General features: G+C 46.3%; 1 protein-coding gene, 2 long non-coding RNA genes, 2 other non-coding genes and 1 pseudogene across 16 annotated transcripts; 1 reads left to right on the top strand and 5 right to left on the bottom strand.

Annotated features, from left to right (window-relative positions):
* Nucleotides 1-5,082: 5,082 nt before the first annotated feature.
* Nucleotides 5,083-6,716, bottom strand: LOC120703494. Its single transcript, XR_005687018.1, has 3 exons — nucleotides 6,219-6,716; nucleotides 5,466-6,006; nucleotides 5,083-5,369 (listed from the first exon to the last, which is right to left on the bottom strand). It is a non-coding gene; the product is annotated as an uncharacterized LOC120703494 (long non-coding RNA).
* An 8,874-nt stretch (nucleotides 6,717-15,590) lies between these two features.
* On the bottom strand, nucleotides 15,591-24,787 carry LOC120702023 (cellulose synthase-like protein D5). Its single transcript, XM_039985801.1, has 3 exons — nucleotides 24,743-24,787; nucleotides 18,212-18,792; nucleotides 15,591-18,126 (listed from the first exon to the last, which is right to left on the bottom strand). The coding sequence occupies exons 1-3, from the start codon at nucleotides 24,785-24,787 to the stop codon at nucleotides 15,591-15,593; spliced, it is 3,162 nt and encodes a 1,053-aa protein (XP_039841735.1).
* LOC120705362 lies at nucleotides 23,398-23,501 on the bottom strand. Its single transcript, XR_005687943.1, has one exon. It is a non-coding gene; the product is annotated as a small nucleolar RNA R71 (small nucleolar RNA).
* A 17,427-nt stretch (nucleotides 24,788-42,214) lies between the features above and the next one.
* LOC120705377 lies at nucleotides 42,215-42,323 on the top strand. The gene has a single exon (XR_005687958.1). It is a non-coding gene; the product is annotated as a small nucleolar RNA R71 (small nucleolar RNA).
* A 4,473-nt stretch (nucleotides 42,324-46,796) lies between these two features.
* On the bottom strand, nucleotides 46,797-48,950 carry LOC120705137 (annotated as a pseudogene).
* A 3,999-nt stretch (nucleotides 48,951-52,949) lies between these two features.
* LOC120703493 lies at nucleotides 52,950-62,641 on the bottom strand. 12 transcript variants are annotated; one of them, XR_005687007.1, is made up of 8 exons: nucleotides 62,257-62,641; nucleotides 56,711-62,161; nucleotides 55,006-55,134; nucleotides 54,125-54,669; nucleotides 53,902-54,003; nucleotides 53,646-53,757; nucleotides 53,422-53,546; nucleotides 52,950-53,341 (listed from the first exon to the last, which is right to left on the bottom strand). It is a non-coding gene; the product is annotated as an uncharacterized LOC120703493 (long non-coding RNA). The 12 variants fall into 12 exon arrangements; XR_005687010.1 differs by having other exon boundaries at nucleotides 53,422-53,541; XR_005687016.1 differs by having other exon boundaries at nucleotides 53,646-53,752.
* Nucleotides 62,642-71,849: the final 9,208 nt, after the last annotated feature.

Genomic DNA, 71,849 nt, shown 5'->3' with positions numbered 1-71,849 from the left:
GTCCCTGCTAATGCATTAAGGGATAACTAACAAAACTCAGAAGCTAGGTTATCTTCCATTTCTAGTTGTTGTATTACTTCCTCTGTTAGGATTGCATCCAAACCATTACTGACAAGGCATTCAGTTGGTGGTGGGGTCTTTTGGTACAAGATTTGGCATGATTTGCATCATAAGGTTCTCTGCAATAAAAGCATAACCCATTGGCTTTCAGGTAATCTCTTGTTTGCCTTTCCTTCCATAGTGGGCTAGTTGTAGCAGTACCCTTCGCATCCTGTTTGACAGTAGGAATAGCTGCTTTGTAATTGTTCCCTGGTTTGGACCATCTATTTTCCCTTTGTCCACAACCTGTTGCTGAATTTTGGCTAACAGCATTGCCCTGTCCAAAGTTTCTAGTATTTGGGATTGGACCACATTGCCTATTTCTGGTTTCAGACCCCTGAGGAATTGTGTGGTAAAGAACACTTCTCCCAGCTCACTATTGTGCATAGCCACCTGGTACTGAAGATCCTCAAATATTGAGATGTATTGTTCCAGGGTAGTGTGTTGTTGTAACTCCAACAATTGGTTTAGAGACTCCCTATAATCATTGCTGCCAAACTTTTGTTCCACTGCAGTAATGAATGTTGACCAATCACCTAGCCCATTCTTCAGTTTATAGACCTTGAGCCATTTTGCAGCTTTATCATCCATATGTAATGAAGCATATGTGGACCACAGACTTTCTGGTAAATTGAAGATTCTAAAATAGTCCTCACATTTGTCCCTCCAGATACTTGGGTTGGAGCCTGTGAAAGAGGGAAACTGCATCTTAGGTGTGTAATTCCTAGAATGATATTGTTCTCCCTGTCCAGTTCTGTCCCTGTGGTGTGTTCTGTGTGGTGGAGCACCATCACGGCCAGGCTGTGGAACTGGACCCCTAGTATGTGTGTGTTGCCGCTGACGAAAGGCAATCTCATCTGTACTGTCACTAGAGGCTGGGCTTGGAGGCCTGTCCTGTCGAGATCTCATCTGGTTGATAGTTAACTGAGCAACTACGTTACCTGTGGACTCCATTTGTTTGGCTAACGTTTGTTGATCAAGCAACACCTGTTCCATGACCCGCGCTGAAACATCCAACTGTGTCTCCACGCGCTGCTGGCGATTCTCCATAGTTGCTACCTTGGTAAACAACAAATCTAGGCTCTTCATGACATTGTCCCAGTGCGCATCCTCTGCCTGAGCACGCTCCTCCATTTGTGTGAGGAGAATTTGGGTCTGCACGGAGGGCTTAGGGGGCGCCGTGGTGACTACACCGCAAGTAAAGGGAATGCTGCTCGATTTGACGCACCTCAACAAGGCCCGAGCAGATCTGCTAGACCGACGAAATGCAGTAATCACTCACCGGAAACTCATGCACAGCGTCAAAGTGTTCGATGTAGCACCCGTGATGCAAATCTGGGGACTCGCAGACGCAGAATCCCAAGTCGCGGACGCGATTGCCCGATCCAACTACAACCTAGGCGGCGCGAAGTAGTGTGGTCGACGGCGCCGGGATGGCTAACCGGCGATATGCGGTGGCCGCCGACGACTGGAAGTCGATGGCGGGGCAGGGACGCCGGAATCGAGCGATTCCCGGCGGAGCAGGTCGGCGACTCCGTGAGGGTGGAGGCGACCGGATCGGGGTGGGCGACGAATCAAAGGAAATGCCGAGGAAAGCTTGAATCTGATATGTAGAAGGGATAGAATTGGTGTAATGGATGGATTGTATTAGCTTGAGGCCTCGGCCGGTATATATAAGAGTACAAGAATTGGGGTGCAAGGCAACCCCACCGGATATGTATGGCAGTCCGGATACAATATCTAAACTACCAAATATACTCTAACATCCGCCCCCCCCCCCCCCCCCCGCAGTCACAGCGGGAGCACTGCAGACGGTGAGACTGGAGGAGAAGCCGAAGATAGGAACCGACGGACTGACATCCCCCCGCAGTTGTAGCGTCGGCGCAATGCGGATGCTGCGACTGGAGAGAACTGGCGAGAAACTCATGCGGATGGTAGCCCTTTGTGCCGATGTCGAAGAAGCCGAACTGGAGCAAGTAGCCGTGGTCGAGGAAGTCGTGCGTAGGGTAGCCGTGGTCGATGGTGAGCTGTCGAGGTCGCCGATGGTAAGGAGCCGCACAGGAATCCGCGGGCACATGAGGAAGTGCCATGGTGGAGGCGTAACGGAGAAGACGCCGGAGACGAAGATGGCGACGCGTCGAGGCAGTCGTAGAGGGAGCGATGCCAAAGTCGATGCAGTCAGTCCACCGGGCGACACATGCCCGAGTTTGCCTTGCTCGGGAATGCATCGGGGGACGATGGGCATGCACCGGTGTGCTAATACCGGACGTGCAAGGGAGGATGCACAACCAGACGCCGTCACCGAGGGGGACCAGCAGAGAAGGCCTCCATGGCGGTCGCAGGCGTAGAAGAAGGCAAGGTAGAAGGTGCCAACGCCTGCTGTTGCTGGAGTAGACGAAGTAGTCGGGGACGAGATGGCGATGCTGGCGACGTGGTTGTGCTAGACGAAGTGAGGAAGGGAACCCAGATTTTCCAGTACAAGGCCGAATGATCCGGATTGCGCGGTGGCGGTGCTCAAAGGAGATGGCGAAGAACCCGTACAGCTTGACGAAGACCATGCGCGGGACGCGCAGCGATAAGTCAACGATGAGGTCGTGGACGTAGTCGGTGGTGGTGAGGATGCAATGGCGAAGGAGACCACGGGTGGCGCCGCGGCTGCCCGAAGAGGCGAAGCAGCGGTAGCCCTCCATACTCGGGGAAGAGGCGCGCAGTACGAGGACGGATGTCACGGGAGCTGGGTGGATCACGCACATCGGCTGATCAGACCGAGTAGCGTGAGGCGAGACGACGGTGGGCGAAGTCGGTGAAGGCATCCCGATCGGTGAAGGCGACGACGAGCCGGCGAAGGTCAACGTGCGAACGAAGCGGCGAGGAGGGCAGTACAGATGGGCGTCCCCTAGGGCACCGTCCATGTCACCATGTCGCATGTCGAAGACGAAGAAGAGGCCGGTGAAGTCGACGCCGATGTCGAAGTAGAGGCGCGAGGTCAACGGGCGGTGGGCGACTCAGTCTCGATCAGTGATCGAGTAAAAATCAGAGAAACTAACCAAAAATAAATCAGCAGCAGCAAATCTTCGCGTAGAGCCTCTGGGTGCACATAGCACAGGCCTCCTCCCCACTCTTATCCTCTCCCTTGCTCATCATGGTCAACGACGGACCATAGCCACGGGGCGAGAGGGAGAAACAGAGGGTGACAAAGAGGTGGCCAGGCGACGGCGATGAGGGCGGGTGGCGCGCGTCCCTCCCGGCGACGGCAGGTAGCCGGAGGCGGTGGAGGATCCCCGCCAGGGACGGCAGCGGATCCGGAGCGTGGCGCACGTCCTGGCCGGCGACAACGGATCCCAACCGGGATGCGGAGGAAGCGGCCAGGGTAGAGGCGCGACCGGTGGCGGAGGGAGCCCGCGCGAGGCGCGCGGGACAGAGCCGCTCGGGCGCTGCAGAGGAGGCCGCCGGGTGGACGGGAAGCCTGGCGTGAAGGCGACGGGTCGGAGCGGAGGTGCTGCACGGAATTCGTCGACGACGAGTTGAAGGCGCCACGCGGAGCCCCTGCTGCCACCACGGCAGCACAAGGTGGGTCACGGGCGCCGCCGGGAGACTGCGACTGCCACCACGGCAGCGCGGATTGGGTCGTCGGCGGATTCCATGCGGGTGACGAGGTACGCCGATCTGCTACTGCTTGACACTCTAAGGGCGGTGGATTAATCGATCCGCCGTGATGGAGGGCGCTGCCCCCCAGCGGAGGTCATGGGCGACCTCCCCGGGGGCGCGCTAGAAGGCCGGCGAGGGGGCGCCCTGGAGGGGCGCCGTGGGAAATAGGGGGAAGGCGGCGGCGCGAGAGGAGGGGCGCCGGCTGTGCTAGGGTTAGGGCAGCGGAAGGTTGCCTTGGATCTCAAACCCTAAACTCGTGATACTATGTAGAAGGGATAGAATTGGTGTAATGGATGGATTGTATTAGCTTGAGACCTCGGCCGGTATATATAAGAGTACAAGACTTGGGGTGCAAGGCAACCCCACCGGATATGTATGGTAGTCCGGATACAATATCTAAACTACCAAATATACTCTAACATGATACCACTTGATACACCCGTGGCTGCTTCGGATCAAGCAGTGTGAGATCACAAGAGAGGAGATCAAATTCGGTAGGGTTCGGGCCGGGCGAAGAACCCTGACGCCCTCGAGTAGTTTCTCTATTCTCAATCACAACATGTCTCCTGCGATAGCCGCCGTCAGGTTTAAGCAGGGTTCGGTTATAATAGCTGGACCTATCGGGCAGCGATACAAGAATAGAATGCGTAATCTAATCTATTTGCAAAGACGTAATACAGTGGCGATGTCTTGTCTTGACTCCATGGTAGTCGTGACACATCGGCCCTTGCCGCGTGCGGGCCGGGATTGTGGCCTGTGGGCGACACCGGCCCCTCGTTCTTGCGCGTCCTCCCCATGTCGGCTGCCGCCGCACGTCCTCCCTGCTTCGGCATTCTGTCATGTCCCCTGTCTGATGTTCGTATGTCACCAGGTCACCGCACGTCCTCCCCGGGCCGACCGCCGTCGTTTGTCCTCCACGTGCCAATTGAGTCTCCATCAAGGTATTGAACTCGGAATACAGGCGTACAACTGCAGTTGAATCTGCAGCTAATACACATTCGTGGACTAGTGTGCGTAAAAGTTTTGGGGACATCTGTACGCTGGTACCAATGCGTCTCCGCTCTGAACCGTAGTTCTAGTTGGCTTTCATACACCTTTGCCACAAAAGTTCGTAGCAGTTCATGGCAGTCCAGTTCTGAAAAACTGCAAGAAATCCTTTGCAAATTTGAGATGGCAAGAATGTTTAGATGTGTTCGGATGAAATGTAGCTGTTGATTTCTGACTTGCCTTCGGTCACTCAAGAGTACACGAATCAGCCAAACCTGATTGGTTTAAGGCGCTAATAACCAAACAGGTTTAGACCTGAAAGTATTGAATCTTCTTGAGTTCTTGTGCTGTTGATTAAAGCGTTTCAGTTTTGTGTTCATTGGTACCCAGTTTTGGCGGCAATGTACAAACAAAACTGGAAACAAGATGCTAAAATTTTAATAACACGTCCCTTGTAGCAAATACGTATATATATTGCTAAGAAATAGGAAAACTGGGTCCATTGATAGGATATTATCCTAACTATACACAACCATTTGCAGCTTGAATCTTCACATGGGCACTGACAAACGTGAGGTAGAGCACCACAAGCCAGCTACGGCAACCATTGGTAACGGCTGGACAGACACACCACTCTGCCAAGTTGATCAACAGAAATGAATTAGTTTTTGCATTTGAAAGGAACACGATATCTAACGTCAACACACATCGATGTGGTCAAATGTACAGACTTGAGAGATCATAGATGCTTTTCTGAATTAGTTTGGAGCCATTGACAGAGTGCCATCTGAAATGCAGCAGAAGCGACAATCAAATAAAATGGTGTAAGAAAATTCGAAATTAGCAAGAGTGAAAAGAAGCAGTAACTTGCTTGCTGATCACCACAATTGTATAACGATCTTGTATGAGATGGTTACATGGAGCAGTAACTTGCTTGCTAATCACCACAATTTCAGTGCCTCATCCAACGGTTTTTGTGCAAATGCGTCCTCAATCACCTACCAAACACAGCTTTTGTGTGCTAGCACTCATCCGTGTCAGAGCAGTTGCGTGAGTGCGGCACAAGAAATTCAGATGCAAATTAAAGACATTCTACATAAGAACAAAATTAATCATAATTTCCAGCAAAAGGAGTTCAATAAATTTACCTTTCTGTGAGCTCTGCATTATATATCTGACAGGAAGGAAATACCTCTTTAGCTGATTGCAAAGCTGAGTTTTCCCTTAAATGAGGGTCAGCAGTGCCTCATCCATTGGCAAAGCTGAGTTTTGCTGTTAAAATTATACACATTTTGTTTTAATTAATTTGAACAGAAGAGCAGTACTCCATTTCACACAAGAATTAGTACATCAGTAATCCAATAATGTACTCCTAAACGCAAATCACAAGCTCAATGTCAAGTCAAGTGAAAAATAGTAAGTAACCCTAGGTGAATTCTAAGCACAACACGTACGAAAAAAAAAAAGATGACAAAAATGCTCACCTTGGCCGGAAGGGGCGATGACGGAGGCAATGGGCCCCTGATCCCATCTCGCAACCAGCACGCAGGGGAGCAGCGGCGCCAAAGCCATCGGACCACCGCAAGGGAGCAGAGGGTCTCTGCAGGCTGCGCGCCGGGGAGGTCGGCCGTCGGCGTGGCCGCTGCCGGGAAGGGCCCGGCGATGGGGATGGGTTGCAGGGAGGGGCTGATCCGGACATCGCCAACCCCGCGAGTACTGGCCGTCATCCCGTTGGAAGACATGGATCTGCGAACCGGTCGTCGTTATCCCCGCCGGAAACCACGGGTCACAGGGCCGCCGCCGCCCGTGGTTTCTAGCGCCAAACGGTGGCCCGATCCGGATCCGCGGCGGGGAGTGCGCACGACGACTCACCGGCGCGTGTGCGCCGGACGACTTCCCGGCGGCGACCGGTGGCGGCGATGCTTGCTCGTGAGAGAGAGAGGACAAGGGGAGAAGAAGTAGATGCTAAGAACAGGGGATAAAAATTAAATTATGAAAGAGAATGATGATTAAATAAAAATAAATAAAAATAATTATCTTTCTCATATCACCCTTATACTACCTATACTAACTAGCTATACTACCTCATATCACTAATCAACTTTCAATAGTATAGAATAAATCTTAACCGTACGATGTTTACATACGAATCCTTTTCAGATGGTAGTATAGACTAGTATTGTGCACCATAAAAGAGCTCATCTGATATATGGTCCCTAGGTGTGTATAACTTGGCGTCATAAATCATGTTTCAGACATCTAGATAGCAAATTTGCGATTTAATACTCAAATTGCTTATTTGCAGGATGTTGTATATATGAAATGACTGCTCTCAGGCCTGCATTTAAAGGGGCCATTTGTAAAACTGCCCTTGTTTTTAGGTCCAATTGCACGTTTGCCTTTGATTTTTTAACTTTGTATGTTTGCCCCTATTTTTCGTCTTCCAGTTGCAAAATTGTCCCTGTTTTATTGCAAAACTGCCCCTATTTTGCACATTATAGGGGCAGTTTTGCAATAAAACAGGGGCAGTCTTGCAACTGGAACTAAAAATAGGGGCAAACATGCAAAGAAAAAAATCAGGGGCAAATGTGTAGTTGGACTTCAAAACAAGGGTAGCCTTGCAATTTTGCCTTAAAGCTTTCGTAAGTCTTTGGCTCATTTTTTTAACTAGAGATATCTATATAATTAGCTTATATGTTGGTGCAATTTGATGGTTAAGCTAAAAGCTTCATACTTTTTATGAACAGTCCATATGCATCGAGGATAGATGATTATCTGCTCTGTTCCGGATGTGTATGCCATTTTACGCTAGTAAATTAGGAGTTCATACAAACATATTGATAGATACCTGTTGCATGGCATATATGATGAAACCTTGTCAATTTAAATCTTGTCAATTGATAGACAACTACTGCTATAGGTAGAGAAGAAAGAGAGAAAATAAAGAGTTTTGCTGCTAAATGCTTAGATTTTGTTTAAAAAGAAGGTGCATGGTACATTTATGTACTTTGAATTTGCATGGATCAAGATTTTGAGTTCTTTAGGGTTTTGCAGTCGTGGGGTTTTACTTTCGTTGATCTTACCTAGATTTCATGTTAGTTTTTAGCTTAGCCTGAATGTGGATATTTTAAGATCTTTGATCTTGATATGACTTGCTTAGCTTGCTGTTATTTGTTTATCCGTGGCGTTAGCACGGGCGCACTTACTAGTTTTAATAAGTGAGAGTATCTGCCATAATAAGTCTGAAGAGACTCACGCGAATTATTTCAATATATCACGTGTTCTCTCATGTAAGCACCAAAATGACTACAAAAATCAAATTGTGTACTAGATAACCATGATATACGTGTGAAAGAATGAATTAAATATTTTGTAGACAGCCAAATAGACATCAACTGTCTAAACGGTTGTACAAACTGTCTATTTAGCTGACTGTGTATGATAAAAAGACAGCAGTTGTCTACACTGTTGTCTAAACTGTCTATTTAGCTACATTTTTAGCAGAACTATTGGCTGGATATACATCACATTTAGCCGCATGAAAACAGGGTATGTCAATCGATCACGGCAGGATGTTGCATCATTCATCAGGTTCTCTGAATGTTTAGTCGCCATTCAGATATCTAGTTGCCATGCATTGTGTTCTGAAGAAGTTATCATTCAATCTTTCACTGTCAGTTAACTCAGGACAGGGAACAGACTAATGTTGCCAACTATGCTGATTTTGCTATCGAACCCAGAATGCCAAGGACGCCAACTAAGTGCACTGCTCAGTCTTTTTGTTTCATTCACAAATTAAAGATTGAAGATCCGTCGCGGACAAGGCTGCTTTACATGAACCATGCATGTCGTTCCTATTCACATCGCTGTACCATAGTGACCACTCTAACTGAATTGGCTTACATTGGTTATTCTGATTGTTGATGCATTTTATTCAGATAATCCAATGTACGTCAACTAGCTTCTTCGAGTCACCGACCTGCTAGAAACTCAAACAAGTATTGTGTTTAGTTCGCTAAAAAGTTTTGAGTTTTGGTACTGTATCACATTATGTTGTTATTTGACAATTAATGTTCAATCATGGACTAATTAGATTTAAAAGATTCATCTCGTATAAAACAGTTATACTGTGTAATTAGTTATTTTTTCAACTGCATTTAATGTTCCATTCATGTGTCTAAAGATTCGATGTGATGGATACCGTAGAAATTTGTTTTTGGAACTAAACAGGGCCTAAAGTGTATAATGAGAAATCATTATTTACAAGGGCAAGTGTCGAATCTAGGGAACCTGGAAGATGCTATTTTTTTCGTGGGGAACATCATTATTTGCTCTGCATTCTATCATTTTGAAAATTTGAGTTGCCTAGCAAGTAAAGTTGTCGCTTAATATATTTCACTTAATAAAATTTTTAAATGGGAAGATGCTATGTTTTTTTTATTATGTTTTGGCGTGATCAGATTGTTGTCTTATGAGTGTTAAAACTTGGTATTTTATCTGATAATAAAGCCTGTTTTATTGCCATATATTGTACTGATTATTATGAATAATAATGTTCTAGCTTTTGTGCCCTTAAGGCCTTAATGTACAATATGTAGTTCCAGTTCCTTATGTTATGTGCCAGTAAAGCATTGTTTGATCACAGACTAACTATAATGCCCTTGAAAAAAAAAAGGATGCTCCAGAGCCAGTGAGGACCCATCTCCGCAACATGGTCATTGTCCTAGATGATTGGAAGCATCATTGGTGTCTACAACTAGCTAAAACCAAAAGGATTTGCCGTCTTCTGTAATGACTACTAGAAGAGAAGAATATAATGCATGCTGTCACATTTGTGTGTCATTAGTGATGTTAAATTCTACAGCCGCCACCTTTACGTGTCATTAGTTACGCGTAAATTCTATAGCCGTCATCTTTATGTGTCATTAGTAACGCTTAATTATACAGCCGTTACCTTTGTGAATCACTAGTGACAGCTTTTCCCGCGTCACCAATGTGGTTCACATCGGCAACGAAAATTTATACAGTGACATGCATTTCAGCCATCACTGATATTAGTCTACAGTCGTCCCTAATATTGGTATTCTGATATAGTGAAGGACCGAGACAGGCGACCAGAGAGGGGGATGAGTGAATGGGAGCCCTTAAAAAATTCTCCTCGACAAGAACAAGACCTATGCCCCGACTCAATCCGACACGCCTCTTTTTTAACAACCAAGGTGACCCAAGCCAACTCATGACGAGTTACTCTAGAAACAGTATGAAAAAGCTCGACGCAAAGCGGAAGCAAGAATTAATCAGAACGCCAAAAGCACGACACAAAGCGGAAGCCAATACAAAGCAACTCACTTGAGCAAAATTATCACCAAAACTTTACTTGATCAAGCATGCGATGATTTAATAAAGATTAGCACAGCTCAAACCAAGTGGAAGCAAAGCTGGACCAAAAAACCAATCAAGAGACTCACCAAAAAAAATATTAGAACTAATCATCTCAAAAGAGTCCTCTTAGCTAAGCATGCAAACACTAACAATTAAAGCTAATTAACACAAGACAACTAAGCATACAAGGGTCTAAAAGCAAATAGCAAGATCAAAAGCTAACTAAACATGCAAGTTTCCACTACACACTAATACAGCAAGAACTAATTAACACAAGATAATTACGTGAGCATGAATTAAATGCATGTGAGAGAAGCAAAACAAAAAATAAAAAGAGCTGCATGCTCACCTTGGGCCGCGTGCCCTGCTGGGCTGTGCGCTGCCCCTGGACCTGCTGGCCACGTGCTCCTTGTGAGCTGCGTGCGCACAGCCTGCTGGGTGCTGGGACCGGCCGGATGCAGCGCTTGCTGGGCCACCTGCCCATGCGCGTGCTGTGCCACGGCAGGAAACCACGTGGGCCTCCTCAGCCGCGCGCCTGCTCGTGGGCCGCTTGCCCCGCCACGTGCCCTGCGCGTGCGCTCGGCGCTGCGCGAGCTCGTGCGCTCCGCCGCTCGCCGCTGACCGCGTGTGCCGACTGCACCACGCGCTCGCGCTCGCGCTGGCCTGCGTGCAGACCCGCCCGCATCGCCGTGCCTCGGTCCAGGCGCCGCTGTAGCTGCCTTCCTACGCGCCAAATATCCTGCTCAAGAACAGAAACGAAACAGGAGAAACACGGGCAAAAACTCTAGAGTTCAATCGAAAAATACTTTCTTAGTACTGAACGGTTCGAAACAAAACTTAAGCCAAAGATGCTCCTCCCTAAGGACTAATTGATCTATAAAGTGTATCAAAAAAAGTTCAAGTTTCGTATCAAAAAAAAAGTTCAAGTAATCACTCGAATTTGGGAGAAAACCGAAAGCCTACCATGAGAGCAACTCCAACCCACCCCTCTTCGCGTCTCCTATTCTGGTTTTAGGAGAGAGAAACCCAAAAATCCCCTCCAATCCATCTCTCATCACGTTCCTAGCGATATGAGACCTCTCATCCGCGAGCTCCGACCTCCTACATCCAGGAGCTCCGGTCCGGACTCTCATCCGCGTGGAGGAGTAACAGTCGCCCCTTCCCGCGCCGGCTCGGACGCCATTCTCGTTAGGTATGCTCCTTCCCGGCGTCTCAATCCATTTTTTTACAATCGACGTAATGGATCTAGCGTGAGAGATGAGCTGTCGGCGGCTGGTCTATCGAGCAGCCTGCGGCCGGATTCGCGCGGCCCCTTGCTCTGAAGCGGCTCGTCGGCACACGCCGAGGCCCCTGCAGCGTGCGGGTCTAGGAGATGGCCGGATTTGCGCAAGCGCCGTGCGGGCGCTGGGCCCACCGCCAGGTGCCGCCGCGACCGCCGGGGGCCGCCACGCGGGCGCTGCGCCGGCTGCCCGGGGCCTCTGCTCGGGCGCTGCGCCGGCCTCCCGTGCCAGCCGCGCGGGCGGGCTCTGCGCCGGGCCCCCGTGGCCTGCGGCGCGGGTGCTGAGCCGGCCTCCCGCGGCGGCCGCGCGGGCGGCCGCGCGGGCGCTGAGCTGCGCTGGCCTCCAGTTTTCTGCGCGGGTGTGGTAGAAGGTGGCCTCCGCCTATCGTCCATGACAGCGAGAGGTGTCGCTGCTAGGATTGGTGGTGGCGTTGCTTGGGTTTGTGCACTCCTTGGGGGTGTAATCGTGATGTAAATGAGAGACTCAATTGATTTGGTTTTGTTCACTCTCGCATCCTCTGCTGCTGGAAGGAGAGGGAGCTTGGGGAGCCCATTTTCTTGCCAATTTTCTTGGGTAGCTTCAACAGAGCTATTGATTTCTAAAATGTTCTTGCAATTTTTGTGTGACATGGTTCGACTCCCAATTTTTCCACTCCCAATGCATACAGTCAATGCTCCCAAGCATCTCTGGAAAACCCCTACGCTCACCAATTGCAAGTAGCCTAGCAGTGTCTTGCTCATTCGGAGATCTCAAGTACTCATCTCCAAAGGCCTCGATAATGCCAATTACAAATCTTCTAAGACTTTCTATAACAGTACTTTCACCTATACGAATATATTGATCCATAAAATCATCTGCTTGTACACCATAACTTAACATCATGTATACTGCAGTAATCTTTTGCAAAGAAGATAACCCAAGGCGACCATTTGACTCCCTCTTTTGCACAAAATAATCATCATGTTGCTCTATAGCTTGCAATATGCGCATAAACGGAGAACGGCCCATTCTAAACCTGAACAAAGAAATACAAATAAGAATTCCTATGTAAAAATAGAGTTAAATTAAAATCAAATTGGATGCAGTAATTACGAACCTGCGACGAAAGAAAGTTGGACCATAGACTGGATTGTCCGAAAAATAATCGTTGAACAACCGCCACGCGCTGTTCATTCTATCACGTTAGATATATTGACGACCAATCACAGAGCCACCCCGTCTTGGAGCACTCGCACCCTCGTACTGCGTGTGCGCTATGTGTAGAGACGAAAGGATCAGTTCATCATCGTCATCCGACGACGATGATGAGGAGTCTAAACGAAAAAGAGAGCTCATTTCAGCAAGAGAAGGGAGAATAGTTTGGTGTGGTCTCCAGTGTCCAGGCATCCGCATATATATAGATGTGAGAAAACTAGCCGTTTGAATACTAGCCGTTGGAAAAACTAGCCGTTTGAATACTAACCGTTGGAAATAATAGCCGTTGCAAAATATGGGCTTCAAAGTAGCAGTTCGAAATATAGCCGTTGTGAATAGTACCTTCAGAATTACTGTAGTTGAAAAACGGGTTCTAAATATTGTAGTTCCAAATATAGCCGTTGGAAATAAATCATGCAAAAATAAAATGGTAATTCGAAATAATGCTCATGGTAGTTACTTTATATGAATAAAGAATGAGCGAGTTGGAGATATAGGAGTTAGTATGAGAGGTCTGTTGGAGTTCATTGTGAAATAGAAGAGAGAAATAGAATGAGAGACTCTCATATGGGTGGAATAGGGGGGCCAAAAATATGAGGTGGGTTGGAGTTGCTCTGAAGAACAACGGGGGTGGGGGTGGGGGACCAAATTCGGGACAAATCCGTGAGCGATTTGAGGAGGGTCCCATGAAAGATGATCACAATGACACTAGCAACAATAGCCCCCAACAAATCCGGCTCAAATCACACCCAAAAGCGAAGATCGAAAATTCACCCAAAATTCATTCAAAAATGACAAAAAATAAAAACACAGATTCAAAATTGGAATGAACAAATTGACACGAAATTGATTCGTGGATTACTTTACCACATATCCGGTTACAAGCCACTTTTGATCACTCATAAAATCAAATGGCAAAAAGATCAAATTATAGATCCATTTATCTCTCTAGCCCTAACTCTCACATCAAAGAGAGGACCTCCAAATGAGAGATACAAAGAGATGGATTGCCCACACAACCCCTCCGCATATATACAGACGCTTGGTGAAAAGATCAAAACTTCCTTACATGAATCACACAACCGAAAATACTCTCTATGGGTAAAACCGTCCAGCTTTTTATCGAAACTCCGGACGGACACGCCGTCTTCACGACTCCACTTCACCTTGATGCAAGCTTCGCGATGACGCCATGTGCCCTCCGCAACCGCCATCCGGCTGCACCAGATGCGCCCCCTGTTTTGAGGCCCAAACTGGCAAACCTACCTCCGTGTAGTTTTGAAGCCCAAATTGGTAAACCTGCCACCTCCGATGCCGGTGCGTGTCCGACTTCCCGCCAAGTGCCACAACGCCTTCAAGATCTTTCACGCTCCCGCCGCATGGGCAGCCTACTCGAACTTTCCATCGCCTTCCTCCGTGACGTGGCCAACACCGTCTTCATCACCTCAATGTACTCTTACTCTTACGTGCATCATGTGGACCGCCCATGACTCCGCCGAAACTCCTCGGGTCTCTCGTCCAAGCCTACTTGCGTTCACCTTTCACCGCTCTTGATCCATCAGTATGAACCTTTCACTTGACCCTCACCGCATGCCGTCAACCGCCACGTCACATCCTACACATACACATCACGAGCCAAGAGATACATTAAATGCACACAACGTTGTCAATCATCATCCAAGGGTGATCACTATTGATCCTCACATAGTGATCCATGAACCCCTAGCATTCATATCATGAATCCAACTTTACAAAATCAAAAGCCCTAGGACATGAGATAAGAGGGGAGGATCAATGGGAAACATATCGGTGATAAGGTAGCTATCAGAAAGGACAGCCGCTGCCGGGGAGCCAAATCCACCAGGCAGCTTCCACCTCCGTTGACTCATGCTGCCCGGCTACCTCCTCACGTTGCGCCTCTAGGAAAAAGACAAGGTGTTTTTATAAATCGTTTTTTAGTAGTGTCAGTTAGCTATATTTAATACAACTAACCTCTATTTTTTTCTTTTTTATGAAACATAGTACAGACACACATGCCTAAATACTCTCATGCATACTCATTCATATGAATACACGTATACAAACTATATCTCTTTGACAACCTCTGGAAGACTAAGACCCTTTCTAAATTCTTAACGCCTTTGTAGATAGGATAAGCTCCAGATCATTTTATTCCCTATATTTCTTGTACATTTTAAAGCATCAATATCAGCACTTATATATCGGATCCCTCAAAAACCTATATTAGTCATTTCGGGAGTCCATCACATATATTTGATTTTTTCAGCAAAAAACATTGTATTTCAGGTATTTCTCCTAGTAGTTAAGCCTATATCGTTCTATCGTATATATATTAGAATTTCTATTGTAGTGAATTTTTCTTTAACCTAGAACTATTTGTATTTCTTTTGGAAGCAAGTTTTCTTGCTTAGAGTATTTTTAATTTCCGTGCTTAGCGCATTTGTTTTCTAGATTTTTTCAATAAAAACATTTTGTTTCAAGTATTTATTGACCGATTTTTTTCCATGCTCTGACCATTTTGTCGAACCTAACCTGGCTCAAATGGTCAAATCCTCAATCTCTCGAACCTAACCTGCTCACTACTGCAAGCTATCGACTCAAATCTCTCAGGGATCGACTTTTCTGTCGACTGTGATGAAACTTCTTGAAAATATGTAAATTAATTCTGTTCAGGTGTGAAAGGTACTTAAAAGCAAAAAAAAGAACACGTGGCCCAATGACCAATTACTATGTATATCATCTTAATTAGAGAAAGGGGCAATTTCGCAGAGAATCCCTATACAGTTAGCGTTGATCATCTCTGTTTGTTTGTACACTAGCCCCTACAGGTACAGAAAAAAGAAGGTCTCCTGCCCTGCCTAGCTACCTTGCATCCAGAAACAACAAATGCGAGTGACACACAACAAAAACAACAATCCTCCAGCGGAGCAGGCCATCTATCTGATGATGATGATCCTGGCGCGTGAGTGGTGACTGATCTCACACATCGATGCCGCCCTGTGTGATCCTGTCGTCCGGCGGGCTGATGGTGATCCAGAGCAGGGAGACGGTGATGGAGATGAGCCCCGCCCAGACGTAGACGAGGGTGGGCGTGCGGCCGCGCCGCCCCATGAGCCCCTTGGCGAACGGGTAGTAGTGCGCGAGCACCCAGAAGCTGAAGAAGCCTCCGCCCAGCAGCTTGCTGTACTGCGGGATCTCGGCGTACACGGTGCGCGACACGCCGACGACGAGCGCGATGATGTTGATCCCGATGACGGCGAGCGGCGGGATGAAGAGGGAGGTCCACTTGACGAGGTAGAGCTCGGCGAAGGGGTCGTCGTCGTCCTCCGTCGCGGCCTTGGCCGTGAGCGTGAAGGAGATCTCGATGCCGGCGATGACCTTGAGCAGGCCCTGCAGCACGGCCGCCAGGTGCGCGGACGTGCCGCCGATGACCCAGAACTGCTCGTTGCGCCACCACTCCTCGAGGCCGATCCCGGACCACTTGACCTCCAGCAGGCAGAGCAGCATGAGCGTGATGGTGATGAGCAGGAGGTAGCAGAGGAAGGTCGGGTCCAGCGTGGCCACGATGAACTGGCCCGAGAAGAGGGACAGCGCCGGCAGGAGGCAGTACATGATGAGGAAGAGGGAGGTGAACGGGTAGATGCCGACGTTGAGGTAGGAGAGGCGCTGCAGGAACTTGAGCCGGCGGGAGGCCAGGAAGGCGTTGTTCTTGGAGAAGAAGATCTCCACGGAGCCGGTGGCCCAGCGCAGCACCTGGTGGAGGCGGTCGGTGAGGTTGATGGGCGCCGTGCCCCGGAACGCGTCGCGGCGGGTGATGCAGTAGACGGAGCGCCACCCGCGGTTGTGCATTCGGTAGCCGGTGACCACGTCCTCGGTGACGGAGCCGTAGATCCAGCCGACGCGCAGCCCCCACTCGGTGCCGTCCTCGTACCAGCAGGAGATGACGGCCACGGACTCGGCCACCGTGGCGGCGTCCAGCGGCGGGCGCGGCATGAGCAGCGCGCCGGGGGGCCGGCCGTTCTGCACGGACGGGTGGTCCTGCAGCGGGCGGCCCTGGTACTCGGCCACGGCGATGGTCTCGATGAACATCTTGGACTTGCCGAAGCGCTGCGGCGCCTCGTGGTCGGGGTGATCGGGCGCCGCCGCCTCGGGGTGGTGGCCGTGGCCGTGCGGGGCCGGGTCGATGGGCACCTTGACCTGGCCGTAGATGCCGCGGTACTCGGTGGTGCGCGGCGGGTTGAAGCCGTAGACGGCGTAGCGGCGGAAGAGGCAGCCGGTGCCGACGTACATGGGGCCCTGGAGGCCGTCGAGCGCGCGCATGTTGCCGTCGAAGAAGACGGTGTTGTGGTTGGCGTAGCGGTCGGAGGGGTCGATGCCCTCGAAGCGCTGCGGGAACTGGATGTAGCAGATGCGGTCGCCGCCGCGGTCGAGCATGTAGCACATGGCCTCGCGGATGGCCGTGCAGTTGTAGATGTAGTGGTCGCAGTCGAAGTTGAGCATGAAGGGCCCGTTGGAGAGGATGGCCGACGCGCGCACCATGGCGTTCATGGCGCCGGCCTTCTTGTTGTGGTCGTACCCGGGGCGCTTCTCGCGGGAGAGGTACACGAACATGGGCACGCGCACGTCCACGCCCGTCAAGTCCAGGTACGGGTGCGACGAGGCGTCGCCGGGGACCACGTCGTAGTGAGGGTTCTTGATCATCACCTGCACGATGCTCGCGTGGTCGCCCTTGGTGTGGTCGGGGGCCGAGTCCAGCCAGGTGCCTGGCCAGTGGGTGCCGTCGGCCATCCACGTCGCCTTCACGGTCGGCACGTCGGCGGCAGGGGTGCCGTCGGAGGACGCCTGCTGCTGCTTGTCGCGGGCGAGCTTGCGCTCGCGGGCGTTCATCGCGTTGGCGCGCCGGCGGATGAGGTCCGCGAGCCCGTTGATGCGGACCTTGAACTCGTCGTACTCCCGCTTGATCCACCGCCGGTCTTTGACGAAGTCCGGCCGCTTCTTGCCCTTGGTGGGGTCGCCCTTCTGGTTGAAGTACGAGTCCGGGTTGCGCGGCTCGATGGAGTGCTTGCGGCAGAAGGGCACCCACACTTTGGCGAACTCGCACGCCTCCGCCATCGCCTCGAAGGTCAGCAGCGCGCCGCCGTCGTCGGAGATGTAGACGAAGAGCTTCTCCACTGGGTACTCGGTGCCGAGGATGGAGAGCAGCGAGTTGGCCGTGGTCAGGGGCGGCTCCTTGTAGGGGTCGGCGGTGGAGATGAAGACGTCCAGCCCGGGGAGGTCGGAGCGGCCCGTCGGGTTGGTCGGCGTCACGGACTCGAACTTCTCCCGGAGCGCGGCGAGGTCCACGGCCCGGTTGATCGGGTTCAGCTTGGGCATCTGGTCCAGCAGCCAAGAGAAGGCGAACCAGAACTCGCACACGATGGAGATCCCCCACAGCCACAGCGCGTCCAGGTTGGGGTTCGTCGCGCGCCAGATCAGGAACAGGAACAGCGAGATGAAGCGCACCAGCACCAGCAACCTGCCACACCACATGCAAATCAAAGTCCATCAATTGACGCGTTAGTTGCCAAATATAATGCCGAGAACAGGGATGCGAATCGAACCTGTAGGGGCTGAGAATGCCGGGCGGAATGGGCACCTTCCGGCTGAGCGGCTTCCACGGCTTGTCCACGAGGTCCTCCATCTTGACGGGGCCGCCGCCAGCGCCGCCGCCGTCGTCGTCGGCGTACGCGCTGTTGTCCTGCGGCCAGTACGCGTTGCCAATGCCGTACGTGCCCTTGGTCTCGAACAGCCACCGGTTGTGGTCGAAGTCCCCGGTCTGGCTCCGCACCAGCAGCGACTTGGACGGCGCCGCCACGCGCGCCGTGGACAGCCGCCGGTCCATCTTGCCGCTGACGCCGCCAGCGCCATCGTCCCCTCCGGCACCTCCGCGCCGGTTGACGAGCTTAGTGGACGCCGACGGGCCATAGGGTGGCAAGGGGAAATCGTCTGGCTTGGAGCCACCCGTGGACGTTGAGGACGGTGCGCCACCGCCGCCACTGTAGGGCTGGTTGTCCGGGGTGGGTGGCATGAGGACGGTGTAGTTGGCATAGTCGCTAGTACCGCCGGACATGGTGGCGGCGAACTCCGGCGCGTCGTCGAGACTGACGTCGTTTGAGAAGCTAGGAAGGCGCCCGCTCGGCGGCTTACTCGTTCAATGGACGGGTGGCTACCACGCCGACGGCGAGGACGATGACATGCTTGTGGGTGCATGCTCCTAAGCTAGTAATGTTAAAAATAGTAGGCTAATACGTTTAGCGGTCAGTTTTCTAGAGGCTAAGAGATAGCTATAGTGAGATATAGCTCCCGTCACTATCGGAATCAGGTTCTTTGTCATGTGCCTGTAGATTGCCGTGTGCTTTCTATCAGGTGTGTTTTTTTTGGCACACGACAATTATGAAATTCAAAGTATAATTTGAAGTAGTAAATTAATTCAAGTTAAAAAGTTATATATCTTCTCAAAATGTACAACTTTTATTTTGGTCATTTTTTCATTCGGCAAAATGTTAGTAACATTGTTCACAAAATCTATATCTCTCGTATAGTTTTCTGAAACTAAAAGAGAGATATGTAAGATTTGTGAACAGTGTTACTACCACTATTTCATATAAACAAATGATCAAAATAAAAATTGTAGAACTTCAGAATTTATATAATTTTGTAGTTGAACACTTTTTAATTTATTAAATTAATTTTGGCCAACAAAAAGTACATTTGAATATCTCAAATTTGAAATTTGAATTAACAACTTCGAATGGAGAAACTACCAAAATAAAAGTTATGATATCGAAAAGTTATGAAACTTTGTAGTTCACAACTTTTTGATTTGAAGTCATCTTGTCAATAAAAAACTAAGTTTAAATTTCTCAAATTTGAAATTCAAATTTCGTAAATAAACTCAGATGCAGAAACTACCAAAAAGTTGCAGATCTTGAAAAGTTATGAAACTTCGTAATTGACAACTTTTTAATTTAAATTTGTTAAGGGCTCTCAAACAAGCAATTTACAATTGGCTTAGTATAATATGTGGGGAAAGAAAATGGAGTATATACCCAAGTGAGAGTGTGATGCAGTGGTAGAAGTGGTTATGCGCGAGGGGGAGGTCGTGGGTTTGAATCCCGCCGGCCGTGTAGCGCGCGGAAAATGCCGCGACTTGCGATGGGGACGGAAAAGTTTTGCTATTTTTTTGAAGTTTTTTGCCGTTTACTTATTGCCGAGTGCTTTATTTTGCCGTGAGCCACGTTAGCATATGCCAAAGTTGTTGCCGTGTCCTCAAAAAAAAGACCCATGACAAAGATGGCTTTACCGGCCGGTGTTTGCTGTGTGCTTTTGGTCGTGTGCAACACACGGCAAAGCTGTTTTTCGGGCTTTGCCTTGTGCCTCTAGCACACGGCAAATTAGCAGAATCCCGAAATGCACTAACCTCATTTAGCGGTTTTACAAATTGAGCAATTAAGTTCACAATTTATAAGTTTAGAACATCAAACCAAATAGATACAGGTCACAAAGTTCATTACATCATGCAGTGAAGTACGTCTAAAGCTTCATTCTCTCATTACATCACTGATGAAATACTAAGTTTTGTCAATGATGGAATTCAATACCGTTGAAAATAACAATGCGTACGTGTGAGAAGCTTCTAGAAGATTAGATAGTATGCATGAACCATGATTGCCATGCTTCATGGTAAAATGTAGAATATTCTAGAAACTAGATATTTGTATGGTTAGATAACCATGCAAAAAATTCTACAGTTACATATTTTATAGTAGGAAGTGTGTAGAAGATGGACACATGGCAAAATCATATGAGTCAGGGAGTCCAATAAATAGGGGTGTTTCCCTCTCCTCATGCTATACTATGGCATAAGAGGTTGTTGACGGTGCTTAAGTGCCATTTTCACCCGTCAACTATACTCAATAATAAAGAAAAACTACATGCCTTACTCACATATTTGTATCACTAACCTCGCTCCACAGTTGTTTTCGAGTTTTGTACATTTTAGATGAGCAAGAGCGGAATAAGACGAAAACTCGCAGTAGACGCCACATAACTACGCAGAATATCGCATTCGGCGTCACACCCTTACAAAGAGGGCCCACATGTCAGAGAAAACAGGGCCTCCACGCAAGATGCACTAGAGGATAAGGATAAGATCCAACGAATCAACCACCCAGCAAAGGATCAGCACGAACGGCTGACAGCTGGGGTCGGCCGACCCCTAGGGTCGGCGGACCCCTAGGGTCGGCCGAACCTGGCCTGCAACGAATCCAGGTGCATCTCGAGGAGGAGTAACGGCCAAGGCACCTGATCACCTTCCATATATGCGTTGGCGGGAAACCGACCTCCAAGTAGTATAAATAGGGCCTCTCTCCCCCCTCTCAACATAAACACACTTCATTCCATTCTCTCCAAGAAGGCTCTCCTCTCTCTTGCTCTCTTAGCTAGGTAGTGGAGCTAGGCTAGTTCTCTTTAGCGATCAAGTCGTCATCGGAGTCGTTTAGCAATTCTCGGCTCCTGGTATGGCTTTGTATCCAACTTGTCAGACTTCTATTCATAATGTAGAGTTCTGCCATGGTTGCTTTACTATCTTGATAGTTTATAAATCCATGCTTAGATTGTTCATAATTTATGCTACGGTCTTGGTTAGGCCAGATGATCCGGGTACGGATAGAGGTTCGTTGTGCTTTCGGGCTTGCTCTAGTGTTTTACTCATCCATCCGAAGGGTGGGAGACCTGGAGGCACTAGAGTAGTGACTTCATACACGAGCGTGGTGCCCGGGTATGCGGGATCCTTCGGATATGACCGTGCTCCACGGTGTGATAGGGGTAGACGTCAGGTGGTGACAGCCCTGTCCGTCCGACGTAACAGCGGTGTTGCGTTTAGCGTACTCCTCGACGTTCGGGTTTGGTGTAGGAGTTCATGCAAAGAGGTAACGGGACTGGATGTACTCTGGTACGGGACCTTCTCCCCGCTATCCCATTTTTCTTGCACCTGCAGTCCTAACCATGATCTAACATGACCCCAGCTTTGGATAGAAGCACTAGGACACCTAACCTAGCCTAAGCTCCAGCTGACTTGACGTAGGATAGAGTAGCTGACCTAACCTCGCTCCACATTTGTTTTTGATTTTTGTACATTTCAGATGAGCAAGAGCGGAATAAGATGAAAACACGCAGCAGACGCCACATAACTATGCAGAATATCGCATCCGGCGTCACACCCTTTGTAGCGAAAATGACCTCTTATGCCATATTTCAATATAATGTTTTGGTGATTGATATAGACAACACAACACTTGGACTAATATGATTGTTAATATGATCATTCTCAGGCTTTTAGGTTCAAGTGATGACAAAGAGAAGATAGGCGTAGCTAGGCCCGAAGTTGGGTGTTTTACACTCACCGGTGTAATGGACTTGGAGGCAGAAGAAACAGCAGGAGTTTTACAGGCACCGGTTAAACCGACGATCAAGGCAAAGTGAGCGTCGGTGCAGTTGTCCAGAGACTCCATTTTTCGGGGGGGGGGGGGGGGGGGTCTCATTTTCCTGGCACCTGCAGTCCTAACCATGATCTAACATGACCCCAGCTTTGGATAGAAGCACTAGGACACCTAACCTTGCCTAAGCTCCAGCTGAGTTGACGTAGGATAGAGTAGTTCTTTGTTTTATAGTTTCTCTCCTTTATTCCTTCCTTTTGGAGTGTGGATGTGTGTTGTGTCACATTACCCTTGCTTATTCTTTATTTATACTTACCCCTGTTAGAGCATTGCCTATTACTTGAGGCACAATGTCATGGTTAATGTTGAGTACAATACCTTTGCCGCTGCCGTCCTTTGGGACACAAATAAATGACGATACCCTTACTCTCTGGGTGAAATGCTACAACGGTATATCCGTGTGCTTGAGGATCCATCTGTAATCGTATTGATTATACCACGAGAGTGGCACCCCTTGGGTGTAGTTGCTAGGATGGGTTCGGCGCCCTCATTTCTATTGATTGCACTAAGGACTGCCAGCAGGCATTTCTGGCGCTGTTGCTAAGGAGTAACCATTCCTAGTGATTGTGCTAAGAAATGTCAACAAGCATTTCTGGCGCCGTTGCCGGGGACGACATGTGAACAAAGATATTGTGCTGATATTAACTTAGACCTTGTACTCAGGATATAGTCTTTACTCTTTCAGGCTAATGTCACTTTATGTCTTCTTTTATTTTTGATTTGAAAGAAGACAAGGGTAGTGTATGACCGGTTTCTCCCTGCCGGAAAACTACACAGACAATCCAGAGAGGCTCGTGAGAAGGGCATGACCTCGCGTCGTTCCTCCTCTCGCTATCCTTCCGGCACAGAAACCCATTTCGGAAGCACCACTCGTTCTTGAGGCTATGGCTGAAAAGACTCTCCGCGAGTTCTCCGTCCCCTCCACCGACAATGTGGCCACTGGCCCCAACATCAATGTCGGGGACGTGAACTTCGAGCTCAAATCAAGCCTCATCAACATGGTGCAGGCTAGCCCATTCTGTGGCAAGCCAAATGAGGACACAAATGCACATTTGCAGAATTTTCTGGAGCTCAGCGACACCATTGTTATACGGGGTGTCGCTGCTGACGTTGTCAAGCTTCGTCTGTTTCCCTTTTCCCTCCTGGGAAAGGCAAAATAGTGGTTTTATAAAGAAAAGGACATCGACACCTGGGCCAAATGCTCCAAGGCATTCCTCACAAAATTCTTTCCGCTGGGCAAAACAAATGCCATGCGCGGGAAAATTTAAAGTTTCCAGCAGACGGGGATGGAATCCATCCCAGAAGCTTGGGAGAGGCTGTAGGAATACATCCTGGACTATCCTCATCACGGCATGGACGAGTGGCTCGTCCTGCAAAGCTTCTACAATGGGCTCACAACGACATCTCGAGCCAATATTGATGCCGCTGCTGGAGGAGCCTTCCTCGACCTGACCATAGCTAAATCCAAAGCATTGGTCGAGAAGATGGTCTCCAATCAGGGGTGGAGTGATGAACGACTCCAACCCCGCACCAAGGACACGCATACCGTCAAGGAGACGGATATGATCGTTGCCAAACTGGACCTCCTACTAAAGCATCTCGGCGAAAGGGTCAAATTAAAGAAGCATAGAGAAAACTATGCTCGTGCCATGGAATCGCACTTCATGTGCGAAGTCTGTGGTAATGAAGGACACTCGGGGAACGACTGCCCCGAAACCCGTGAAGACTGCGCCTACCTCAACAACAACAACAACAACAACGGGTACCGTCCACAACTAGGAGGCCAGGGGTGGAACCAGCCATGTCCACCTTTTTAGGGAGGTAATAACTACAATCCTTCTTATAATTCGAATTTCAATTCAAACCAACCTCCCTTGAGAGAACTTGTTCTTGGCCAAGTTAAAATCAACGAAAATACAAATAAAAAGCTCTTGGCCAATGACAAATCCCTGGAAAGTTTAAATATCAAGCTTGAAACTTTGTCTTTAACTCTTAAAAACTAGTTAAGTTTCAACAAAATGATCGAAACCCAGCTTGAACAAATTGCTGCTTGGTTACCTGCTGTTGAGAGCGGGTGTTTGCACAGTAATTAAATAGGTGTCTGCACAGTAATTGTGTTTGTTGCTATGCATCTTGTGCTTGAAATGCTTAAAAAGGATCTTTTTGTAATTATGAAAGGTTATATGTGTAATTATGATTTTATGCGAGGTCCTTTATAAAGTTATTTGTGTTTATAGATTTTATGGAGGGTGTTTGTGCAAAATTTCAGTGCATTTATTGCATGGCATCCAATTTTGTTTTTAAGTCTAATTTTGAAGTGAATTTGCATTGAAAAAGACAAATTTCCTAGAATTTAAAATCCCTCTTGTGTTTTCAAATATTAGCTCTCTATCCTTTGGTCAAATAAATTTTTGCACAACATCAAAGTTGTAGCTCTTGAAAAATTGAACAACTTTCATGTTGGGCACTTTTCCATTTGAGCTTTGGTTTAAAAGTTATCACTGTTTTACAGTGGGGTCCCTGGAACTTTTGGAAATTTCAAAATCGCCCTTATCCCCTTCTTCCCCTCCCTGCTCTGCTTCTCGCCGCCGACGCCACCGACAGCGTCGCCGCCGACGCCTTCCCGGCTTTTCCAGCCATTACTTCGCCGTGCGCTGGCACCCACGCGTCGCGGGCGACCTCCTCCCCCTCCTGTTGCCTCGCGCTGGAGCTCCATGGCCGTGCCACGCGCGCCGCCGAGTCCAGAAGCGCCCGCGCCGCCGCCACCTCGCCGTCGCGGTGGAGAGCCCGCTGCAGTGGCCGCCGTCCCCTTCTAGCGAGCGCCCGGGCCCTACAAATACCCCAGAAACCAATTCCTACCGCCCTTTTTCGCTCTCCTCGCTCCCACACCGCAGAACACCGCTGCCGCCCCGCTGGAACGCCGGCGAGCTCACCCCGCCGCGGAGCCGCCACCACAAGCCCGCTCCACCCCAATAGCCCCCACCTTTAGTCGCGCCTCGACCTCGCGCAGCTCCCAGGCCGTTTCCCATCGCCCGAACCTCGCCGGAACTACCTCGCCGTCGCTTGCCTCCGCCGCCAAGCCGCCCTGCTCCGTCGAGCCGCCGTCTCCGAGCCCCTCCCCGCAACCCTAGATCACCTAGAGGTGCGCCGTGGACCTGTGCAGCTCACACACCTCTCTACCCTCGCCGCCGGTGAGCCCCTCGCCGGGAAATCGCCGGTCAACCGCCGCCCCCTCTCTCTGACCCGGCCCAGGGACCTCGGGGTGGAAGAAACAAAACTTCAGGGTGTTATTTGAATAGACCTAGACTCATGTGAATAGTGCACTAAGGACTTGTTTGTAATAGTTTGCTGTGATCTTTGAAATTCAATATCAATTCATAGAAAATTCGTAAAATAGCAAATCTTGATGTTTTGGAATTCTCTTGAAGAGCTCTATGCAGTAGAACCATAATATGTTAGGCTTTAGTTGCAAGTTTTTGCTGTAGATTTTGATTTGTGTTACTAGGTTTATAAATACTAGTTATTTAATCTTTTTCTTATCTGATGCTTGAAAGCTGGTATTGTGCTGAATTTTTGATGGTAGTTTACTCTTGTTACACTAGCTTTTCTATAAAAATTTCATGATCAGTTCCTTGTTGTAGCTATTTATTTGATTTAATCCTTGTTTAGTATACTTTATTTATGATAAATAGTTTCTGTTCTTGTTAAATCCTGAAAATATTCCTGAGTGTTCATGTGGAGTATATTAGTTTGATCAGGAAGTTTGAGCTTTAGTTCATGACTAGAACGGGAGCTAAAATTGAATCTTGCTAAACTGATGTCTGTTTTGTTTATTTCCTCCGAATTAATTCTGTGTAGATAAAATCATGAAAAATTCACAGTAGATAAATAATCCCTGTGTAGGACTCCTGTTAAATTTTGAGCTTCTGTTTTGCTCTAGTTTGATCTGTATAATTCAAGCTTGTGCTAGGTGTTGCCTGCATAAATGATTTGTTGTGATTAAATGGTTACATGTCTTGGCATGATTTTTGCAGGGTAGCTTAGTATGTTAATGTTCTGTTTAGGGTAATTTTGGTAGAATTTATTACTTTTTGTACTCTGATTTGTTGATTTATTTACAAACCATGACTTAGTGGTATAGTAAATCACCACCACTCATTTTATGAAGTTAGTTAACTTCTTTTGTGCTGTTGATCATGATGCCTTGTGTAGTTAAGTGTGTTATTTAACTACTCTATAAATGATTGCCCATGTGTGTTTTTATTATTGTCCTTGCATTACATATAGATACGACTACTTTGTCGGACGGGACGTACGAGTTGATTCCGGAGTCTGACGGAGGTGATCTCGACGCTCAAGTAAACACTGCGGAACTAACTGAAGCCCCGAACCAAAGTTCGGAAGAGCCTAGCGCTGAAATAGTTAGCAACTACCGAGAAGGCAAGCCCCGGACATAACCTATACTTCAAATTAATATCATTTACTGTATTACTTACTTGTGCATTTACAGTTCTTAGGATTTGGATTGAAACCCTAGATGCATGATCCTAGGAACCTATGTACTGAACACTAGACTTGAGTTCGAGTAATTGCTAAGCTTATAGGAACGGTAAAAGTCGAGTGATTGCCTGTCACTCGCGAGCTTTATAGGAATTGCTTGTTTACTTTCTGTTATCAATATAAGGATGACGGGCGGGGTTGTGTTCGATATCATGTCCTATGTGAGACCCCGTCTGTGTTGATGAACTTGCTAAGGTCGCGGTGTGTGGTAGTGCTGGTTAAGTTTTTGAAAGTACTAGTCACATGCCGTAAATATGGTACGCGGCAAGCCTAGTAGCCGATTGGACCGGGGAGTGGATATACCTCCCACTCTCTCAGTAGGGATAGGTTTTATTATATGTTGCGCAACACTACGACTTCTAGGGACAAGGTTCGGCCTTGGAGCCCTGTAGTCGGGGAGAGTGGCACTATCCACAAGCCGGAAAGAAAGGTTAACGGTTGTTTGGGAATGACCCGACGGTATTCCAGACGTGTGTGCTAGGTTACCCTTGCAAGGTTGAATTTCGATTCAGAATCGTCCGCCTCTCACGATGAAATGAGACTGCTTGATCTCTTTGCCACACAGAGTAATAAGAGCAACAACATTCTTATTAATCTTGATGTTTGCTTAGAAGTTCCACCATGATTGGATAATAGATGCTTACATAGAATGGTTAATCAACTAGAATCTTGAAGCTAAAACTTGAAAGTAAGGACCTACTCTTTATTGCTTTTCAGCAAAGGAAAACCAGAGCCTTACAAAGCCTTGCATAGTCTAGCTAAGGTGGGCTACTTATACCGTTGTCGGTTAAGTCTTGCTGAGTATTAGAATACTCAGCCTTGCTGTTGAAACTCTTTTTCAGGTATGAGTTTTGAGGATCAGATCGCTAGCTTGACCTATCCTTGCTCGTTGCCTCCTGGCTGGTCCGTAGAGTGGGATACGTCTTCGGCCGGCAATGACTATGACGAGTGATACCATGCTTGGGCTAGCTTGGTATGCTTTTGCGACGTGTTGTAGTCATCGTGTTTCATCTTCCGCTGTTTAGACTCTGAACTTATAATCATAGCTTGTATAACTGTTATTTAAGTTGGCTTTGTAATAATGTGTTTAACTGGTTTGTAATCATTATTATGCCTGAGTTGTAAAATTGTGGTTGTGATATCTCTGAACTCGCCTTCGTGCGGGGTATGCTTGTTCGATCCGAGAATCGGTGGTTGTATCGGGACGTTACCCGACAGACCAAAAATTGTTTCGTTTGAAGTGCGTTTAAGCTAATGTTGCCTTTATGGTGATGGTTTACGCACTTGAGCCGGGATAATTTAGGCGGTTCTGCCACAAAGAAGAAGGAAGAGCAGCGCTTCATGATCCAACAAGACAGTGAAGGGCAAGCACTCTGGGGCGCACCAAAACCCCAGCCAGTACAACGACCCTCCGCACCTAAAAGAAAGAAGAAGGAAAAGAAGGTGTGGCGGAAGGTCGAGAGTTCGGCCTCGTCCAGTTCTCCAAGATGAGCCAACGAATGGTAAGAACGATGGAGAAAAGTCGTGCACGTCGGACTTTAAACGACGCGCCCTTGCCAAAGGTAAATTGGTATTTATCTCATGTTTGTTTCATCTGCTTTTCAACCTTTTCTTTGCACCTTATTTGTTTTTCTCCACTGTATGTTTGAAATTTTCAAAATTGTTTTCTGCACGCTGGAATTTTTCTAGCACTTTTCCCTTTTTACAAAAATACCAAAAATATTTTGAGTTTTAAAATCCTTTGGGAAAAATAATTTGGACATATTTTCGAGCAAACTTTTGGCCATGCACCCTATTTTCGAAGTTTATGACCGTTGAGGAATCACCTAGCCAAAGGGGTGCACCAGGGGTCCACCCTGGGGCCGGCCGACCCCACAGGTCGGCCGACCCAGGGCCAATGGCTCCTGGGCCCCACCTTCTCCAACGGCTTCCTGACTGTTGTGCATGGCTCCTCCTCGGGTGCACTCGCCCAGTTTCCTTCAAATAGAGGCCGAGAGAGGGGTGATGAGCTCTCATGCTCACTCTCTCCGCTCTCACTCCCTCTCACACATTCTTGCTCGGGTTTCCTTTGGATTTTGACTCAAGTTTGATTGCCAGAACACACTCTCTCTCTCATTTCTTTGCTGCAAGATTGATCACATATTTGGAGGAACAACTTTCGGGTAAGAGTTTCATTTTCATTTCACTAATGTAACCCGAATCGAGTTGTTCTCGTTCGTTCTTGTTGCAAGCATGAGAGGTGTAGGACGGAAAATTTCCGGAGCTCTCAAGAGGATGACGAGGTTGGGCTCGTCCCGTTCACAGGGCGAGTCGAGCTCTCATCATTCCCCCGAACCTGCACCAACACCGACCACGATGGACTATGAGCAAGATGAACAAGAAGAACTGTTCGAGGAGTAGGCTGCAGAACCGCAAGCCGAGGACATGGAAATAGATGAAGATGATGCACTGTACCTCGACTTGCAAGACGACCGCGAGCATCAAGCCTACGCCATGATCAAGAATCGAAGCTTTGGTCATACCAGAGCCTTCGATCTGGACCTTCACGAAAAAACAGGTATGGATGTTTACTTCGCTCGTGTTTGGCATGCGGTTGGATGGGATGGTTTTGTGCCCATTGAGGAGAATGGTTCTCGTTTCCTCACCATCCAGTTTCTTTGCACTCTTCGGGAGGTGGACGATGGTGTTTCTTTCCGACTTTTTGAAGTTGAACGCTATTATAATTGGAGAAATTTCAGTCACCTCCTTGGTTTTAGCGCGCGCTTGCCAGTTTCCCTTGCACAAGCTTGCCGCGGTTTTGATCGACATGAGTTTTGGGGTTTGATTTCGGGTCTAGTTGTTCATGGCAAGTTTGCACCTCGTTGCAATGACATTCAAAACCCGACTCTTCATTTGATGCACAAGTGGGTGGCTATCATTCTCTTTCCAAGAGATGATCCACGACCAGTGCGCAATAATGAGTTGATGATATTATACGCCATGGTCAACAAGATCCGAATCTCCCCCGCACAAGGAATGGTTAAGCAATGGCTCACAAATTTTCAGATGACGGGTCCTATTGAATGCACTTCTTTGGTCACCCGCATCGCATCAAACATGGGAATCTTAGACGGAAACCCTGTTCCTTTCATTGAGGAGCCCCGTGTTATGATCGATGTGGTGTACTTGGTTCAAGGCCACACGCTCAAGAAAGTCCCAGATGACTCCTTGATTTTCTTTTCGCTTAGTTATGCAAATGAAATCCTGTTGCCAAATGCGGGGTATCATTTGTATAACTGCCGTTCGCTAACCATCCCTCTTGTTCCACAAGAGGAGAGCCACCGGCATAGTGTTTCTGGTCTTCCTGGCAGGATTACAAGAAGCAGGGCCAGAAGGGAGGAGTTCATGCAGCAGCAACCTCAGCCTCAACCATAGCAATATGAGGCTGGAGGTTCATCATGGCAGAGTGCTAGCTCCACTGAGTGGGCGCAGCAGGCCTCAGGGCACCGGTCCACCAGTTCCAATTCCAGCGGACCCCCGCGATGTACAGCTTCGTCCAGAGGCTTCGCCACTCTGACTCGGCAAATGGGCGTACTGAACGTGCACACCACCAACATCGATGAGTCGCTGGGCCAGCACATCGAGTCAACACAGAACTGGCAGCGATACACAGGCGAGAGGATCTGCAACCTAGAGCAGCAACAGCAGCAATCCCAGGAGGAGTGGATGGCCTACTACCGTTGGGCTGGGTTTAACCCCAACCAGCAGCAGTGAGCCTGAAGCTAGCTTGGGGGAGGACCCCCATGAGAGGTACCTTGTATCAAACTCTACCTTTACCGCTTTCCAAAACCTTGCATGAAACCAAACAAAAATTTGCAAAATTCTGAAAATCCATAAAAATTTGCATAACTAAAATCAAATAAAAATTGACAAAACATTTAAAAACCCAAAAATATTTACTTGCTTTCCAGTATGTGTAGTAAGCATGTGTAGTTTTTCCTTGTTGAGATGATGAATAGTTGCTCTGTTAGTTCCTTTCATATGCCTAGTTACAACCTTGTGCTCTCCCTATATTCTGAGTTTGGTGGCTAGATGTTCAAACCTTAAGCTTGAAACTTGTGGGTAGCGAAAAACAGAATTCGAATCTAGGTTGTTGTGGGTTATGATATGGCTGAAAAGAGTTGCTATAATCTTCTCCTACGTGGTGCTTGATATCCGGAGTATTTCTTTTCAAAAATACAAAAATAGAATAAAGTTCCTCGGTGATATGCAATTCCTATCCAGAGCCATATGAGTTACAAGTTTGAAAAGCCTTTTCTATATATGCAACTTGTCTTCTCATTGAGCTTTGTCAAATTGTTGTGACCCTTTGTGAGAATCACTTCATACGCCCATGATCAAGATCACGTACACGTCCACTCACATGCTATACTTCTACACCTGGAAGATAGAAAGTACATCCCCCATTCATCGACAAATAAAACTCCATATTGTACCATGTTTATCTCTCTCCAAAGTTATCATCATGATGTATGGGCTATACAAAAAGAAATAAAAGATGCATACCCAAAGAAGGTATGTCACATGCCCACAAGGCATGTCAAAAAAAAGAAAGAGATAAAAGATGCATACCCAAAGAAGGTGTGCCACACACCCACAAGGTGTGTCAAAAAAAAAAGAGAAAAAGAAAATATAGCCCATACCAAAAATATTACAAGGGAGAGAGAAATCATATAAAGGAGTTTCATCCACCATCCACCAAAAATATCCACACACTTGCACATCTTGATCAAGGCTTATGACTTGTTTCTCCTTTGGATCCGGTCTTTGACTTAGCGAAATATGAGAAGCAAGTTTGCCATTATATCCTCCATATCTACAGATCCACCAAAAAGAGCCATTAAAAGTTGGATGGAAAAACAAAGGCACATAAAAAGGCCTTGGTGAGGAATGAAACACATTTGAGCGATCCGAGAGATCACCCGAGGAACTACAATATTTCTTTTAAAATTTTTTATAAAAACCTCCGGATTGACGGTTGAACAAATGAGTGGTAAGTGGTACTCTACAAGCCGTTCTGACCCTCAACCACCAAAGATGAGGATGATGCTATAAACCCCACAGGAGTAAGGTAAAAGGTGCAAACAAGGCCAACTTATTCAGAATAAAGGTAAGAACACTCGGTTGTGCCTTGGGCATAAGTCAGGAATGCAACATTGTAGCAACTCCTAATCAACAACCTAAGTCTAAAACTTTGCTCGTGACGAGCAAAGGGCTAGCTTGGGGGAATTGTTGACAGTGCTTAAGTGCCATTTTCACCCGTCAACTATACTCAATAATAAAGGAAAACTACATGCATTACTCACATATTTGTATCACTAACCTCTCTCCACAGTTGTTTTCGATTTTTGTACATTTCAGATGAGCAAGAGCGGAATAAGATGAAAACACGCAGCAGACGCCACATAACTATGCAGAATATCGCATCCGGCGTCACACCCTTTGTAACGAAAATGGCCTCTTATGCCATATTTCAATATAATGTTTTGGTGATTGATATAGACAACACAACACTTGGACTAATATGATTGTTAAGATGACAATTCTCAGACTTTTAGGTTCAAGTGATGACAAAGAGAAGATAGGTGTAGCTAGGCCCGAAGTTGGGTGTTTTACACTCACCGGTGTAATGGACTTGGAGGCAGAAGAAACAACAGGAGTTTTACAGGCACCGGTTAAACCGACGATCAAGGCAAAGTGAGCGTCGGTGCAGTTGTCCAGAGACTCCATTTTTCGGGGGGTTTCTGAGCTTGCACTCACCGGTTGAACCGACGTTAGTTTTGAGAGCGTCGGTCGATTGATCAAGTAGCCGTTGGAGCAGTAACGGCTAGTTGCTAGGAAAATACACTCACCGGTTAAACCGGTGATGACAAAAACTGGAGCGTCAGTTTAATCGGCGTTAAGGGATTTCGTCAGCCTTTTTCCCAACAGCTAGTTTGGAGGGTTGGGCTATATATATGCCATCCCACGGGTCATTTGAGGTTGCTGGAGTTGCTGAAAGCTTGCTACACTTGAAGAACACCTCCAACCACGTTCAGTTCTTTACTGAAGTTGAAGGCCGATCAGGAGTTTGTATGGGGAGAGGAGCATCAAAAGGCATTAGAAGAAATCAAACATTATTTGGTGAATCCTCCAGTGTTGGTTCCTCCCCAAAAGCACAAGCCATTTAAATTGTATTTATCGGCTGATGAACGTGCTATCGGATCGGCTCCTATTCAAGAATTTGAGGGAAAAGAAAGAGGTATATATTTTGTGAGCAGAAGGTTGCTGGATGCTGAAACCAGGTATTCTCCCGTCGAGAGATTATGTCTTTGCTTATATTTTTCCTGTACTAAGCTTAGACATTATTTATTATCGGCTGAGTGTGTTGTCGTGAGCTAGGATGACGTCATTAAATATATGCTCTCGCTGCCGATTTTAAATGGGAGAATAGGAAAGTGGATTTTGGCCCTGTCAGAATTTGATTTGAGATATGAATTGGCTAAACCAGTTAAGGGTCAAGCCATAGCCGATTTTATTTAACAACATCGTGGGTCAGAGCTAAGCATGGTAGATCTTGTTCCTTGGACTTTATTCTTTGATGGATCTTCATGTGGGAATGGTTCTAGAATTGATGTGGTGCTGATTTCCCCTCGGGGGGCAAATTTCGAGTTTTCATTTCCAATTAAAGCATCTGCAACCAATAATCAAGCTGAGTATCGTGCTATTCTCAAAGGAATTCACTTACTTCGAGAAATCAAAGCTAATGCTGTTGAGATTTTTCGAGATTCTATGCTGGTGATCAATCAGTTAGTTGGGGAGTATGAATGCAAAGATGATATTTTGCGACTATATCATGAAGAATATCTCCGGGTGCTGAAAGAATTCAAGAAGGTTACCATTGAGTATGTTCCCAAATTTTATAACAGTGATGCAAATCGGCTGGCTCAGCATGCTTCAGGGTATCGGCCGATGAAAGGGGTGATGGTTTTGGAAGTAACGGCCGATGACTGGAGGAAGGATATTGTTGAATATTTGAAAGATCCCTCCAAGAAAGTAAATAGAAAAATCAGATTCCAAGCAATCAAGTATGTGCTGTTGGAAGAAGATTTGTATTATCGGACGATTGATGGAGTTTTGCTCAAATACGTTGATAAAGAAGAAGCAAAAGTGTTGATGGGTGAAATTCATGAAGGGGTTTGTGGCTCCCAACAATCGGCCTATAAGATGAAATGGGTGATTAGAAGGAACGGATATTTTTGGCCAACAATGTTGAAAGATTGTTTCACATATTAAAGAGGTTGCCAAGAATGCTAGAAGTTTGGGAGCGTGCAAAGAGTTCTTGCGTTAGCTATGAATCCCATAATCAAGCCGTGGCCATTCAGAGGATGGGGAATTCACTTGATCGGTCAGATATATCCACCATCTAGCAAGAATCATAAGTTCATTTTGGTGGCCACTGATTATTTCACCAAATGGGTTGAAGCGGTTCCTCTGAAAAATGTTACGTCGAAGGAGATGATTGAATTTGTCAAGGAACATATTATCTATCGGTTTGGTATTCCACAGACCATTACGACCGATCAGGGTACTATGTTTACGTCAGATGAATTTGAGGAATTTGCTACTGGAATGGGGATTAAATTGCTGAATTCTTCTCTATATTATGCTCAAGCTAATGGTCAGGCAGAAGCATCTAATAAAGGGGTCATCAAATTGATCAAGAGAAAGATTGATGAATATCCTAGAAAATGGGATATTGTGCTTCATGAAGCTTTATGGGCATATAGGATGGCCTGTCATGGTGCTACGAAGGTGTCTCCATATCATTTGGTATATGGACATGAAGCTGTCCTGCCATGGGAGTTAAAACTTGATTCACGACGTGTCATGTTTCAGGATCTGTTAACGTCCGATGAGTATTCTGCTCTGATGAAAGATGAATTGGAAGATTTAGCTGGCCATCGGCTGAAAGCTCTCATGAATGTTGAGATGAACAAAGCTCGCATTGGCCGATGGTATGACAAGAAAGTAAAAGCCAAAACCTTTGAGCAAGGAGAATTAGTTTGGAAATTGATTCTGTCGATCGGAACAAAAAGTTCGAAATTCGGCAAATGGTCTCCAACATGGGAAGGGCCATTCAGAGTAAGCAGATGCGTTCCTAGTAATGCTTACATTTTGGAGACGCTCGAAGGGGAAGAGTATTCTAGAGCTCTTAATGGAAAATATTTGAAGAAGTATTATCCTAGCGTTTGGGTGGATGCATAGCCGATTAATTGGGTTATCGGTTGAATTGTTATGGCCAATACAATATGTATCGCCCTTAGTGCAAAAAATCTACACAATCCAGACTGTTCAAATTCAGGTCAGAGTTGATTTTTTGCATTGTTGATTGAAAAGTCGAGAATTGGCAAGAAAGGGAAATACTTCATTAATAATGTCATTTACAAAAGGGCCAATCAGATGATCTGGCCGATACAGCAAAAGCTATCTCTAGGGAGATGCTACTCCTAGAAATCTAATCATTGGCAAAGACATTGCCGATGACCGCCTCTATACTAACATCTTCGGAGATGGCGGTGGCTGCCATCTCCATGTCATCGGTGAGCTCCTCGAAGATCCACCAGTCCTCGCTCCCCAGCGAGAGGCGGACCGGTTCGACCTGCAGGAGGTCGTGGCCAATCCAGAACTGGGCTGTGGCGAGGGCTACGGCAGCGCCGCGACGGACTCCATGTCTGGCAACATCCCGGACGCGGTTGGGGATGTCCTGCAGGCGGGCGGCGACGGTGTCGCCACGAGCGTTCACCGACCCGGTTGTGGTGGCAGCTGCGGCATGGAGGTCTTGGACCAGCGACTCCAGGACTGAAGTAAAGAAATCAGAGATAAAGATTCGAGAAAGGAAGGGACGATGCTTCGGAAGAAACAACTTATAGGCGACCCTGGAGTCGGCGGCGGTGAGTTGGGCCCGGACAATGGCCCGGTCAGCTTGTGCCGCTTCCAATTCGGAGGCGAAGCGCTGGGACCTGATGGTCTCCTGGGAGTAGTTCTCCCGAGCTTCATCCTTCTCTCAAAGGAGTTGGCGGATGTACTCCACGGTGCCTTCGTCGGCACCAGGGAAGAGACCCTCCGAGTTGGAGGAGTTCGAAGAAGAGGGGGGCGTCGCTGTGCAAAGATTGGAGATTAGAACCAAGCCAAAATATGGTGATTGGGGGTAAAGAGGAGAGGCTTACCCCAAGCAGCGGCGGATCACCGGAGGGGCGTTGGAAGGACCCTCATCGGAGCGCTTGGTGCCTGCCATTGCTACAGGAAGACCTAGGGTTTTTGCTGAAGGAGGAAGGAAGGAAGTGCTGTAGCTAATGAAGGTTTGCTGCCGATGGAAAGCCAAGAGATGATATTTATGGCCCAGTCTGATGGGTGAAAAGACGGAAGGAGAATCAGCGCGTTAGATTTGTGCTAATGGAAGACGAAAGGCCAGGGGCAAAGAAGAGTTTTACCCAGTTGTACGGAGGAGCCGTGTGCACAGGGTACGAGGAATGGCTTTGCATGCTGATTGGAGTAGTTTCGGAACAAAATGAATTATTCCAAAACTAGGGGGCATGTGTTGACACTGTTTATTGACACATGTCAAGGAAGGTGATTCTTGTGAAGGGAAGGTGGCCAATTTAGAAGAAACCAAAAGATGCACAGTGTCATAATCGGCCGATGGAATCCGTCCGATGGACAAGAGGAATATGCTGTGAAGATGCTGATTTGCCCGCTCTGGTGCTCGGCCGATGGAGAGTTGCCGATGAAGTCAATGAAGGAGAAGAGGATCCGGACTCTACGAAAATCTTGATGATTTGGTTGTAGTATTTAAAGTAGTTTATCTTTAGTTAGTCTTTTCTTTTAAGTCAAGTAATGTTTGCTGTGGTCGGCTAGGACTTGATAGCGCTAGGCTATAAATATCAGTTGTAAGGGACCGGAGAAACTTGATACACATCCAAACAACAAAACTTTACAATTCCTTTGCACTTTTTCGGCGACTTCGCCTTTTCTTTTCTTTTTTCGACGAGTTCTTTCAAGCTTGATCAAGGACGCCTCACATTCAAATGACTTGGTTTGTTGGTGAGTTTTCGTTTTACCGAGTATATTTGAGCTTTAGCTACCGAGCGCATCGCTGTGGCTTTGTTCAAATCTATTCAAAAGTTATCGAGTTTATCTAGGCTTTGACTTCCGGGCGCATCACTGTCGTCTCGTCTAGATTTATTCACCAATTATCGATATCGGCTAGATTTGTAGGTTTTCCTATGCTTTTTGGCCATTATCAGATCTATCTTCTAAAAACATAATTGATCGGCTTTAGGTTTTTGCAGTAACACTCGTGTTATCTCAAGAGCCGGTTTAGATTTGTTTTTAGTTTACATCATCTAGGTTGTACATTTGCAGCTTAGATCTTGTTATACACGTGCAATCGACTACCCTAAGTCGGTTTTGTCGTTTAGTGCATCGGCTAATCCTGCCGATGCACTCGTTTATCACACGCTCGCATTCAATATGTTTTTGTCGTCTATAGTATCGGCAGAGCTTGCCGATACGCCTATCTGAGAGATATTTGGAATCCCAGCCGATACACTCTCAAATTTGACTTTGTTTTTCTCCCTTATCAATTTCAGGTCAAATTGACTGGCACGCTTGGTCTACTTTCTGTGCTTGGTGAACACTTGCCCTCGGATTCCAGTGTGTTGATTTTTGCATCAACAGTTGGCCTCATTCGCACCTTTTTACCTTACTCCTGTGGGGCTTATAGCATCATCCTCATCTTTGGCGGTTTAGGGTCAGAACGGCTTGTAGAGTACCATAGACCCACTCCTTTGTTCAACCGTCAATCCTGAGGTTTTATAAAGTTTTTGAAAAGAATTTTTTTAGTAAGTTCCTCAGGTGATCTTTCGGATCGCTCAAATGTGTTTTATTCCTCACCCAAGCCTTTTTATGTGCCTTTCTTTCCCATCCTACTCCTAATGATTTCTTTTTGGTGGAGCTGTAGGTATGGAGGATATGATGGCAAACCTGCTTCTCATATTTTGCTAAGTCAAAGATAGGATCCAAAGGACAAACAAGTCATAAACCTTGCTCAAGATGTGCAAGTGTGTGGATATTTTTGTTGGATGATGGATGAAACTCCTTTATATGATTTCTCTCTCCTTTGTAATATTTTTTGGTATGTGCTATATTTTCTTTTTCTTTTTCTTTTTGTCATGCCTTGGGGGCATGTGGTATACCTTCTTTGGGTATGCATCTTATCTCTTTTTTTTTGACATGTCTTGTGGGCATGTGGCATACCTTCTCTGGGTATTCATCTTTTATTTCTTTTTGTATAGCCCATACATTTCATGTAACTTGGAGAGAGATAGTCATGGTATGGAGTTTTATTTGTAGATAGATGGGGGATGTACTTGCTATCTTCCAGTGTAGAAGTATAGCATGTGAGTGGACGTGTATGTAATCTTGATCATGGGCGTATGAAATGATTCTCTCAAAGGGTCACAACAATTTGACAAAGCTCAATGAGAAAACAAGTTGCATATATGGGAAGGATTTTCAAACTTGTAACTCATATGGCTCTGGATGGGAATTTCATATCACCGAGGAACTTTTTTTTTGTATTTTTGAAAAAAAATACTCCGGATATCAAGCATCACGTAGAAGTTCGTAGCAACTCTTTTCCGCCATATCATAGCCCACAACAACCTAGATTTGAATTCTGCTTTTTGCTACCCACAAGTTTCAAGCTTAAGATTTGAACAACTAGCTACCAAACACAAAACTTAGGCAGAGCACAAGGCTGTAACTAGGCATAAGAAAGGAACTAACAGAGCAACTATTCATCATCTCAACAAAGGAAAAACTACACATACTTACTACACATATTGGAAAGCAAGAAAATATTTTTTGGTTTTTTTAAGTTTTGCCAATTTTTATTTGATTTTAGTTATGCAAATTTTTATGGATTTTTAGAATTTTGCAAATTTTTGTTTGGTTTCATGCAAGGTTTTGAAAGAGGTAAAGGATAGAGTTTGATACAAGTTACCTCTCGTGGGGGTCCTCCCCCAAGCTAGCTTCAGGCTCACTGCTGTTGGTTGGGATTGAACCCAGCCCAATGGCAGTAAGCCCTCCACTCATCCTGGATCTGCTGCTATTGCTGCCCCATGTTGTGGATCCTCTCGCCTGTGTGTCGCTGCCAGTTCTAAGTTGACTCGATGTGTTGGTTCAGCGACTCGTCAATGTTGTTGGTGCGCATGTTCAACTCGCCCATCTACCGAGTCAGAGTGGCGAAACCTCTAAATGAAGATGAACATCTGGCAGAGATCGAGGGTTCACTAGAGCTGGAGCTGGTGGACCGGTGCCCTGGGGCCTACCGTGCCCACTCAGTGAAGCTGGCACTCTACCATGACGAACCTCCAGCCTCGTATTGCTGTGGTTGAGGCTGAGGTTGTGGCTGCATAAATTCTTCCCTTCTGGACCTGCTTCTTGAAACCCTGCCAGGAAGACCAGAAACACTTTGCCTGTGGCTCTCCTCTTGTGGGACAAGAGGAGTGGTTAGCGAACGGCAGTTATACAAGTGATATCCCGCGTTTGGCAACGGGATCTCATTTGCATAACCAAGAGAGAAAAAAATCAAGGAGTCATCCGGGCCTTTCTTGAGTGTGTGGCCTTGAACCAAATATGCCTCATCGATCATAACACGGGGTTCCTCAATGAAGGGAATGGGGTTCCCGTCTAAGACTCCCATGTTTGATGCGATGTGGGTGACCAAAGAAGTGCATTCAATAGGACCCGTCATCCTAAAGTTTGTAAACCATTGCTCTTGCAGGGGAGACTCAGATCTTGTTAACCATGGCATATAATATCATCAACTCATTGTTCCGCACTGATCGTGGATCATCTCTTGGAAAGAGAGTGATAGCCACCCACTTGTGCATCAAACGAAGAGTCAGATTTTGAATGTCATTGCACCGAGGTGCAAACTTATCATGAACAACTTGAGCCGAAAACAAACCCCAAAACTCATGTCGATCAAAACCGCGGCAAGCTTTTGCGAGGGAAACTGGCAAGCGCGCGCTAAAACCAAGGAGGTGGCTGAAATTTCTCCAATTAAAATAGCGTTCAACTCCAAAAAGTTGGAAAGAAACACCGTCGTCCACCTCCCAAAGAGTGCAAAGCAATTGGATGGTGAGGAGACGAGAACCATTCTCCTCAACGGGCACAAAGTCATCCCATCCAACCGCATGCCAAACACGAGCGAAGTCAACATCCATACCAGTTTTCTTGAGAAGCTCCAGATCGAAGGCTCTGGTATGACCAAAGCTTCGATGCTTGATCATGGCGTAGGCTTGACGCTCGCGGTCGTCTCGCAAGTCGAGGTATGGTGCATCAGCTTCATCTATTTCCATGTCCTCGGCTTGCGGTTCTGCAGCTTGCTCCTGAAATTGTTCTTGTTTGTCTTAGTCCATTGTGGTCGGTGTTGTTGTAGGTTCGGGGGAATGACAAGAGCTCGACTCACCCTGTGAACGGGATGAGCCTAACCTCATCATCCTCTTGAGAGCTCCGGTTATCTTCCGTCCTGCACCCTTCATGCTTGCAACAAGAATGAACAAGAACGAACGAGAACAACTCGATTCGGGTTACGTTAGTGAAATGAAAATGAAACTCTTACCCGAAAGCTGTTTCTCCAAGTGTGTAAACAATCTTACAGCAAAGAAATGAGTGAGAGAGTTTTCTTGCAATCAAACTTGAGCCAAAATCCAATGAAAATCTGAGCAAGAATGTGTGAGAGGGAGTGAGAGTGAAGAGAGTGAGCATGAGAGCTCAACACCCCTCTCTCGGCCTCTATTTAAATGAGAATGAGCGTGTGCACCCGAGGAGAGGCAGGTCACAACAGTCATAGAGCCGTTGGAGAAGGTGGGGCCTAGGAGCCGTTGGCCCTGGGTTGGCCGACCTGTGGGATCGACCCTAGTGCCCCCCTTTGGCCAGATGCTTCCTCAATGGTTATGAACATTAAAAATATGGTGCACGACCAAAAGTTTGCTCGAAAGGATGTCCAAATTATTTTCCAAAGGATTTTGAAACTCAAAAAATATTTTTAGTATTTTTGTAAAAAAGGAAAAAGTGCTAGAAAAATTCCAGCATGCACACTTTGAAAATTCTAAACATGCAGTAGGGAAAACAAAATTAGGTGAAAGAAATTTGAAAAAAGCGAAGTGAAATAAATATGAGATAACTACCAATTTACCTTTGGCAAGGGCGCGTCGTTTAAAGTCCGACGTGCATGACTTTTCTCCATCATACTTACCACTGGTCGGCTCATCCTAGAGAATTGGACGAAGCCGAACTCTCGACTTTCCGCCACACCTTCTTTGCTTTCTTCTTCCTTTTAGGTGTGGAGGGCCGGTGTTCTGGTTGGGGTTCTGGTGCACCCCAGAGTGCTTGCCCTTTGCTGTCATATTGTATCATGATGCGCTACTCTTCCCTGCGCTTAAACCTGAAAAACATGTCCTCCTTTCCGACACGGAAATGGATTTCTCCCCTTCCGACATCTATCCTTGCCTTAGCGGACCTTAGGAAAGGTCGCCCAAGTACGAGGTCAACTCCAAGGTCATCCTCCATATCCATTACCACAAAATCGGCAAGGATGAAGGAATCGCGTACTCGTACGAAGATGTGTTCGGCTATCCCTTTGGGATATCGAACGGTCGAATCTGCAAGCTGTATGAGCATAGTTGTTGGGGAAAGAGCAGAATATTGAAGTTCTTCATATATTACCTTCAGCATTATGTTCACGCTCGCCCCCAGATCGCAGAGACATTGCTCGAAGTGTTTGACATAGATCGAGCAGCTGATCATGGGGACCCCCTGGATCCTCTTGTACTGCTACCACCATGCCATCCCAAGAGTCATTCCTTGGGGGATTGTACCTACCTGCATGATTAGTGCGTGGTGGCCTTCAGGACGAGTACCCGTTGTTGTTACCTCCCTAGATTGTAATTGTTACCTCCCTGGAATGGTGGACGTGGCTGGTTCCACCACTGGCCTCCATGTTGTGGACGGTACCCGTTGTTGTTATTCCTGTTGTTGAGGTAGGCACAGTCTTCACGGGTTTCGGGGCAGTCGTTCCCCAAATGTCCATCGTTGCTGCAGACTTCACACGTGAAGTGCGAACCCATGGCGTACATGGGAGTGTGGTTCTGTTGCTTGCTCCCTTCCTCCATTTTCTTGATGAGGAGGTCCAGCTTTGTGGGAATCATATCCGTCTCCTTGATGGTATGCATGCCCTTTGTACGGGGTTTGAGTTGTTCATCGCTCCACCCCTGATTGGAGACCATCTTCTCGACCAATGCTTTTGCGTTGGCGATGATCAGGTCGAGGAAGGCTCCTCCAGCAGCAGCATTGATGTTGGCTCTGGATGTTGTCGTGAGCCCACTGTAGAAGCTTTGTAGGATGAGCCACTCGTCCATGCCGTGATGGGGACAGGCTAGGATGTACTCCTGCAGCCTTTCCCAAGCTTCTGGGATGGATTCCATCCCTGTCTGCTGGAAACTTGATATCTTCCCGCGCAGAGCATTTGTTTTGCACAGTGGGAAGAACTTTGCAAGGAATGCCTTCGAGCATTTGTCCCAGGTGTCGATGTCTTTTTCCTTGTAAAACCATTGTTTCGCCTTCCCCAGCAAGGAGAAGGGAAATAGACGGAGCTTGATAACATCGGCGGCGACGCCCCGTATCACTACGGTGTCGCAGAGCTCCAGAAAGTTCTGCAGATGTGCATTGGCATCCTCATTTGGCTTGCCACAGAATGGGCTAGCCTGCACCATGTTGATGAGGCTGGATTTGAGCTCGAAGTTCACGTCCCCAACGTTGATGTTGGGTCCAGTGGCCACATTGGCGATGGAGGGGACGGAGAACTCGCGGAGAGTCTTTTCAGCCATAGCCTCAAGAACAAGTGGTGCTTCCGAAATGGGTTCCTGTGCCGGGAGAATAGCGAGAGGAGGAACGACACGAAGTCGTGCCCTTCTCACGAGCTTCCCTGGATTGTCTGTGTAGTTTTCCGACAGGGAGAAACCAGTCATACACTACCCCTGTCTTCTTTCAGATCAAAAATAAAAGAAGACATAAAGTGACATTAGCCTGAAAGAGTAATAACTATATCCTGAGTACAAAGCCTAAATTAATATCAGCATAATAACCTTGATCACATGCCATCCCCAGCAACGGCGCCAGAAATGCTTGTTGGCATTTCTTAAGTCGATACCGGATTTGTGAAGACCTCGGCAATGGCCTCAGAAATGCCTGTTGGCGGTCCTTAGTGCAATCACTAGAAATGAGGGCGCCAACCCATCCTAGCAACTACACCCAAGGGGTGCCACTCTCGTGGTATAATCTATACGATTATAGATGGGTCCGCAAGCGCACGGATATACCGTTGTAGCATTTCACCCGGAGAGTAAGGATATCGTTATTTATTTATTCCCAAAGGATGGCAGTGGCAAAGGTATTGTACTCAACATTAACCATGACATTGTGCCTCAAACAATAGGCAAAACTCTAACAGGAGTAAGTCCTGGTAAAGAAATAAGTAAGGGTAATGCGACATAGCACACAACCACATCCCAGGAGGAAGGAACAAAAGAAAGAAACGACAAAACAAAGGACTAATCTATCCTACGTTAAGTCAGCTAGGCTAGGTTAAGTGTCCTAGTGCTTCTATCCAGAGCTAGGGTCATGTTAGGACATGGTTAGGACTACAGGTGCCAGAAAAATGGGATAGCGGGGAGAAGGTCTCGCACCGGAGTACATCCAGTCCCATTACCTCTTTGCATAAACTCCTACACCGAACCCAAACGTCAGGGAATACGCTAAATGCAACACAGCTGTTACGCCGGACGGACAGGGCTGTCACCACCTGCTGTCTACCCTAGTCACACCATGGAGCACAGTCATATCCGAAGGATCCCGCATACCCGAGCACCACGCTCGTGCATGAAGTCACTACCCTAGCATCCCCGGGTCTCCCACCCTTCGGATGGACAAGTAAAATGCTAGAGCAATCCCGAAAGCACAACGAACCCCTATCTGTACCCAGATCATCTGGCCTAACCAAGACCTTAGCATAACTCATGAACGAACTAAACATGGATTGATAAACTATCAAGATAGCAAAACAACCATGGCATATCTCTATATTATGAATAGAAGACTGACAAATCAAATACAAAGCCATACCGGGAGCCGAGGATTGCTCAACGACCCCGAGGACGACTTGCTTCGCTAAGAGAAACTAGCCTAGCTCCACTACCTAGCTAAGAGAGCAAGAGAGGGAGAGAGCCTCCTTGGAGAAAGTGGAATGAGAGGGGTGTGTGTGTGTGTGTGTTGAGAGGGGTGAGAGGGGGACCTATTTATACTAATGGAGGTCGGTTTCCCGCCAAACGCACATATGGAAGGTGAGCAGGTGCCTTGGCCGTGACTCCTCGAAATGCACCTGGACGTCTTGCAGGCCAGGTTCGGCCGACCCAGGGGGTCGGCCGACTCCACCTATCAGCCTCTTGGCGTGATCTTCTGCTGGATGGTTGATACGTTGAATCTTATCCTTATCCCCTAGTGCATCTTGTGTGGAGCCCCCGTTTCCTCTGCCAGGTGGGTCCTCTTTGTAAGTGTGTAATGCCGGGTATGATCTTTTGTGTAGTTGTGTGGCATCTACTGTGTGTTTTCTTCTTATTCCACTCTTGCTCATCTGAAATCATACAAACTCGAAAACAACTATGGAGCAAGGTTAGTGATACAAATATATGAGTAAGGTGCATAGTTTTCCTTTATTAATGAGTTTAGTTGACAGTCGGATTTGGCACTTAAGGACCGTCAACACCTTGCTCAGCGAAGGGAAGACAGCGGAATTGCCGCTTCAAGTTGGTCGATTGCCCTTTTTGTCAATCCGATCACCTGGTCGGTTTTGGGGTGGCGAGAAAGTTGCATGAGCCGTAAGGTTGCCTGGACCATCACCACGATGGGAGTGTCGAAGATTGGCTTTGCTGCTATATCGAAATCATGACGCATATCCCTTGGTTGGACGGGAGGGTTCCGGGCGCGAGCCATTGCGGCTTATCTGCGTGCTTCGCGCCACTGGTTCCTCCTTCTCCTTGCTTCCCTTGTGGCGTCATCTTCATCTAGAGGCGCGTTAGCAGATATATTATCTTCTGATATTTGCTAAAGTGTCTCGTTGGGATTGGGTTGATGTCTGTTGTTTTGCGAACATTCAATGGTAGCCATTAAGATCTGCCTATCTGGGGAACATTCTCTAGAGCTGGAGACGTACTCGGCGAGGACAGTTTGTCTTGATCCTTCTTCTACAATTGTAGAGAGGGGTCTGTCATGCTGGAAGGGCAGATCGTCGAGGTGTGTCACGAGGCGAGAGGAATCAAGTAGTTCTATGGGCCTGGAGCCGCTCCAGAATACACTTCGCCCTTGTGGAGTTACGATGACTATCAGGTCCAGACAATCATCATGGTGGGGTTCCTCTTTGTCATCTGAGTCTGGATAGGTGTAAAAGATAGGTGCCGCCTGACAAGCGGTGGTGATTGGATCTTTGATCTATTAAGTTTGATCCAAGCTTCCCTTTTTTGAAGAAAAGATGGATCCGATGGCTTTCTAGTGAACAGAAGCCGTGTTTTTTCATCCGTAGAATGGTTCTGTGCGGATAGCCTTAGATCGAGTAGTTTTTTATCTAAGATCTGTCTGTCGAACTCGTGTCAAGAACGAGTTTTTCTTCAATCTCCTTGGCGAGATCAGGAAGCAACATCTCATCAAGATTGCTTTTCTCCACCCAAGAAGATCATTCAGGTGGCGGTTGAAGCCACCCGATCCGTTGACGACGCAGATCCAAGAACCGAAGACGAAAGTGGTGCCTTATTCAGGCACCGCGCAGTTGAAGCTGAAGGTGGCCCTCGAGTACGCCGGGTTGATCTTGGCGAAGGCCCCTACCTGGTGCGCCAACTGTCAGTGTTTAACCGTCAAGCTAACTACGAGTATCCTCGGAGTAGTTGATTGTAGGCAGGGAGTCGCCAAGATCAGGAACGCGATGGTGCAAGGAACACAAAGGTTTAGACAGGTTCGGGCCACTGAGAGCGTAATACCCTACGCCCTGTGCAGTTGTTTGTGTTGCCTTGAGGATTGATGGAGATTCGTAATCTTTTGGAGGGGTCCCTGCCCGCCCTTATATAGTCTGGGGGACAGGGTTACATGGAAAGTCCTAGTTGAGTACTATCAGAGTCCTTCCCAATGACTATCGGGTAGTTTCCTTACATTGATTAGTCCTACTTCTGTACGAGTAGTTACAATGCGGTAAGGTCTATCCCAAGCGATATTCCTTGCTCTAGAACATTCTACGCCTGTAAGTAGTCCCGTCGCCCCGGGTCTGACAGGTGGCGCCAGAGTCGTAACGACTCTAGCACCAACACTCCGGTGCTGAGTATCATCGCCGTGGCCAGTTGGCCCAGATGTCCCTGCTTCTGCAGTGACTCCGAGATCGGCGGGAGCGGACACCTCATGCGTGCTCTTCCCATCCGCGTGCGTTAGCATCTTGGGAAGTTGATGGATGAAGAGATCCACCTTCTGCTTAAGATCATAGACCGAGTTTTGCAGATCAACAACCTTGGTCTCGATCATAGGCCGCCACACCTTCACAACACCCTTCTCATCGGAGAGGAGCTGGATGGAGTTTTGCATCTCCTCAATCTTGCGATACGTATCGTCGGTCCTCAAGATAGTCTCGTCCGCTTTCTTGCCCAACTCCTCGAGCTTCGCCAGCACCATCGCCAACGAGTCTCTCGGCGGTGCCATGGCGCCAATCCGCACTTGGAATCGAGTAAGGTGCGAGTGCGTGGAATCCAGAGTAGAGGCCGAAGCAATTTGGTTGGATCTAGTAGTGTCTGATACCAAATGTAGCACACGAACTCGGATTTGGTGTCTACGATACCAGATTATCGCCTGATATCAGGATGAGCAACCTCATAGGCTCTCTGGCCGGCGATCGCCACCGCCAAAGACAAGTCCAAGTCGAGTTCTCCATTCTCTTGGTTTATCCGTTTAAGCACAATACAAGCTGCAGCGGCAGCTGCCCGTTACATGGGCCCGACAAGCTACTTGGCCCACTCTGGCCCATAGAAACGCTTACTGGGTTTCTTGATTCGCGATGGCCTTTGGCGAGAAGCAGACTCTGAAATACTGTCTTGGTTCATGACACCGGGTAGGCACACAGTTACAGAGATGCCACCGCCATCACCGCCAGGTGCATCCTGTGGAAAGCTATCTTCGTTGAGGTGGCCTATGTCCCCGACCTTCTCTAGAATCCAGTGGCCATCGGAACCGGAGACATGGAAAACGCTGATTGAAGTGTTGGGGATCTTCCTGCGACCAGAGCTCGTCGGATCGGCGTGCCTGCAGATTTCCTGTACGACTTCTTCATTGGTGACCACGACCACCCGCTCACCTGTTAACGCAACACGATGTGACAACTTCAGTTTGCAGCATGAAATTGGCAGTCAAAGCTATGCACACATCAGGAGCGAGTTTTGATAGAGATGGTGCTACTACTGTGCAGCGACATCGACTTTTATCTGCTGCATTGTACTGGATACAGAGCACAAGAAAACATTTGGATTGGTGCTTTACCCTCGTGCTTCTCAGCTATCGCGTTCAAGCGGGAACACACAGCGCTCGGAAAGCTGATTAAGACTCTCCCCACCACCCTGTTATCAAAAAGGTGACTAGTGAGTACTAAAGTAGTAACAATCAACGGAGGAAAGGCCTCCTTTTACTAAATTAGAAAATCGATTTGTCAGCACATAGTTTGCAGTAAGCACGTGGCTGTGTTAAAACGGTAAGCGTTGCAATTTGCGGTAAGCATGTGGCTGTGTCAAAACGGTAAATGCCTAGGGTGTGTGTTTAGTTGGTGAAAAGGTTTGAGTTTTGGTATTGTAGCACATTTCGTTGTTACTTGTCTGATAATGTCCACCCATGAACTAATTAGGCTTAAAAGATTCATCTCGTGCTAATTAATTAGACTGTATAATTAGTTGTTTTTTCAACTGCATTTAATGCTTTATACATATATCCGAAGATTCGATGTGATGGGTACTATGCAAACATTTTCACCAACTAAACATGGCCCTAGTGTATTACTTCAAATAAGACAAAGTAGGACTTTGGAAGAGAATGGAAGTTAGTTGCTGCCTTACAGGTAGTTCCTCATTTCTGTCATTGTTGGATGAGTAAGACTTGTAAGCGTTTGTTTTGAGGGCATCGTCAATCTTCATTCCTTGGAACAATCCCATGTGCCTTTCTGTCAGTGCCTGATCACGCACCAGCTGAAACAAACACACAAAATGTGTTTTGAAACTATAGCATATTTCATTGTTATTTGACAATTAATATTTAATTATGAACTAATTAAGCTTAAAAGATTTATTTCGTATGAAACAATTAGATTGTGTAATTAGTTATTTTTTCCAACTGCATTTGATGTTTCATACATGTTCCAAAAATTCGATGTGACGGACACCGTAGAAATTTTTTTGGGAACTAAACAGACAGACAGTAGTCCATTTATTGGAATATAAAGTAAGAAACATTATCACAAACTAATAGTAATTCAAGTTGTTCCATAGTATTCATACGTCAGTTACAGAGGACGCTGCTGCTATCATTTGCGCAGTCTCGTCAGCACGCTTCAAATCAGAGTAGACTGCAGCTGGCTTGGCTTCTTGGGACAGCCGAAGGGCAACCTTCAGGGTTTGAAACAGAATCAGAATCACATAAAGCGCCAAATTACAACCCCACATCATGAACTCATGATCTCACAAAGTGTAGCATACCATGGCAGCTTGCTGTCTACCAGTTTCGTTCAGCTCCTGATCGACCCGTCCCTGTTCAGACATAAAGAGAATTTCTGAGCCTCTGTCTGATGGATAAAAGTAAAGGAAGAACAGTAGGAATTGAATTATACAAGATCAAGATTCAAGAACCAACCTGAATGGTGCTGGAGACGTTCCACTCCGTCTGTCCATGCCGCACCACCACCAGCTCCGCGAAGTGATCGCCGTGTGGCGATGCAGGAATTGCAGGTGACATCGCTCGATCGACGCCTAACCGCTGCAGGGAAAGGGAGAGGAATGGTGTTGCAGACTCCTGGAATGCTGCAACCCCCTCGCTCTGTTCTTTAGATGATTACAACAACCGCATTATTTATACCGCTCACTGTACCATTTGCTTAAGTTTTAATGATAATTGCTTGCTACTAGAAGGAAGGACCATGGAAGAGCAACAACGCGTTTCAAAAGATACATAATAATGGCTTGGTGCTTAAGAAAGAAGAAACCACCCACTATCATGGATAACACAAAAATCATGTCACGGAATTCCGCGGGACGAATACTGGAACCAGGCGGGATGTAGTGCGACCGATGGGCATTATTGTATGTTGTACTTTTTCTTCTTCAATATAAAAGATACGTAGATCTCCTGCATTTTTTGAGAAAAGAAAAGGAAAGAAGAAACCGGGAAGAGCAACAGCTTCTTAAGGATAAGTTTGTTGAGTCAGCATGCTGATGATTGGTTATTCAGCCCAATGACTAGTCAAAGTCATCTTGTTCATGATAATTAAGTGTACAAGAGCACGCCGACAATAGCAATATTAAGACACAACAATCCCTTCAGCTAGCGCGTGGCCGCATAAATGGCCGGTGCCGATTGTGTCGACTCTATCTCCATGAACGCACTGCACGAGATACGGAGGCTCCGTCGCCGACAAATGAGTTCTCCATGAAGCCATTTCCGTCTAGATGGTCCACAGCGAGGATCCATTGCCCGGTGACGCCGGAGACAAGGAATACGTTTAACAAAGTGTTAGGGACGTTTCTGCGAATGGAGCTGTTGGATGGATCGGCACAGCTCCAGTATGGCTGCACCGTGGGTGACCACCACAAACTTGTGTTATAGTTTCTACAGACTTAGAAGCACGGGTCAAATCAGAAGAGTATATGGCAACTGGTTTGGCTTCTTCTGACAGCTGATGAGCTACCCTACAAGTGTCACCAGAATTTTCACAAAAATGATAGTGCTAGCTAGGCATGGAACTGAAAACAATAATCAGTTCTGAATTACAGTTTGAGCAAATGAACGATACCACAGAGGCTTGCTGTCTATCGATCTCATTTAGCTCTGGGTCCATCTGTCCCTGTTGAAAGATTTTGATTTCTGTCAATAAGAGAATTTTGTTTAATTTTCTGGGGAAAAAATTGACAGCTAAAGGAAGAATGGCTACCGGAAGCTCCAAAATCTACAATTTCGGATAGTTGATATGAGCACATTGCTGAGCTTTACTCAAAAAGGTTTGGCATCTTTTTTCCAGCTTCATAATTCAACCAAGCAAGATTGGAACATTCAAGTAAAAAAATTTGCCAACTAAACGCGTAACTGATTTACAAGGCCAATGTAGTATTATCGTCTAATCATCATGTAAGTGTAAATGTATGCAAGCCTACAGGCTACAATGGATGATATCCGTCTTAGTCCTAAACAAATTGAAAGAAAGAAACATGAGGTTGCCATTTTCTACGTACAGAATTGACAAGTGGATATTGTGCTATCAGCGCATGTGTTTTGACTGCTGACCAGAAATTGGTATCGCAAAACATGAATAAACTTATGCAGTTAGAACAGCTCGAGGCGCACGCGTTGGCCTGGTCGGGGGACGCGCTGCACGTGGCGTCCGGCGGCGGCTGCGTCGTGGGCGCGTGCAGCGCCGGTATGGCCACCTGGCTCTACGTGGTGGCGAACCACACGGTGGACCTCTCCTTCCAGCGGTGGAGCGGTGGCGCGAACAGACGAAGGAGGAGGAGGCGCGTGTGGGTGGGTGGCGCTAGAGGCGCCACGTGCGCCGGTGCCCCGGTCCCTGGAAGGTATGGTGCTGGCGTAGTGGTATACGACATCGGTGGCGACAAGTGGAGCCGTGCGCCCGACCTGCCGCCGGGTTCCAGCGGGGCCGCGTGCGCCGCCGTCGAGTGCTGACACGGCATCGTCGTGTCGAGGGTAGGAGGGAGTGGGGGTCCTACAGTTTCAGCGACACTTTTACCTGGTTGGATTGATCGTTGGTGCGATGTGACGCTACATTGTTCATTGTGGGGATTGCCTTGTTGAGAAATCGATTGAAGGTGCGATTTTTTCTCGTGCTTTCATTCTGCATCACGCTTGGAATCTTTGAGACGATGATCGCATGGCCAACCGAGCAGGTCGAGCACTCGATCCAAGTCCTCATTCATCTGGTCGCTGTAGTCGGATATTATTGCTCGCTGGAGATCATCTTCCACGTCTTCTTTCTTAAAACAACTCGCAGATGGTCCTACAAGTATTTGCAACCACAAGGCTACGCCATCGTCCTCGCGTGAGAGAATGGGGAAAGTCTGTCCACCGCGTCAGTTCGTCTTGTCGATGGTCTGAAACTCTGAACCACCATGGATTAGTCTCTGAACCGAAGGCTAATGCGTCATTCAAGTGCCTAATCACGTGGCAAACTGCAACGCACGATTTTGGTTACGGGCTTATTACGGCATATATCGTTCAATGCCAGCAGTATGAACAGGAGTACAGGATCACGGCTTGGTGAACAAAAGGAACAGACTAAAAGGGCACTCTCTTTCCATTGATAAGCAGGTCAAGAAACTAAACTTTCATTCGAGATAGCATAATCATCACATTATTGGTAGGGAATACCGAACACAATTCTGAGATCGACATTATTCAGCATAAGCACACATTCAGAAAAACTATCACCAGCATCTCACAAATCTCAATCTTAAAAGAAGACACCAGAATTCAGTGGAAGCGCCTCACCCGGCAGGAAGATCGAGCCCAGATTACATAACACATAACGCTGACACGAAGACAGGAACGCGCGACAGCTTAGCTCCAGAGCTTGAGCTCAGTAATTTCAGTTCCAAACAAACGCTGCCACGGCGACCACGGCGGCGGCGACACCCAGCAAGTAGCCTGCAGCATCAGCAGGGCCCGTCCCCGCCGCGCCGCTGCTCCCGTACTGGGCGCTCACGGCACCAAAATGGGCGGCGAGCAGCAGGAGAGCAGAAACCAGCTTTGAAGCAGACAGTCGATCCATCTTGCTCAACTCAGAGCTCAGATACGCTTGCACGTTCCACCAAACGGCTGACTTTATATAGCCGATGGCACCCGATGTGGCAAATGGACAATGCCCAATAGGATTGGAAGGATCGCTTTCTCGCGACGGTCGCATCAAGAAGCTTGGATATCTCCATGGGTTGAAGTGGTGTTTCTCCAAGTGCTGTTCTTGTTCGTTTCAAGACCAAAAAGTGGTGTTCTTGTTTTAAAGGTTCCCAGCGAGCCAGCGACAGCTGAGTCTGGCCGTTTCAGTGGAGTTCCTGGATGGATCCATTGACCTGGGCAGTTGGGTTGTGGCATATTCGTCTGAAAATTCATAGAAATGGACAATTGGTGTGGTGGTGTTCGATATACACAGTTCCGATAGCTACAAAGATGATGGCCTTGTTTTTATACTTAGGCGCGCGGTGCGCGCCCTACCATTTAAATAATCAAATATCAGTAAATCGAAGTAATAAAAATGTGCAATTAAATATAAATAAAATGAAGGTAATAAAATGTGACAAAGTGTGTATGGTATAGGATCAATACAAAATCACAGCATATGGTAACACTGCAAATACATCGTTAACATGCTTACATTTGAGCAGCGTGGGTACACCATCCATCACAGTTATCTATCCAACATATGAATCATGAATATTATAGAGAGCACATGCCATCCTATCCATCAAGTGTCTGTCTGAAAATTTGGAGCATTAATATTACAACACAACTTAGCAACATGACTACCCCAAGTATTTGAAACATTAATACCAAAGCACATCCAAGCATCAGACCACCCTATTACATGGCTAACACTTCAACATGCTGCCTATTGTTCAACATCTACCGCTGAAGACCCTCTTTTCAGAGAAGAAACAAAGGTAACTATCGATCTCAAGTTGAACGGTCCAAATTTATTTGAGCTAATATTCTCGGCAGTAGCAAGAGCAACTGCGGGCCTGGCATCAAATACAAGCAACACAACGCCACCAACGAATATAAGCCAGGAGACACGCAAATGACCATCACATCAAAAGCAGCAGCAATTGGTGAAGTTCATGAAGTTGAACATGGCAGCCAATCAGGCACCTGTGATGCATGAAGCATCAATAGGTAGAGTTTGTAGACAGAATGTAAATCACAGCAAAAATGGCAGCTTGAGTTTGAATATTGGATAGAGTAATTGGTTAAGTACATATGCAAGGCCCATGCCTAGCGCAACCTCTTCTTCGACGCTGCACCCACACCCTGGTTTAAGTAATCTCTAACGAACGAAATCAGCACCATCGGCTCGAGCACGAGATTGGGCAACGTCACTGCTATTTATCCACTGTCGGATCTTCCATCAACGGTCAAAATCAAGCACAGAGCAGGCAGGGTCGATTCTCAAGTGAGTAACCCATACTAACTGACACCAGACTGGAAAAGAAAATTAGGAAGAATTAGGTAGAGACATGTTTTGATGAAGAAAAAAAATGACGTGGGCTAAAGTAGTCTACATCTCGAGTTCAATTAAATATCTAGTTAGCATGTCGCCTCATAAAAGGTATATGTCTAAAATTGGGACGATCCAATCTCCACTCGATCATTTGTATGGTTCATCTAACTCAACCTGCTTGCTGTGCTGCAAACAAAAAAAAAATCAAGTTGCATGTTGCTTGATATCCAACTATGATGTTTACGGGACTATACGCATCAGATTAAGCAAAAGGGTTAGTGTTACCTCATGATGGCGCACCCTGCAGGCAAGTATCTGCGGCGAGAAACAATACATGGTGTACTGCAGATGGAAATGTTGTGCCTGTAGATAACCCCATGTTGGATTGGACACTGAACTGAAGAAAAAATAGAGGTATGTTGTACATCATCCCCAAAGCACAAGGTTGAAGCATTTGAGTGAATCAAGCACCCTGAATTGTGCTATTCGCCGAATGTCTAATTACATTCAGATAAAATCCTCGTCTGGAATTATTCATTACCTTCTTCAAGACATTCTCACAGCTTTTCCTGCTGACCAGAGAGGAGAGGATGAACACATCCACACCCCTGTAGCAAAGAGGCCTCAATCTGCTGTGATCCTCCTGACATGCATACAAGGTCAAGCTGAATCAATGATTCGCAGAAGAAAGAGAAAAAAAAATACTTGGGTAGTTATCAGCATCACTGAACTGCCTCAATCTGCTGTAATCTGATCACGCTCACCTGCTGTGTCCCAGAGGCCCGAGTTGACAGTGCTCCCATCCACCGAGACATTGGCACTGAAGACAGTGGGGATGTAATCCTGCAAAAGCACATAGAAAACCACATGCCCTTCATCGAGGGAGCACTGTCAACTTGGGAAATGTTGATCATGCAACTGAAGCTTTTCAACTCTTGAGAAATGTTGATCAGCTTAGCTACAAATTTTCAAATACATCCATTATGCTTGCATTATGTATCTAGTGTAGCAGTGGTTGATATAGCATGTATTTGATTAACACCAATTTTATTTTGTCCATTGAGATAGAACCAAGGTCGAGACAATAATAGTAGAGGCGATACGTGGTAGGAACATTGATTGAGTAAACCTGATCAAATACAAAAAGGCAAAGCACAGGCTGTGTATATGTATGTAACAAAAGATAGTCCAGAAAACTATACCTCGTTTTTAGGTTGTGTAGCTCTTAGGATTAAAGTTAGGATTTGTGGTCACGGTCAATCTACTTAGGTAAGCTGAAGCTGTGATCTCAGTCCATATATATAACCATCTAAACAAAGCACAGGTTAAAGTTAATAGTAGAAAAAAAGAAGATGCAAGAGGACACGTGAAATTGTAAAAAGAAATTGATCCACTGGTCATCTCAGTTTTTTTACACTGTTTCTTTGATATATCAATCTTTTATGCTTCTGTGAGATGCAAAACACAGTTATTGAGCACAACTGCGTGTAGCACTAAGTTTGTGCCCTACAAATTATCTATTATACCTCAAAATTAAGAGTCGACAGATATAATTCATTAAGTATCAAATGCATGGTATTTTTGATTGAAAAAGTTACTGCTTGAGGAAAAAAGAAAATTCATTTTTTTCAGATAACATGGTTACCTTAGCTAAGCACAGTAGTTCATTTTCTCTTCTTCTCCGTCTCTGTTTTCCTTCTATCATCAAAACAAAGTGCCTTCTGATGAGCTTCAGGTAGTTACATATCTTGATTAATGGCAATGATTTTTTGTTCTGCAGAAACATGAGCATAGTTATTTGATTATTTTGTTGAAACCAGCTATCATTCTTGCACAGATATACCATCGAGGACATGTTATCCATCCCATTCCCGTGCAGCAAGAGAGATAAAGAAATAAATTGGCAATTGGTTAACTCAACATTGTTACGGCATGCTCTTGATGAAAATAATCAGATGGATTCTGAAAACCGAAACAAAACGAGCAGTCTGACTATCAACAACAGAAGTAAAAGAATGGGAATGTAGTAAATCCAACGCCACCTTTGCTCATGCAAATCCAATCAAGACTGGTACTGAATCTGCATTCCATTTTCTTGAAACCAGAGCTACCCAAATCCAAATCATATCAAGAGGAATCAAAATGCAGGAATAAAGGGGCGCAGATAAAGAATCGAAGATTGGAGTAAAATGGAGTGGATGGGGAGTCAGTATCAGCACCCTAACTGTGGGGAACTTGCAGGGGCAACAGATGAGCATGCAGGTCTTCCCCATGGCGCCGTCGGTGGAACGCCTCCATCCGGAACACGGAAGCGGCGGCGACGGCCACGAGGTCAAGCACCCATGGCCGGACAGCCGAGGCCACAGCGGCCCCACCACGCCAGGTCCCTCTGCTCCTTCGCGCCGGCGTCCATGGTGCTGCACACCGGATCTTGCGGGGAGGAGAGGAGGGGAGGGGACACCACCGCCGCCGATGAGAGAGATGCGAAGACTGGCAGCTAGGGTGTGGATGGATGGGACGGGGATTTCGGGAGGGGGGAGGTGGCGGCGGGGAGGCAGAGAGCAGATAGGGAGAGAGAGGGGAGGCGGCGGCGGCGGGGAGCAGGAGGGAGGGAGAAGGGCGGCGGGGAGCAGGAGGGAGGGAGAAGGGCGGCGGGGAGCCGGGACTTGGGGAGGAGAGCGAGCGAGGGGGTTTAGGGTTCGCAGGTGCGGGAGGGGGTTAATGGAAAATTGCCCGTGGGTTTTTTTGCAAATACGATGGCATTATCGAATTTCTCCTTCTTCAGGTGGAAATAAATGTTAGTTTAAGGTTTTATGTGAAAAATTTACAAACACGGTTGCTGTGTGGGCTGGCTGATCTGGATCTAGCTATGATTTTTAGAAAATTGGACGACTTTTTTAAAAAAAAATTCGAACACTGTGGAAGATCGACACGCGTCCTGTTTTTCCCGTGAGACGCGGAGAGAGGAGCGCAGAGGAGGGGATTTTAACCATTCCAATGCTCATGTTGTTCATTACTGCATTGCAGCTTGCCCATTGACAATGACAATGTCAGTTCCAGCTGAAAGCCTCCTCTTCCTTAGCTGCTCTGGCAATCAAACTTATTAAATGATAATGAGCCAATTTATTCTCGACCCTCGAGTGAATGCCAAAGCCTGATGCAAACTAAACATGAGCTCCTGCGGGAAATTTCCGAACAAAACATAGCACACACCATTCAGCCGTGCCCCTTCCACTTTTATCCGGGCTTGGGACCGGCATTGGCAGTGTTAGGCACGCCCCCCTCCCCCACGCCCTAAGAGCTAACCCCACAAATATGAACAAGTACAGGAGACAAATAAGGAAAAATACCCAATCCCAGCGCCCCTAAATCATACCAACAGCACCAGAACGAATGCAACTTCACCACGTCCAATCATCACTACAGTCAGAAAATACATATAGAAGAAGAGGAAATTGTATAAAGTGCTATTTACTTCAGGACTAGTCTAGAAATTGTAAAACCAGGTAATTGAACTATGACATGCCCAAGCAAATGCAACAATCAGCACGTAAGACAATCGGACATACGCGAACCAACTATTTACTAGTACTCAAATTAGCCAGAATGTGAATAATGGCACAAAGACATTACAATGTTATTACAAGAAGACACGAGCACCAAAATTGCATTACTAACTTCAGGAAATGTATCATCATAATAGTTGACCTCACACCAGTTCAATGAAAATATGAGTATTTTACAAAAGCAATGGCACTAGTCTAGTCTTTCTGATGTGAGTATTTTACAGAGACAAACACAACAAAAACCTTTTGAACTGACAGATGATGGTCACAAGACTAGAAATTAGAATAAACCACAAAGGTAAACACAATCATTTAGTTTCTCTACAGATGATGGTTCACAAGACTAGAAATAGAATAAACCACTTAGTTAAACACAAGCATCTAGCTTCTCTCATCGACACTGACTATATTATTGTACCCAAAAGTAATTCTACAGTTAGACAGACCACCATTTTGTGATGGAAAAAATCACAGTGAAACATCAAAAGAAATAATCATCATTCGCTCATAGCAATAATATTTCCAGTTCAAGTAAGCTTAGTAGTAGATCAATATATTTCCAGTTCAATAGGCTTTCATGCATGACGATAATTTAGGATAAATAAGTACGAAGTCTAATCAAACAGTAGTGCTTAGGTGTTAAAATTGAAACTCAAGCCAACAAAATAGCCGCACTCTGACCCAAATCAAACCAATCATCAAAAGATCTTTAGATCAAGTTGACTGAGTAGTAAATGTGCACAACCTTCATTTCCCCAGAACAGCAACCAGGGACCAAAATATCACATAAATGTTTGACGAGAAGAATGGCATATAGAAATGTGAAGGAAAATACAGCATGTTTTCCAGCAACTGATACATATTATCCAACTGTATGTTCAGATTTTACCCTAACATTCTTTGCATATGTTCAGAAAAAGAAAAAAGAATGCAATTGCAAATGCTTCATCACTCACATTACAAAGTCACCCCCAAGTTGGCTATCAGGTCCGAACATTGATCAAGCAGTTTGCAGAAACTAATAGAATAAAGCAAGCAGTACAGGCAAATTCACAGAAGTTGTAATAATGGGAAATTGGATAACACCACCAAAATCAGCAGGAATGCATTGTTACACTAAGTGTACAAAATCCAAAAGGTTGTACTTGCAAGGGAAAAAAGTAAAGAAAGAGGTGAAGAAGAATTGTTCATAAAACTACTCTTGATCTACTTAACCTAGTACCAATGGTAACCAGTGCAACATTAAATTTGATCTACTTAATCCCATGTTTTAAAAAACGTTATTAAACTACGTTTAATCACGATTAAACGCTAAACGTCACCCTAACATTTCGTTTAAGGGGTATTCGTTCATTTAGACGCTGTGTGCGCCTAGGCGTTCGTCTAAACGCGCGCCGCAGCGATTAAACGGTGCCGAATCGGGAAAAAACGCATCTTGGCACTAGAAAATCGCGCGGCTCGAGCTTCTGGGAAGCGCGCGGCGCTGGGGCGGGACCGCGGGAAGAGGAAAATAATGGCGCCGTCCCGAGCGGGAATATCTAGTCTCTGCGCGGGAAAGAGGCACGGGCGGGCACCGAGAAGCGCGGGAAAGAACCGGCAGGCCCGAGCGGCAGTCCGCGGCAAAATCGACGGCAAGAAACCTGAGAGGCGTCGCCAATCCAGTCCGCCTCCCATCCCCTGCTCGTCGCTCTCGCTCCTGCGCCTCCCGCCTCTCCACCTCCACCTCCCGCACTGCAGCCCGTCGGCAAGAAACAGAGGGCAAGCCGCCAACGCAGAGGCCATCGAAGGCAACAGAGGGCAGGGGCCGTCGCTTGCAACTACAGAGGAAAGGCTGCCGGCGCAGGACCAGGAGTCGACAAAGCAGAGACCGGTGCTGGTGTAGCTCCTCGCTCGTTCTCTCCGGGTGCTCCCTATCCCCTCTTCCCATGCTCTGTTTTTGATTTCTGCATGTCAATCACTCAATTCCTGTTGCCCTCATAGATGAGTTTCTTTACCTATTTGATTTTTCTGTTTTCATATTATTAACTTGTCTCTCTTTGATTGTTAGTTGCTGTTGAATGCAAGAAACCAAGGAGAAAAGGAAATGATGTCAAAAACAAGTGTGCAGCAAGAGGTATGGTCACTATTATCACTTCTAGTTGTGTTATTACTCCTGATTTTGCCCAAAAACTAAAAAAACCAAAAAACGTTTAATCTACGTTTAAACTTCCAAAACTCTAAACCATAGGCTAACGCACGCACAACACACAGCGTTTTTTAAAACATGGACTTAATCTAGTAGTATCAATGGTAACCGGTGCAACAAACCTACTTGTGAATGAACTGGTACTGATAAAATCTATCTTCAAAGCTGTAAGTACTAAAATAATTATGAAAGGAGAAGTAATTATCAGGCACATAACGGAGGAAGCAACTAATCTATTAAAGAACACACAACTCAGAAAGTTCAGGTTGGGAACAACAAGTTGATAGGATAATATGGAACAGTAAAAATATTTCTGAAAAATATAAAACAAATAATTGTAGGCTCACATAACAAAAACTATGGTCTGTACCGGGGGGAGGGGGGATTTAATAACCACATAATACGAGAAGTGCATATATAGAAAACCCTGAAAGCTTACTTCGGTACAGCTGGTACAATTCCTACAATCTGCCACGAAACCTTAAAGTTCAAAGAACTAAACATATTAATGTGGGAGTTAAATATATATTTTAAGATTGCAAACGAATTTTGTTGCTTAAATGTCAATATTCAAGTCACAGTGAATTACCACTTGAAGGACAAAATATAGCAAGGATATATATAATCTAATTCAATGAATGAACCAAACAAAATGGTGTTAAAACAACAAATTATGTATAGCCATTCTTATATATTCCACATAATTTTATTTATTCAAACTAATTTCCACGATCACAATACATAAAAATGCACTTTCCTATTAACCATGTACTAACACCTAAGTCAGAAGGCATAGACATATAGATCATCAAATGTCAGAAATATGCAACATAGAACGGATGAGAGACATGCACTTTGTACCTTCGAAATGCTCTGTGATTGTATCTACTAAAATGACTATACAAAACAATGAAAATAGGGAATTAGTGTGATTTTGCAACAGAACATTATCCTAGACAGATCGCATTTCAATACAACAAGAAAGCGCTCAGAATGCAATATGAAGCATGTAATTCTAGAACAACTTGTGATACAATATACTACGAACCACAGCAACAGCATGATCAAATTAAAGAACAATACTTGTATTATTATTTCAATCTAGGAGGAAAATAAATAATAATTGGCAAGAAGAAAGAAAACAAGAACATGGTCAAAATTAAAGAACATACTTCTATGAGTATTTCAACCTGGAATAACAAATAAATTGCAAGAAGAGAGGAAATTCAGCATACAGCCCTAGTTGGGCATCATGCAGTTTTGAATCACTTCAGACAATAGGATGTTTTATGTTCGCTTGATCAAGAGCAACAGATTTTTTATAATCTTAAAAGATTTGACAAAAACATTATGCTATATAATCACAGCTTTTACACATCAAACAAAAAACACGATAAAGTTAATTCTCTACTGATCTGAATGTAACAAACATGTAGCTCACTCAACCATATTGCACTTCTGACCCTAGTTAAGAATTTACCAAATAAAAGACTGAAGGGCCACTACCCAAGTGAGGATGAACAGCATTTTCAAAACCAATAGCATGAGATAGCACAAATGGCATAATAACTATACTCAAATAATAAACAAAAATGTACCAGTATGAATAAGCAGCATTCGTGCAAGAGGCTGATCATGGGAACGGATATCAACAAACTAGTCAGCAAAAGGGTTTCCGATAATGTGCACAGCAAAAGGTATAGTATTTTCCAGAAACATAATTAACCAACAGAAATAGTAGTTCTGTAGTTCTGCATGTGCCTCAACTTAAGGGGCCACTTGTGTTAATTCCATTCAAGTGCATTATGCTTAAAACATGTACACATGTCTAACTTTTAAACTTAGTCCTCTACCAAGCAAAAATGGAACATTACGCCATTTTGTACCTTTCAAAGGCCCCCTCTACAGTTCACCAAAATAAACCTAGTATGAGACTCTGACACAAAGAGATTAAAATGAGGGAAACAAATGTACATGAGGGTTACTCCATAAAAGAGATAAGTCGCAAATATAACTCATACTAAACATGATACTGCAAATACTGCATAAGGGTTACAAAAAGTTATTCTATATTACAGCTCTGACATATATAAGATGCTTACTTCAAATCATACACACTCCAGAACATAAATTACAATTACAGAACTACTGAGCTAAAAAAAACTAAAGACCCCTTTGACCCTTGGATCAGGCCCCAATCTAGAAAACGATGAAATGACAGAAGCCAAAACTAGTAAAATCCAAAACTGAAGAATATGTCCTTGGAGATAACAATCCAGGCCAAATCAATATCCCAAAATCAGACAGTAGGCCTTAAGGTACCACCAGAGAAATGAAGAGCTGCAGCAAACCAAATTGGACACTAACTCATGAATCCTTCTACAATCTCAGTACCATGAGCTAGCAGCAGATTATCCTCAAGAGTAAATGAAACTTTGCACCCATAAATGAAAACTCCAAATTGAACTGACTGAAAACTGATACTGAAGAAGAGAACTATTGAATCATCTCCATAATCATGTCAATTGTTCTAAATGAACTGCTCTCACTGCCAGAGAAATCAACTTATCTTAAACCACCGACTTCAGGACATGACCCTTAATTGCAACAGCTTACAAATAATCTGGTTATCATTGCTTTGCTCAAAACAAACATGTTACACCATAACTCTGTCGAATTTCTGTATTGACCTAAGAAATCATTGCCTATACTGTCAAAATCTTCTCACACATCGAAGGAATATACAATCAGAAGCAAAAATTGCATAATCCTGAGCAGTCAATTGTCGTCTATAACAAGCAACAGGTGCTGGGTTTCATTAAACATAAAAGTTAGCATCCTAAGCAAGACATATGCAGCAGCTAACCAACAACCTTCGACCGAACAGATTAGTCACCATGTAGGCCGGGCAGGGGCAAATCAAAACCACGCACTTCAATTTATCCAGTTCCAATCATATGCCATAGATGTCCAAGCTACCAATCAATCTGAACTGACCACTCCATTCCACCATAACGAACAGAAATCGAATCGAAACAACTGCACAAACCCTAGATATCAACAGGCTGCAATTAGTCAGAAGTCCGACACGAAAACAGGGGCCACGGAAACAGAACTAACGCAATAGAGAAGGGAATCATCCAACCTAGACATCGAATCGAACGGATCAGGCGCCACAAAGAGAAGGGAGCGATCTATCAGCCTAGCCCACGCACCTGATCGACAAATCGAAGAACAGAGGAAACAACGTGAGATCGAAACTAACTGCTCCTTACCTACGACTTACCTGACGCGCCACAGAACCAGAAGGGGAAAGGAGACTAGGAGAGAGAAAGGGCAAAGCGCCTATGAAGAAGAAGAGGGCAGGGGTCCGGTGGTTTTATAGGGGAGCTCTGCGAGGAGAGAGGTCGGTGGGTGGCCGTCGGTTTTCCGAAGCGGAGTCGGTGCCGCGCCTGCCGAGTTGTAGACGGAGGCGAAGAAGCATCGTTGGGGGTGCCCGCGGGTTTGGCGGTGAGCGAGTGGGTCCGCGCGTGCCTTATCTTCTGCGCATTTTTTATTTTGGCGGGGACGTTCTTATCGTTATCCCTGAACTGAAGCCTCCTCTAAACAAAACGACAGGCAAGCATGTTGACCGGGTCGTTGGCGTAATAATCCACGCCCAAAAAAGAAACGTTTGCACCCACATGTTGACGACCACCATTTCACAATTTTGGTCTTTCGGGATACTGGAATCCTGTTCTTGAAACGTCTACCGATCTTTTATTTTATTTTTTTTTGCGAAAGGGGATATCGTATTAATAGAAAGTAGCACAATACATCCCCGATTTGTTACAGAAAACACCCTAGAACAAATAAAAATTACAGAAAGGCCCTACTCTAGAGGGTGCTCGCTATCGACCTTGCTCCCGCTCGTCGGAGAAGCCAGGCAAGTTCCACCTTCCCTCTTTCAGAGCGACACCAAGACGTTGGAAATGCCGCAGAAGCCATCGCCCGGCCACTCGCCAAGACGAATCGACAACGCTGAACGAACATCGACTGTCAGCACCGCAGGAAAGGAAGGGGAAAGGAGTTCCGCCGCCACCGGCCCAAAAGCCGGCGACCGAAAAAGCAACCCCACATCGGGGATGACAAGATCTCCCACCCTTTCCCAGAAAAGCAGAAGAACAAACCTCAAGACGCCGGATTCCGTGAAGCTTGATAAGCTCGAGTCCACGATGGTACCGAGCACCAAGCCAACGGAGAGGAGAAGGAGGACCAAAAGCTTCACGCCGCCGTCAACTCCACCGGTGGGGAAGAACGCAGTCTTATTCACTAACCTCGTGCAGTCGTCGACCGTAGAAGCGGGGAAGCCACCATCGATGAGCGAGGAAGGCACACCGACCTCACCGCATCCAAGGCGTCGCACACCGGGGACGGAGCTGCAGAGGAGAACGGATCTACGCCGAGCCGTCGACATGGATAGTCCTACTCCTAACCTACCTAGATCTAGCCTAGGAAAGCAGGAACTGTACACCGGCCGCCCAATCGCACAGGTCCCCCCATCCTCCAGCGACGCCGAGGTCACCGGAGGCGAGGAGGACCGGCAGATTCGGCGCCGGATCGAAGCTCGCCCTCGATTCGACCTTGTGGAACTGTAGCAAGGGAAAGTCGAGTCGATTCCCCTTTTTTGAGCCGACCGTCTACCGATCTTTTATGTTTCAACCAAAATATGTCTGTTCACCTCACGACCTATTGGCGTATAGAAAAGAAACTCATGGACGATTTGTCATAGTTTTTTTTTATAAAAAAAGAAAATGTGGGCCTCATTACGTATTGGCTATAAATCTCTCAAAAAATATATTAGCCATACAAAACAAAGCATGCAAAAATGCAGCGATCCATTCTGTGGAACAGACTAGAACATTACAAAGTATCCTGAACTCAAACAGGATATCTTTCAAAAAAAATTTAAAAAAAAAGAAAATGTGGGCCTCATTACGTATTGGCTATAAATCTCTCAAAAAATATATTAGCCATACAAAACAAAGCATGCAAAAATGCAGCGATCCATTCTGTGGAACAGACTAGAACATTACAAAGTATCCTGAACTCAAACAGGATATCTTTCAAAAAGGATGTGTCCACAGTGTAGAAGGGATAGAATTGGTGTAATGGATGTATTGTATTAGCTTGAGACCTCGGCCGGTATATATAAGAGTACAAGACTTGGGGTGCAAGGCAACCCCACCGGATATGTATGGCAGTCCGCCAGTCTGGTATCTAAACTACCAAATATACTCTAGCACACAGATGACGACAGAATTGGTGTGTTATCTAGGGCCATACCAAAGTTTTTTATACCCAATTGCAAGATATAAAATGGATCCCTACATATCGCAAATATTAAAAAATTAAAATAAAATGAAAATCATTATTTAACTTCATGTATTTAGCTATGCTAAGAAATACAGTAATCAATTAAGCTAAAGGAGAAAATGGCGAATCGCATCTCAGTGACAATCAGAAAGTTGACAACTCGGCAAGATAGCAACAGATAGTTAGGGACAATCGGCATTGGTCGTGAGGCTTTGGTGGCTGGCACCCAGCTCCCTGAGGTGCTGGCAGAGTCCCAGAGACGTGCCGAGTTGATTGTCGGCACCAACCCCCGAGCAAGGTGGCTGGCAGAGTCGCGGAGACACGATGAGTGGTAGGACCCAGCTCCCTGAGGTGCTGGCAGAGTCACAGAGACGTGCTAAGTCGATTGTCGGTGCCCAGCCCTCGAGCAAGGTGGCTGGCAGAGTCGCAGAGACACACCGACTGATGGCCCCCAGCTCCCTGAGGTGCTGGTGGAGTGGAGTCACGGAGACATGCCGAGTTGATTGTCGGCGCCTAGCCCCCGAGCAAGGTGGCTGGAAGATCGCGGAGACATGCCAAGTGGTGGCACCCAGCTCCTTGAGGTGCTATCGGAGTCACGAAGACGTGCCGAGTCGATTGTTGGCGCCCAGCCCCCGAGCAAGGTGGCTGGCAGAGTCGTGGAGACATGCCAAAGTGGTGTCACCCAGCTTCCTGAGGTACTGGCGGAGTCACGGAGACGTGCCGAGTCGATTGTCGGCGCCCAAACCCTAGAGCAAAGAGGCTGAGGTACCGGAGGGAGACCTGCGTGGTTGTCATGGTGGAGTTCATGAGCTAGTTGGAGTCGTCGATGGTATGTACTCGGTGGTGACGATCCAAACGAATCTATTATGTGAATAATGTCTTCATGTCATCCGATCTATTTAGCGATCAAGTATCTCCTGGGTTGACGCTCGGGAGTACCTCTTTTGTTGATTTCGTTCTTTCTTTGGTGCACTTGTTCTTAGATCTATTCTTAAGATAGGTCACTTAGAGTGTTCTTGTAGCCGTGGTGGCTAAGGGTTCATGCCGGACATACCAAAGGGGTTCGACACATCTTCGTGCTCCGAAACTATACCGATAGGGAGCGCCGTGACAGAGCGTAGCCTGTGTAATATTTGGGGTTTCGAGGGTCAATTTAGAGGTCGCAATTTAAAGAGGCTTTGGATGAGATGCATGTTGTGCTTACTCGTTTAGCTAGAACTACAACTAGAATGCGTGTGATAGGCTTAGTCATACCTTCGGTCATGCTTTATCCTTACCGATGTTCATGGATGAGATCAACCTTTGTACATCACTCATACCTATTAAAGGTTTACTCTATATGTGAAATTCATGCTTCATGTTAGGATAGATCTGTTAGATTAGATGGAAAACCTTAGGTAGTTCTTTGTCGATCTACAGATTGATAAACCTTGGGGGAGTGCTCGAAGGGAAAAGCTACCACGATCCGTGCGCTTGCGGTATACAAATTGGGGCGCTAAGGAGCGTCAATAGGCACCCAGCTCACTCAAGTGTTGGCGGAGTCACGGAGACGTGACGAGTCGATTGTCGGCACCCAACCCCCGAACAAGGTGGCTGGCAGAGTCGCGGAGACATGCCGAGTGGTGGCACCCAGCTCGCTAAGGTGCTGGCAGAGTCACGGAGACATGCCAAGTCGATTGTCGACGCCCAGCCCCGAGCATGGTGGTTGGGAGAGCCGCGGAGACACGCCGAGTGGTGGCACCCATCTCCCTGAGGTGCTGGCAGTAGTCACGGAGACGTGCAAAGTCGATTGTCAGCGCTCAGCCCCCGAGCAAGGTGGCTGGCAGAGTCACGGAGACACGCCGAGTGGTGGCACCTAGCTGTCATTCAAAAGTCATATCAGTACTAAATAAACCTCAAAAATAATAACAATAATAATAATAACAATAATAATCATAATCATAATCATAATCATAATCATAATAATAATTATAATCATCATCATCATCACCATCATCATCACCATCATCATCATCATCATCATCTAGTAGTAAAATTTCTCAAAAACTCAAAAATATTTTCATGCTTCGAATAAAACTTGTATGAGTGGAAATCCGTGTAAGCTTTTACTTTGGAAATGATGAATAGTTGCTCTATTCATGCTTTGTGTGTGCCTTATATACAGCTTTTTACTTTCCTAGTACCTGAACTAGTTGGCACATAATAGTTCCACTAAAATCTGGATGTATGGGAGCATGAGTTTAATTTCTGAAGTCTAAGTTGTTGGGGGATTCGAGATAGCCAAACCAGAATAAATTGCTCGCTCTAGTAGGGAACCTCTTGGAATTATTTTGAAAATTTAAATCATAGCAAAGGTTTCCCCTTTTAGGGTGGCAATTTACCCCGTGGGGGCGGATCCCTGCGGGGACCCGACCTGAGCAGAGAGGGGACGGGGCTGAGTTTTGCCCCGTGGGGCTAACGGGGCAGGGACCCGAGAAGAAACGGGGCGGGGGCGGGGATCCAATTTTCCCCGCGGGGAACCCATGGGCCTTGAAACATTCCTATGTTCCGCGGCCCATTAAACAGCAGCCCACTCATCTACGAATATATACTCTCTCATTTCTTTCCCCTCTCGCTCCCAGTAACCCTAAATCTTACTGTGACACCTCAGGTGTCAGTACCCTTAAACACCATCACTGTACCTCACTAAACTTAAAAGAAAAAGGGGGAAATTTATTCATAAAGAAGGAGTCAAATAAAAGTCAAAGTGAATAAAAGAAATTAAAGGAGAAAGGAAAAAGAATGAAAAGCTACTCAAATTTCAAGTCAAAAAGATGCACAAAATTTTTGTTGGCTCATGAAAGGTACTTCAATTGACATGTGCTCAATTGAACTTCAGCCAAAAATCAATCAAAAACAGAATAAAACCAAAGTACTTTTGTGCAAGATTGCAAATTTACAAACAATTCAAAATGTGAGTTTCAAATGAAAATTTGCATAACACGAAAGTTGTAGATCTTGAAAAGTTATGCAAGATTGGTATTCAACACTTTTTCATTTGAGCCCTCAAAATAGGAGATATTTTTATATTACCGATAGGTCCCTGGATTTTCAGAAATCACAATTAAGCCCTCACCTTCATCTCTCTCTCCTCCCGTTACTCTGTTTCGCGCCGCGCTCCCGCGGCCAAGTGGACCCGGGGAAACTCTTCAGCGCCACCTGGCCCGCCCCTTGGCACCTCCTCACGCTCACACGCGTCCCAGACGCCTCCCCGAGCCGCCACGCCACCCCCGCCATGCGCAGCGCCGCCCGCTCGCCCGCTAGCCCGCCGTCGAGCCGCCCAGGGCCAAATCGATTGCCCCCAGTCGCTACTTCCCTCGCCCAGGAGCTCCTTGGCCTATAAGAACCCCCAGAGCTCCACCGTCGCGCGCCTTCTCCTCCTTCTTCCTCCTCCCACCGCTCCGCCATGGCCGGCGAGATCTAGCTCGCGCGGAACGGCCACCACAGCCCTACATTGTCCCATCCAACCAACGCAGCAGCTTCTCCACCTTCCAGTTGAGCTCCACACGCGCGGAATCGAGCCCAATCCCTCTCCCGACGCCGTTCCCCTTCTGCGCCGCCACCGGCGAGCTCGGGCTCACCGCGGACCGGCCAGCCCAGAGGGAGTCCGTGCACAACAGCTACCCCAGGTGCATCCTCGAGTTCACGCGGTGCTCGTGCGTGCCCTGTTCCCCTACCCCGAGCCCTCCTTCACCTCCAATGCCGACGAACCGAACAACCGCTCCGCCATTGACGCCGACGAGCCCGATTCTGTGCGCCAAACCCTCGAACGCCGACCAGGGTAGGTGTTCCTCGATCCCTACTCTCCCACGCGCCTCCCCGTGGCAGCTCCAGTAAGCCATGCCTAGCAGAACACCACCGGCAAGATGCCACGGCGGAGAAGGCCGGCGAAGGGCCCGGTTGTAATTTCTTTTTTTTGTTCAAGGGTGTTTTTGCAAGTATTCCAGTGTATACCAGTGAACTTCTAAAATGCAGAACAAATCATAGAAAAATCGTAAAAATGCAAACTCAACGGATCTGGAATCCTTGTAACAAGATATACAAATTTTGTAACAGTCACATCTGCAGGAACTCAACCGATTTTAATCTGGGAAAAAGACTAAGAAAACCACCTTATGCATGTTCAGGAAGTTCTACTCAGCAAATGACCTTGATTTTTGGATATGTCATCACTAATGGAATATTAAGATCACAGTAAAAAATGACACCCAACCAAAACAGATATCATGTTGGAACAATCAAGATTCTCTAATCTGTTGCTAGCTTTCTCGATTTAATACTGGAAAATATGCACATGATATTGCTCTGGAATTTTTACTACGTGCATGTGCAACTGAAAACCTGTTAATATCTAAATTTCAGATTTATTAGAGTTCATTTGCTATATACCATGATTTATGCTTGTTTAATCAACTTAATTCTTCATATATAGTTCTTATTCTCAGAAAAATCTATATTTATGTCTGAAGTCTGTTTTTTGCTCTGTGATCCCATCTAAAAATTTTGAGCTGCAGTTACTGAGTTTTGCTTTGGTGAATAATCATGCTTAGCATCTTATGGTTAGTTTTACCATTTTTGTTCTGAGTAAAATACACCATATCTTATCTTGATCTTTTGACATGTTCTTGTGTAGAGTATGATCTGTCTGTATTAACAAGTTCACATGCTTTACTGGTCATTTGAACTGTGGGAAATTTATGCTAACTCATGTTAAATTAATTGAATAACTAATTTATCTGGTGGATATAAAGCTTGATAATTTTTCTGGAGTATGTTTAGCTCATTAATAGGCTCTGGTAAAAATTTGAGAACCATATCCCTAGTAAAACTTTCTGTAGAATTAATCTTTGTAAATGGCTTGCTGTTTTTATTCTTTTTGTCACGCTCTCGTAAAATTTGTAGCACCAGAACCCATGTTAAACGTTCTGTAAAAAAGATGAAGTAACTAGGGTGATCTACTTACATGAATAGTTATGGTTTTTGCTTTATGGTTAATTGCTGAAATTTATACCATGAATGCTTAAGTTTGGATCTGTGTTACTTGAGTTTTGCACCACTAGCTCATGAGTAGAGTTGTTGTTATGAAATAATGAAAGCATGCTAGGGGTTAAATTTGAGAATGAAAACCAAAACCATCACTCCTTCATGAAGAAACATAATTGTGGTTACTACTCTATAAACGACTGCCCATGAAATGAAATGTTGAAATCATCACTAAATTAACTTTTGTTGAACTACAACTTTATCATGAAGGAAAGAAATCGTTAACCATGGATAACTCATAAATTTTGCATTGCATATAGAAACGGGTAATCTCGCGGACGGGGACTATGAATTGGTGCCCGCGGACTCTCGGGTGGATCAGGAGGTAAATTTGAATTGTGCTAACTTGTCTCAAGACCTGGGCCAAGCCCCAGAGGCTTTTCTGCCTGACAGTGCCTAAGAAGGCAAGCCCCGGTGCATTATGCCTTATTTTTTGAGTTATTATTCATTTATCTATTTATGATGTATTGTAATAGTTTCTTTCTGCATTTAAGTTTTCTAGGCGTTGATCGAGAACCTTAGACGCATGATCCCTAGGAACCTATGTGTGATACCGGATCTTTTTATCGACTAGTTGCCATGCTAAATAGGTACGGTAGAAGTCGAGTGGTTTCCTGCCTCTCGCGAGCAAATAGGAGTTGTACTGACTTTAAATTCCTGTTGAAATGTAAGGACAACGGGCGGGAATGTGTAGTTGTGATGCCCCGCTGGTGTAGTCAAAAATGGCTAAGGTCGCGGTGTGTGGCTCATTTCATTAAGCGTTTGAAAGTACTAGCCACATACCGAGAAATATGGTAATCGAAAAGCTTAAGTATCTAATTGAACCGGCGAGTGGAACGATCTCGCACCCTCCTGGTAGAAGTAGGGTTTATATTTTATCGCGACGTACGGGTGCAGAGTGGTCGGACTCTGTAGTCGGGGAGGGTGCCCCGGATCCACGGACTGGAAAGAAAGAGGAACTGTAGCGTGGGCGGGAGCGAAGTCGATCCCCATGCGTGTGGTCTAGGTTCCCCTGGCCAGGTTGAAATTCGATTCAGAATCGTCCGCCTCTCACGGCATGAGATTGCTTAATGTTTTCGGTCACACAGAGTAACAAGTGTAACATGATGATGATAATACTGCTGGTTGATTAAATGATTGCTCTACCATATTTGTGTAGAGTTAGTTGCAAACTTAGAATGGTTAATCCAACTAGAATATGGCGAAGTACAACCTGAAAGTAAGGATCAACATTTAGCGGCATTTTGGCAAAACAAACCCACCAACCAAAAAGCCTTGCATGTCTAGTTATCGGACTATGTTATATCTGGAGACGGGTCAGTCTTGCTGAGTATTAGTATACTCAGCCTTCCTTGTGGCACTGTTTTTCAGGTACTAACTTTGAGGATCTGTTTGCAAGTCTTACGTGGCCGTGCACCTTGCCTCCGGGTTGGTCTGTTGAGTGGGATGGTCTTTCAGCTGGTGCTGATCACTCTCCCGCTGAGTGACGCTTTCGTACGGGCTTATCGATGCGTCACGTATTTCGCTAGTTATCTTTTAATGCTTCCGCTGAACAAGAAACTTGAATAATTTGAGTATATGGAACTCTGTAGTACTTTACTATTCTGAACATGGTTTGTAATAAATTTCTTTTCCGCTGCAATCACTCTGAGTTGTATGAAGTGTTCTGTGTTGTAATCTCTGGGCTCACCTTCGTGTGAGTGTTGTCTGCTGATCCTGGAATAGCATGGCTTTTATCGAGGCTTCACTCGAGGAACTACCGGTGAGTGCCAATTTGGGTCAGAGTTGCTTAGCAACAAAGATCAGTGCACCCGGGCCAAGTAGTTTTGGGTGGTTCCGCCACAGCTGGCATCAGAGCTCGTAGACAGCCTACCAGAGATGACAGCCTCGGTTTTCAAAACAACAAATTAAAACTTGACTTCAAAACTACTAAAGTTTTCTTTGAAAGAGTTTAGGATCTCCAAGGACAAGTCTAGGACGTAAAGCCCTAGGGGATCTTATGGGTATAATCAGGTGGCTTATATTGTATGGCTAACTTCCAGCACATTACTTTTCAGTATTTAAATTCTGTAATTTAAATTCTGCAACTACATCGTCGCCGCGAAGGTATGCTTACTCAGTCAGCTGAGGGAGTCTGACCTTCCCGTCGGTGATGCGAGCCGAACGCTGGAGCTCAAGCAGTGGCCTACTTGAGCTGCTGTCCATATACCAACTTCGGTTGAATATATGGGGAGTAATGGTTCGAAATTGGAATTCAATTCCCCGTCAAAGACGGTACTCAGTCAATACGTTGTTTCGATG

This window comes from Panicum virgatum, chromosome 4K (assembly GCF_016808335.1).
Source record: "Panicum virgatum strain AP13 chromosome 4K, P.virgatum_v5, whole genome shotgun sequence".
Classification (NCBI taxonomy): domain Eukaryota; kingdom Viridiplantae; phylum Streptophyta; class Magnoliopsida; order Poales; family Poaceae; genus Panicum; species Panicum virgatum.
This window is presented reverse-complemented; position numbering and strand designations above follow the sequence as displayed.

What these genes read in the sequence shown, in the direction of transcription:
- LOC120702023 (XM_039985801.1), bottom strand. Translation starts at nt 24,787, where the DNA reads ATGGCTGGAAAAGCCGGGAAGGCGTCGGCGGCGACGCTGTCGGTG. An exon ending in CGGCGGCGACGCTGTCGGTG is followed by an intron (nt 18,793 to 24,742) that starts GCGTCGGCGGCG and finishes TGAACGAGTAAG; the next exon opens with CCGCCGAGCGGGCGCCTTCC. An exon ending in GGCATTCTCAGCCCCTACAG is followed by an intron (nt 18,127 to 18,211) that starts GTTCGATTCGCA and finishes GTGGTGTGGCAG; the next exon opens with GTTGCTGGTGCTGGTGCGCT.